General features: G+C 44.6%; 1 protein-coding gene across 2 annotated transcripts; it reads right to left on the reverse strand.

The window, feature by feature from the left end:
* Nucleotides 1-14,541: 14,541 nt before the first annotated feature.
* Nucleotides 14,542-35,029, reverse strand: VSTM2B (V-set and transmembrane domain containing 2B). 2 transcript variants are annotated; one of them, XM_021540529.2, is made up of 6 exons: nucleotides 35,002-35,029; nucleotides 34,226-34,494; nucleotides 33,419-33,603; nucleotides 31,836-31,865; nucleotides 30,592-31,000; nucleotides 14,542-15,239 (listed from the first exon to the last, which is right to left on the reverse strand). In XM_021540529.2, exons 2-6 carry the CDS (start codon nucleotides 34,296-34,298, stop codon nucleotides 15,151-15,153), a joined length of 786 nt encoding a protein of 261 aa, XP_021396204.1. In that variant the 5' UTR covers nucleotides 34,299-34,494; nucleotides 35,002-35,029; the 3' UTR covers nucleotides 14,542-15,150. The 2 variants fall into 2 exon arrangements, with proteins under 2 accessions (XP_021396204.1, XP_031361716.1); XM_031505856.2 differs by lacking the exon at nucleotides 35,002-35,029 and having other exon boundaries at nucleotides 34,226-34,683.
* Between the last annotated feature and the right edge of the window lie 37,060 nt (nucleotides 35,030-72,089).

Here is a 72,089-nt window from a genome sequence, read left to right on the forward strand (position 1 = left end):
CATCTTGAATTGCAGCTGCTGCTCCAGGGCACAGACAAGACTGGCTTGTGTGTGCCTGACAGAAACAAGAAAGCACGGGGAAGTACAATCCAAATAGATCTCAGTGGCACAGAAATCAAAACCAAATAATAATCTAAAAATGTTTTCAGAAAATCCCAATGGTTTAATAGCTGGGTTTTAAAAAAACAAAGTGAAAGGAGGCAGGTTTTTGGCAGGCTGTGCCCTGTCTCCACAGCTGCTCACACTAGAGGGCAGCCCGAGACTGTACAGTGCATTTGGAATACAGTTCACTGTCGTAGGGTAAAAAGTAAATTATAAAACTTTACAAATAGTGTCCTCTTATGGAAGAAAAGTGCCCATTTGCAGCTTGGTTTATCATACAGAACTCCAGTTCCTCCACCTACCAGCCTCTTCTGCATCACAGTGTCAGTGAAAAGAGGATTGTGAAGGAATTCACGAGAGGAATTCACAAAGAGGATTGTGAAGGAATTCAATTTCACCACAGAATAAGGAGATAACTTTTTAAACACCAATAAATTCTTGTATCAATATAAAAAAATATATCCATCTTAAAATATTTAAAATATGGGCAACCCTAGAATACCTGAAGATAACTCCTGCAAACTACATACCTTGGTGCGCAGACCAGTGCTAAAATAGCAACACTTGCTTCCCAAAACAGTAACGAGCAGTCAGGAAAGCTGAGGCTTTGGCAGCTGACATTTGCTTTCCCTGCATGCTGGGATCACATATGATCCAAACACACATCAGCATGACAGGCACCACTTCTGCTCCTGAACAGCTTGTATTTACTAATTAATACCAGCATTCATAGTATTCCATGACAGTGTCTCACAGTCATTACTTTGGTTATGCTTTGAGTCTCATTTAGAACTTGTTGAATATTCTATTTTAAAACTTAATTAACATTGGCTTATGTGTGATAGGGAGGTGTGATGCAAAAAATAGATTTGGTTTTGGTTAAAACTAGATAAAATTAATATAATTCAGTACACTTTGAAAATAATTCAGGTGTACTGAAAATAAAAGGTGTATGTTAAAATAATTTGTGTTTCCCTGAAGCATCTTTTGCTGTGTTTCCCAGCCTGTGCTGGGGCCAGAGGCAGGGGGAAGGCACCCTGCAGCTCAGGGGCTGAGCTGGGACCATGGGCACTGTCTCTGCCACCGTGACCCAGGTGGGAGCAGCCCAGGGGCTGAGCTGGGACCATGGGCACTGTCTCTGCCACCGTGACCCAGGTGGGAGCAGCCCAGGGGCTGAGCTGGGACCATGGGCACTGTCTCTGACACTGTGACCCAGGTGGGAGCAGCCCAGGGGCTGAGCTGGGACCATGGGCACTGTCTCTGACACCGTGACCCAGGTGGGAGCAGCCCAGGGGCTGAGCTGGGACCATGGGCACTGTCTCTGACACCGTGACCCAGGTGGGAGCAGCCCAGGGGCTGAGCTGGGACCATGGGCACTGTCTTTGACACTGTGACCCAGGTGGGAGCAGCTCAGGGGCTGAGCTGGGACCATGGGCACTGTCTTTGACACTGTGACCCAGGTGGGAGCAGCCCAGGGGCTGAGCTGGGACCATGGGCACTGTCTCTGACACCGTGACCCAGGTGGGAGCGGGAGGCTCCAGCCACCCTGGGCAGTGTCCCCAGCTCGGCTGTCTCCTGCACAGCTCCCAGCCAGCAGCTGCTCCCTGCCAAACAGCCACCGTGGCTGGAGTTACAACTGCTGTGAAACCCCAGGGAAGCTGAGAAGGTTCATTAACTGAACAGATACGAACTTCTCATTTTTCCTCTATAATGAGGCATCCTTCTCAAAAGCATCATTCTCAGCAAAGTCCTGTTCCTGCCAGACTCTTTGGAGGCAGTGTGCTGAGGCTGTTAGGAGTGAGCCATTCCTTTTAACACAGCAAGTCTGCTTGTGCACCTCCAAAGGATGCAGCTGCTGAATACACACTGAAGGGCTCCTCCGCAGCACTCAGCTTCAGGTCCCGCTGGTTTGAAAGTGTCTGTCACAGCACGCCAGCTCATGAGTCCTGCCCAGGGGACCTGTGTCTCTCAGGTAGAGTGACACAGAGGAAAACAAGTGGGAGCTATTTGTCTGTTGAGACTGGGCCGAATGACCCCCGTTGGCACAGTCAGCACCTGAACTAGCAGTGTCCTGAGCTGCTCCCTGAGGCGATCTTAGGGGAGAGTTGAGATTCCCAGCTGATGTGGAGTGGTGAATGCTCAAACAGGGTGCTGCTAACCCATAACGCTGCTGGCACCATGCTGGTAATGCATGGAGGCAGCACTACTTTTATAATGTTCCTGGTTTTCGGCATTGGTGTTTTATCAACAAATTATAGAGGCATCAGTGACTGTATAATGTGTGACCCAAACCACCAAGGGAAATTCAGCTAAATCCTCCTCACTGGACTATAGTGGAGGGCACTGAGCTGTGCTCAGGACTCCTGAAGTTTTCATCCATGAGAGTGTGAAAAGCAGTCACAGCACCTGAGGGCTTGGACTGCCACTGCTGGCAGGGTCCTTATGTGCACTGGTCAGCTCCTTGCCCAGAGCTGGCAATGAGGCTTTCAGCTCCCTGTCTGTAATCCCATTTCTTTGGGACTGCCGGAGTGTGGTGGGGCAGTGAGAGGGTTAACACTACAGCAGTCCTTTGATAATTGAAAAATAAAAAAGCCCATGCTAAGCTAACCAAAACAACCCCGTTTGAGGTCAGTGCTTTAGTAAGTGCCTTTTAAAGAAACAATAACGTGGTGCAATAGAAAATATTCTGTCCCTCTCTTCAGTAGAAATCTGATAAACCATGGAGAGAGGCAGGTGTCCAAGGAGATAAAAGTAATAAATGTGGCTGCAGTCAGGAGTGACTTAGGCTGTCAGGCTGGTAATTAAATGAAAGCCCTCTCAGGAAATGCTGGAAGCTAATAGATACACATGAAGATGCCAATTCATTTGCCTCAGCAATGTATGTTAATTTTAGCATGGGATTAATTTATACATTTTGCAGTGGGACAAAATGGCAAGGATGGGAGGAGGAGAGCTTTCATTTTACCAGTGGTAGAGATTATTAAGCACCTTATACTTGTTAAAAACAGAACAGTGTGTGAAAATGGGAGAGAGAAAATGTTTAATTTAAGTACATTCTCTAAACAGAGTTAACTCATCACAGGCTTATACCTGACCCAAAGCACTCTTGCAGACAGCTGCCAGGGGCTCCTTGGCTTTGCCACAGCTCAGTAAGTACAGAGGCCTAGTTAGCAGGTAGCTCGAGTCACTCTGTCTTGCTGTGGTTTAAAGGATTTCTGAGTTACGAGAGTGTGAAATGAGGAGTGCTGCAGGGGTGGATCCGGCTACAGGAAGAACAGTGGGTTTTTGGGACTACTGCAAGCTCAAGGATGGATGCTCTGGCAAGTGTACAGAGGAGCTGCAGGGAAGGACAGATTTGTATGTAAAAGCACACTGGTAATCCCCAAGAAATGGTAATCACCAAGAGCTGGTAATCTTCAGCGGAGCTGGTAGTAATCACCACAGAGCTGTGTGTGCCATGCAGGCTTGGGGCAGTGAGCAAGTCACTGCTCAGGACCCGTCAGCTTTGGCCATGTGGCACACACTGAGCACAGAGCTGCCCAGCTCCTTCTGGTTCGTGGTTGTCCTGTTCTGGAAGAAAGCCTACTCTGAGGCCGGGCAGACACTGAAGCAGGGGAGATGTTCTCCTGTGGCAGAGGGCAGTGAGGGGGCTGTGGCCCTGCTGTGCCCTCAGGAGGTGGGTGTTTGTGTGTTTCTGTCCCTCTCTGAGGTCACTTTTGAACCTTGCATCACTTCAGTGCTATTTGTCCCAGGCACTGAGCTCTGATGTAAGACCCTGCAGCTCCCAGGTGCACAGCTAGGACAGACGTGCTGCTCCCAGTGCACACTCGGGTTCCTGTGAGTCTGGAGCTGCCGGTGCCTGTGCTGGTGTCTGCCAGGGCCCTTCGCTGCGGCAGCACCAGGTGCTGCTGGGGACACGAAATGAGGCCCTGATTTACACATCCAAGTGTGGCATTAAGGGCTTGACTACGGTATCTCAGCTCGAAACACACACTGCAGCACAGCAGGCTTCTGTCTAAAAAAAGCACTCTGATCTGTGAAATTATCAGCATTGAAGCAGCAGAAGCAAAGCAGATTTTCCTTTATTTTCTTCTGCCTTAGAGGAGGAATACTCAGTTGCCCTTCAGTATGATTACAGCCCATTTACCAACACTTCTTTTTTTTTTTTTTGATTTTCAGACCTACATTTTGGAACAGTCACAAGGAAGAACTGTTTCTTTTCAGAGCCCAGAGCAGCCAGAACAAGGATAAAGTTTATTTAACAAAAAGAATAGTTCCAGCTGAATACATACTGTAAAATTGCAGGATCATTTAAAGCAAAATAGAAATGGTTGTGGGTCAGGGTCAGGGAAGGAAGATAATGACGTCTGCTGCAAAGTGTATCCAACAACTCTCTTCAAATTTTAAAGTTTTTTTATTGGATGTTTTTTCTTTTCTCTGTGTAATTATGTAAAATAATAGAACTAAAAAAAAATGTACTAGATGCTGAAAGCAAGGTAGAGGCTTGTTCAGGGATTGCAAATAGAGGCATTGTAAGTGGTGTCTCAAATGCTGATTTCAGAGTTGTGGGACTCTGTCTTTCCAGGATGGAGGTCTGTGTCCTTCCTGCCCACATGTATCCCCTAAGGGACATCCTCCCTGCATGGCTGGCCAGAGCAGGACCCTGAGGGACCCCACAAGGGCTGGCCCTGGCTGCACATTCCTTGCTTAACATCTATTGACCTGATGCCATGGAAGTCACGTCGATCCCTTTTGTTCCAGACTGCAGCTGTTCCACACTCTTCATGAGAAGGATAGTTGTTACCCACTTTTGAATGGTACTTTTAGTTGGCTCTTGCCACTCTTGAACACAGTCTGGCTGCTGTGTCTCCTCCCAGGCACTGCTGTACTGTCCTTCTGCCCCTGCTCCAAGGGTTCTCAGTGTTTCCATAACACTGGGAGGTTGAGCTGGGAACAAACCCAAGAATATTCTGGTGGTCCTACCAGCATCACTTCTGGGTGAGCTGGGTGACATGGAGGAGTCAGGAGAGCTCATGTCATTACAGGAGGGCTCCTGTGCCAAGGAGATCATCTTAATGAAACCCTCCTATCCCCTGAGGACTGACTTACAGGGATTTTAAGGGACTGTGAGGCATGCTTTAATATGTCTTTGTCTTGACACTACTGAATTGTACTGAGCCCTTCCATAACCCTGGCTTTTAAACACAGATGTTGTGTTTTGTGTGTTGTCCTCTTCTTATTAATTGAAACAAACAAACAAACAAAAAAAGAAGGTAGAAATAATAATTTCCCTCATTGTTATGCATGTAAAAATACCAGACTCCACAGCTGAGATGTTTTTTGTGCCCACCCAGATATACAGAGTCAGTTCTGGGGGTAGAAAATGGGGATGTTCCAGTTGCCAGTGCAGATACATTCCCTGCAACGCAGATTCTGCTCGGGCTGGGAAGCACCAAGGCATTCCCCATCTTTGGCCAGAGGTGATGACTGAGCAGAGCCGCTGGAGCCCTCGTTCTCCGAGTGTGGAGGAGGCGTTTCCAGAGCCTCTCCAGGTGCGGCACAGCAGCTCCGCTCCGGGTCCTGCTGCTGCCACGAGCTGTGCTTTAAAACCAGCTGAGCCTCCTGCACGGCAGCGTGATTTACTAAACCACTAAGATATTGGGTCAGCCTTGTAAATCATTTTAATTATTTCACTAAACAGGTTGTGGAAATAGATCAATAGAAAATATGACATTTAGGTTTACAGTGCTGTGCATTCATTATGGGAAAGGAGTTATATTAACTGATTTAGGAGCTAATAATAACTGAAAATAACAATTTAATGGAAGCCTTCCAATCCTGCACTTTCAAAGCAGGATACAGCTATACGCAGTCTACTCATTTTAATCTCAGTCAGTATAGAGAGCAATCTTTTGACTCTCAGAGAAATGTCAGTCAAGTACAAGTACTTGCAGACTTTCAGCATCCCATAAATTACATTATAATAAAAGCAAAACAAAGAAACTGTCAACAACCATCTTTGCATACTGGCAGGGTTACACGAATCAGACACATGAAAAATAAGAAAATATATTGCAGTCTAACAAAGTGAAAGAGTTGCACAGTAGGGGCTACTTTCCTCTTGCAGTTTGTATTTCTGTGAGACCGTAGTTTGTGCTGCAGAGTTTGAAGGACAGTTCTCTCTCTAAGATATTGGGGTTTTATCTCAAACATCTGAATATTAAATAATGCTGTATTTCTGTGAATATGCACTATATGTGTGATTTATATATGCAAGGAGACAGAGAGGAAAGCAAACCAGAAAAACCTAATCTCACCTGTGCAGCAAAAGCCAGGTCTCACCATTCAGTAGCTGGGGTCAGCATTGCTCTGTTACAATTATTTCACCGTAGCTGAACTTAATTTGGTATGCTGTGTCCTGGTTTTCTTAATGCATGCATGACAGTCCCCTGTGCTGTTAAAATATTTCCTCCTGAAATAAGCTGTACATTGTGACTCTTTAATGCCTTATTGGCCATCGAGTAAGTGCTGAAGCCAGCAGCAGGACTGGGCAGAATTGGAGCTGCAATCAGATAGTGCCCCGTGTCAGGCTGGTTGGACAGCCTGCAGCCTCCCGATAGGCACTTGCCACACAGCTATCTCCACTCCGCTGTGCAGGCACGGTTAAGCTTTCCTTTAAGCCCTCGGGCTAGATGGCTTTGGAATTATGCACTTCATCACACCCCAATTAGCTAGGGATGCATGACAAAACCCGTTATCACTTCATTTAGGTGGGAAAACACCTTATTTTGCTTCTTGGTTCAGCACGTGAAAGAAAAAAAAAAAAAAAAACCACACACACCCTTTTTTTTTCCACTGGGAAAAGCTTGTTTTAGAGCAGCGTGAAACTTCGAGCTGTGTCAAATCATAATGTTCCTGCTTATTTACCTGTGTCCTTGAGCTCCATCCGGCTGTTTTGGGAATGCTAAGTGTCGCAAAAATAAAACTAAATGGCTTCAGCGTGACCGCAGCACTCGCTGAGCACATTGCCCGTGCCGCAGGCGTGTCGTGGTCCCGAGCCCCAGAGCAGGTGAGCTTTGTCCCCGCTAAATGTCCCCCAGGCTCCCCGCCCCACCACCGTGCTGCACTCCCGCCTCTAAACAACAAACTGGGCCGATGCTTTCCCGAGAGGAGCACCGAATGAAGGCAAATGTGGGCACATGGCATTTTCATGGCCCTGAACGTGAGCGGGGCTTTCTCTGGTGCTGCTGTGCTCCAAAAGAACCGCTGTGGCGAGGTTTGAATTACCCGGGGTAGTGAGCCTAAACTGGGTTGACTTTTCCACACACATTTACAAGCAGGTTGACAAACACCACCTGAACCCAGCAAAGCTCCTCGCGTTTGCTTTTGAGATGTTTTTCATTAGTGAAATGCTTTAGTCTAGCATTAAGTAGTGTAGGACCTCTCTAGGCCATTAAATAATTAACTTGGGTTCATAAAGGGAGTTTATGTTCTTAAAAAATACTGCAAAAAGTTCAACTGCTCGCATTTGACACTGTGGCAAGCTGGATTTAGTTATTTTTATTCAGTCTCGTTGTGAAGTCATGTAACAGCTGCCATTCTGACAGGAGCCTGGTGTGGCTGTGCTGGGGCTGCGGCCCCGGTCCTGAGGCAGAGCCACCTTCTGTCTCTCACTAATGCTGGGGAACTGCAGGGTGGCCACATCCAGATTCCCCCAGGATTGAAGCACTAATAGGTGCTCAGTTTGGGTCTTGTCTTGTCAAACCCTGCTTGCTTCTCTGGAGACTGAAATGCCAGGGTTATTAATTATTAAAGGATGTCATAACGAGTCTGGCTGCGTGGTTCTTGGCTAGCTTGGGTGCAAAGTCATTATCAGTGACTTAAACATAAATGGAGGTTCATTCTAACCAGGATTGCAAATTAGCACCTTGCTGTGCATTTAACTAACTTTAGACTTTCCTAACACTATACTATAAAAGTTGAAATTATATCCAGGCACTCTGTAAATGGACTACACTATTATCATTATTTGTAGCACTGAATGATTGTACTTTTACTGTCTTGCACTGAATTAGCATAAATGAATAACGAACACGAGTGTGTTTGGTAAAGACCATAAAGTAACTGATGTTTCCTTAATCAAACTGTAAATTTTCACTGTCTCATTTGATTTTGTTGCCTTTAGCTTCTCTGGTGCACTTGCTCAAGTGCTGCATCCCCCTTAGGGTACCAGGTATCACCGACAGATGTGGTTCAGCTTAGATCATCACTCAGCACGGTTATTCCTTGGCTTGACTTGGGTTTAGATGTGCACACTGTGTCTTTGTCCAAAGGTTTATCAACATTCCCAAGCAAGGGCAGCTCCGGAGCTCAGGCACTGCTTGGCTCAGTCACAGTGAGACACACTGGGTAGGTAGGCACTGCTGGCTTCCCAGGGCACTGTAAATTCAGGATAGCACTGCGGTGTGTCAGCAGCATCCAAATTCCTGCCACAGACACAGGATGACTATCTAAGGAAAACAGACTTAAATCTTGAGGCACTTGAGGGTCCCTTCAGGAAGCGATGGATGGCTTTTCCTTGTGCTCTCACTGTCCCTGCCTGCTCAGAGCAGTGAGAGCAGTAGTGCCTGTCCTGCCAGACCAGAGTGTGAGGCTGAGCTGTGCCCTGGGATGCTGGGCAGGAGCTTTCCTGAGCTGCACTGGCCATGCCTGGCAGCCTGGTAATACAGCCCCTCCATCCTGCTTTCAGTGCTTTGCGGGGAATTCCGGAAAAGAAAGACAAATCAAGAGTCCTCAGCACCATGTTGGTGATGCTCCATAGGCTCCAGAGAACTGACTCTGATTCTCAGAGCACAGACTGACCCTCAGCCCAGGGCTGCCTGATGACAGGAAAGGGCACGTTCATTCCCAAGGGGGAATTTAGTGCTCAGATCCTTGGCTAAGATCTGGCCAAGCTGCTCCTCTCTGGGTCACAGCCACCACCACACTGCTCTCCTGAGGGAAGGATGAGGCAAAGCCAAGAGGGTGTCAGAGTCCTGGCACCGGCCTTCCTCACACCCAGCCTAAGAGCACAGACACTCCCTGTGGGGCTGGTGACACATTTGTAAAACTGCAAAGACAGTTGGTTAATGACATACTGACAGGTGTCCATCACTTGGATCAACTCTGACAACTCTGGAAGCACTGAAATGCAACATTCCAGAACAGTAAGTAAATAAAGTACAGCATAGGCATTAAAAAGAGGCTCTGCCATGGAAATTTAGAGCTAAAGCTCATGTTTAACATAGACTGCTAATACAGACAGACTCTGTCAAAAAAAAAAAAAAGTTTCATTAAAACCTATTATAAAAACACAACACTTGGAAATCAGAAATATGCTACTAATTTTTGCCAAACAGTTGACTTTGACTGCCAGCCTAAATATCACAACCTGCCTAGGTACTATGTTGATCACCCTAAAACCCAAAATGAGTCACAATACTCACTGGATTGTCAGAGCAATTTCAAACCCTGAAAAATATTTAGTAATGAAGAATTCCTATTTTAGTTTATTAAAATAAATCAATTACTACAGATTTCCAAGCAAAATTAAAAGAAAATAAAAAAAATGAGAGCCCATTTCTGTGGTCATCTGTTTTTTCTTTCTGTATAATACTCCCAAAGACTTAAATTGTTGCTTCCTATTTCAAGGATAAGACTAACACAGAGATGAATGAAAGTTTTTGAAAGATACGGTAATGAAATAGAAAAAAATTAACACCCCCTTTCCCATCTTCCTTAGAGTAAATCCCAAAAATTTCCTGTTAGAAAAGTGCAATCTTCAATTGACCTGTAAACATTTTTGAATTATTTATGAAGATCTTGGTAATTTAGTTTGCATTACAGTACAGATGATTTTCCATATGAGATTTAAGAACCAGTTCAATAATAACAGGAAAGGAAATCTATATGCAACAAATAGGGAAATCCATTAACTAACTCTGCATCACAGTCCTCTTTGATTCAACCCTTTAATGTAACTGTGTTTTACTTGCAATGTCCATAATTGCTATAATTCAACGGTGGGCAGTCACCAGAGGAGAAATAGGGGATTTCAATCCACTTGTTGGCAGTAGCACAGATCCTTTAAAAAAGCCACCTTGTTCAGTTCTGAATTTTGGATTGTCATTGTTATGGATATGAAGCACATTTTTTTCCTGATTGGCTTCATTTATAATACTATCCATCTCTACTTGGCAGAGGTAGCTGGGTTTTATAAACTTGGTTTAAACTCAGCAACAACCCCATGCCGCCCTTCCTCCCTCCTGCCCATCCCTGCCACACACAGCTGCTGCAGGGCTTCCTTACGGCCTGCCTTGCTGGGATTCTTCAAACCTTCATCTTGTTCCCGTTGTTCCAAGGCCTGTTAATTTTCCTGTGGAATAATTGCAGCTGCTCCTGCACGAGTAAAACCCAAACATGGTCCCCGTGTGCCCACAGCAAAGGCCCCAGTTGCCCAGCAGCCCCCATTGCAGCACAGGATCTGCAGAACTGCACAGAACTGCCACAAAAGCCCAGAAACAGCAGAAAAGAAAGAATCCTCCACCTTTAGTCCGCTCTAAGTGGGTGTTTTACCATTTAAACCCATTAGCATCAGGGATTTGCACAGGTTGGTATTTCAGTGCTCCCCAAGGCCTGCAGCACTGGTGGTCCCCGGGCTGGAGGCGCAGAGCCCCGGGGTGATGCAGGGATGCCCCAGAGGTGCAGAGCTCAGGGCTGCAGGGGCAGAGCTCCCTGGGCAGGGCTGGCAGAGCCCTCCCCCTGCCCGCTGACACCAGCCAGACACGCTTGCTGCGCATTAATATTCTCACTACAACCCCCCTCCAATCAGTCTTTGCTAAAAGCATTAATTAAGACTTTAACATTTCTGATCCCATCAATTTTCTGTTCTCTTCTTATTAAATAGATGTACTAGGGGCGTTTGAATAATAACTGCCCAAAGTTTGGGGATAATGAATAAATGAACTTTGCCAGCCTCTGGCTAAGCATGAAATTTGCTGTGGAGTAACAAATGCAACGGAGGCAGCTCATACATTAACCAACCTAGTTTTGACACACAAGTTTGGGAGCACATTATTTACTTACTTACTAATTCTAAGCCAGACTAAGCTCCAAAATGTTTTATGCAGGAAATGACAAATGACATGTTCAGACAGTCTTTTGCACTCTCCATCACAGCGTGAAGCTGCTCATTCACCCATCTTCCCTTCAGTGGGTCTGGCCCTCTTGCCACACTCCGCAAGGCTTTCAGCACTGCAGGCTCCATTTTCCTTGGGAACTTTGCCAGAAAAGGAGCACACTACAAACTGGGTAATTTTGTTTTTTACTCACTAGGTCTTGGCACTTTGAAGGTCACCTGTGTGCTATCAAACTACTTTTTGTTCCATGTATTTTTACATGTGCGTGGCTCTAGCACCAGCTCTGTTACACTGCTGTAAATCCATTCGATTTTGTGGAAATCCATTAACTCGCAGTGAATTTATGGCAGTATAACTGTGAGCGAGCTGCAGCTGATGGCGCACATTGGAATTATTACAAGGAAAAGTGCAAAGTTCTATTGATTTTCTCTCAGGAAAAATGTGTGTTTCCTTATGATTATATTACAGATGACTCAGCTCTGGCCCGCAGCAGCCATCCCTCGTGCTTCCCTGCTTGCTGGCTGTGGAGGAGCCTGTGCTGTCCCCAGAGCAGGAGCCGGGGCTGCCGCGGTGCTGGGGGAGCCTGTGCCCGGCTCCGTGTGGCACTGCAGAGCCACCCCAGCCTCCCACGGCTCTGCAGCACAGGCACTTACTCCTAATCGATTCTGACAGCGGACACCACGAGCAATGCTGAGATTTATGAAAGAGCAAGATTTGCCACTAGCCCATGTCCATTAAGGGTAGGGCAAAACCTCGCTTCGCCCTTTGTAAATGCAATCAGCAGAAGTGAGGCAGTTGCCCTTTTCAGAAGAAAGAACACTCTCAAAGGACAGATGTTTTAGCAGAAGTTACCAACACACTCACAGCAATAAGGCTCCAAATTCTTTACAATTTCTCTTCAAAACATTTCTCATTCCTTTAAGTGCCTTTTAAAGACTAAATACTGTACTGAAAGCTGCTGTCTCCTCCTTAGCCACTTATTTTTCCTCCACTACAGGAATATGGGGCCAATTACAGGCTGTATACTTTGCAAACAAAAAGCAAGCCTGAATGTGGAAACCATGGTCCCAAAACCTGAAGGACACATTTTGCACATTTTTTAAAGGCAATACTTACCTTCATATAGTGAAGATGAAGGTAAAAGTAAAGCAAGGCAATCTCACTTGTTGAAGGTACTCTGTGCACTGGGAATGAGTTCTCTCTCAAGTCTACAGGTGTACAGGTCTTCACTGGAAAGAAAAGATGCCTTTTGCTCTTGCTAGAAGAGATCTTTTCATCAAATCCTCAGATTATTGTTTAGTATTTCTGAGGTTTTATGGTGAATTGGAATATAAGAATTGTTATCCTACTGTGGCACAGTTAATTCTGATCTCAGAAAGGATAAAGAAAGTTACTTTTAGTTGCAGATTTAATATTTTTTCACCTTTAATGTAATTAAAGTCTAAAAGACCTTGGCAATTCTGCTCCTGTCATTGCACACAAAACTTGCTGCCACATCCCTTTGCAGGTAACAGGCTACAAAAGAAAGGGAAGGACAAACTCAAGATGATTGATATATTTCCTCCAAACCACACAGTCTGTAATTTAAGAGACAATGCACTCTGATGGAACAAAAATATCAGAGCAAAGCAGATACCTGTTTACTTGGAGACCAGCTGGGGTAGGGCTGAAGTTGAAATAGAAGCATAACTACTCTTAGACAGACATGCTTCACTGCTTCAAGACTCAGATATTTATTTTAATCAATTTAGGCAGATTTTCTTCTTCCTCTTGTGGAAAAATTTTAGTTCTCTCCCTTAGAAAAAAGTTGAGGAAGTTGAGGCCCTGAGAAATATTCTCTGCCCTTGAGAAAGCAGCAGCAGTGATGAAGAGCTGGCCAGAGGACCCTCAGTCCAAATACAAGTTTTACTTGTGTGACCAGCCCTTGGTGGAAGGGTTAGAGCTCTCCTGACATTGCAGGATCCATGCAGACTCTGCTGGACTAACTGTCCTTGAGCAAATTCCCACACAGGAATGCTGGTATTTGTTTAGACATGGTCCAACATGCAAATCTTTTTCCCACCTGTTTCTTTTCCAGGTTTAGAAGCCCTCCCTGTGTGCGTGGAAGCCAAGGACTGTGTTCTTCAGTGTCTCATGCTCTGATGCACCTCCAGGCTGCCAACAACCTCCTCCTCGTTCTTCCAAAGAGCAGTTCAGCTTTTTGTGGGAGGATTGTGGATTGCTCCCCAGTCCTACAGCTGGCAGTAATGGGACGAACATTCCTGTGAAGATTTTATCCCCTTTGGATCCCCATGGTGAGTTTGCCCCAGTGCAAGAGGCTTTTACCACCACAGTGCAGTACATGTATCAAACACAGATCTGCTTGGTCTCCAACCCAGGGAGTGCAAGTGGCACAAACCCCTGGCTGTCACTGGCAGCCCTAGAAAAAGGAAATCCTGAGCACCTGGGAAAATGGCAATCCCTTCCTGCCCTCCTCCTAGGACAGGACTCAGGTGCGAGGTGAGGCAGTGCCACGTTCTGTGTTTGCTCTGCAGCTCCTGCAGGCACAGTCCTGCTGCCACTGGAGCTGTCACTCTGCCTTTCCCACAAGGAAACTCTTCTCCAAAATGCCACAAAAATGACAGGTTTAAGAGTCATAGTCAGGCATAGGAATTTTCAAGGCAGTTCACTAAATTCAGCTAATGCAAGTCATGTTTCTTTACCAAGTCATCTTACTGGCTCATTTGAAAAACAAGCATTTTGCAACAGAAACATAACTACTCTACTCACTGTAAAAAAGCTTCTTTAGAGGAAGCTCACCTGGATAAGAAAAACGACAAAATTAGGCATTTAAAGAAATCTGAATATATTTTAAACGAATCTTGGAACTAGGTTACACAACATTCCAGGATGTTTTATTTTGATTTTCCACTGCTTGATTCACATTTTTTTCAGAGAGGCCTGGGGCAAACCAAAGCAATTTACATTGAATGCCACATACTGTCCCACTGTCCATCTACCAGACCTTGCCCTGACTGCCCAGAGATAACTGGTGGCACCAAGGAAAAGGCAGCTGCAGCCTGGGACTGGCTGCCTGCACGTTCTGCTGTGGGCTTTGCCATCAGGTGAGGTTGCCTGAAAAATAACTGCTTTCAATTTTATTTTGTTTGTACTGCACCTTTCCTCAAGTCTCTCTGCTGTGACAAGGTAGGGAAGGCACGTAGCCATCAAGCCTTCTCAGGGACATTCAGGACACAGGGAAAGCACACACATCTGTAAAAACTTTATTTCAAAATCTTTTTATTCAACTGTTATTCAGCAATATACAATACAGTTTATAAACAAATGTCTTACCTTGTTTCCAATCTTCATTTAAAAATAAATATTATTGACAGTGAATATTAATTATGGTAAGATGTATCTTTTTAATGTCTCCAAAAGAAATAATTTAATTAAAAAAGAAAAAGGAAATCCAAAAAGACCTAAACACAATAATCTACTAAAAATATTTCCTTTCTTAGGAAGGGTTTGACCCAACATCTTTACATATTGTCATAAAGATAACTGCTCAACAGTTCGTGCAAAATGAAGAGTCAGAGGAAAAGTTTAGAAAAGAAAAAAATAGTACATTAAAATAGAGAAATCATAAGTGCCATGCACAGAGCAGGGCTTTACACCATAGAGTCTGGAAACTAGATGCATTATTCTATGTGGTTTACTTTCTTGTAGCATCCCCAAAAATATGTTTTTCCCCCCATGTAGAATTTATCATGCTTCTTTCAGTCTCTTTCTGTCCATCTTTAAAACGGTAGGGATTTCTTTGTAGGGGTTTTGTTTGTTATTAAATAGGTTCCTTTCTGTTTGGCTGAGGAGGAGTGAAGGGAGCAGTCCGTCAGTGGTTTACTAATAAATGTACAAGCTTATGCAGTATTAACAGGGACATGTATAGGAGTGGGTCTGTAGCATAAATAGGTCCTGTACCTAGAAAAGAAAGAGACAAGGGAGAGAAGGAGATTTGATTTTTTTTTTATCTTTTCCAATATAGAAGATTAAATGCAGAAGAGAAATATAGGAAGATTCATTTTTATCACTTCAGTGCCAGGGGTCAGAAGCTTAATTTTAATAGTAAAACAGCATCCTCAAGCTATCTAACTCAAATAGCTTTTTCCTCCCCCTCCTAAATCTGACTCCACTTAGGTCATTTCATTATGTGTTACTAATGGTATGCCTAAACTTGGCTTCAGCCAAGTTACCAGCAATTGAGATTTCTATAAATACACCATAATCTGGTATATAGTTTCTTGAGAAATGACAGGTATCAACCACCCATTACTTTAAAGGGAAATGACAAATGCTGCGTCTGTACTTCTTGATTAACACGACATGAACCCATTTCATTTGGAATGGGAACAGCAAGACCTTGACATCTTCTTTACCTTTTATAGGAAAGAGCAGAATTTTAAATTAAAAATGTGCTCAGGAGCTATAGACAAGCAGAGGTCAGGTGTGGAACACATCTGTTCCCGTCAGCGTGTCCCAAGGAGAGCGATGAGCTAACTCACGGGGCAGGACACCCGAGATTGCTCCCAGAGGCGTGGCAGCCACTCCATGCTGCAGCTGCCATCCCTGCCTCACACCCACACACACCCAGGTACTCGCCCCGTTTTTTTATTTTCCAGCGACGTGTGCTGGAAAGATGCAAAAAGGTATTTGCTGTGTGCACCGTGGTGTGGCCCCTCTCCCTGGCATGGGAGGGATGAGCTGTGGGGCCACACTCGGCCAAGAGAGCAGGACACACAGGCATGAGGCTCTGCTGTGCCAGCCCTGGGATGGCCATTGCTGTGCTGCTGGCAAGGGCAAGGGCAGGGCAAGGGAAGGGCAAGGGCAAAGGCAGCACAGCCCCATTCCCTGGAGTAGCCCCATTCCCTGGAGCAGCCCTATTCCCTGGAGCAGCTCCATTCCCTTGGAGCAGCTCCATTCCCTGGAGCATCCCTATTCCCTGGAGTAGCCCCATTCCCTGGAGCAGCCCCATTCCCTGGAGCAGCCCCGTTCCCTGGAGCAGTTCCATTCCCTGGAGCAGCCCTATTCCCTGGAGTAGCCCCATTCCCTGGAGCAGCCCCATTCCCTGGAGCAGCCCCATTCCCTGGAGCAGCCCCGTTCCCTGGAGCAGTTCCATTCCCTGGAGCATCCCTATTCCCTGGAGTAGCCCCATTCCCTGGAGCAGCCCCATTCCCTGGAGCAGCCCCGTTCCCTGGAGCAGTTCCATTCCCTTGGAGCAGCCCTATTCCCTGGAGTAGCCCCATTCCCTGGAGTAGCTCCATTCCCTTGGAGCAGCCCCATTCCCTGGAGCAGCCCCATTCCCTGGAGCAGCTCCATTCCCTGGAGCAGCTCCATTCCCTGGAGCAGCCCCGTTCCCTGGAGCATCCCCATTCCCTGGAGCAGCTCCATTCCCTGGAGCAGCTCCATTCCCTTGGAGCAGCCCTATTCCCTGGAGTAGCCCCATTCCCTGGAGTAGCTCCATTCCCTTGGAGCAGCCCCATTCCCTGGAGCAGCCCCATTCCCTGGAGCAGCTCCATTCCCTGGAGCAGCCCCATTCCCTGGAGCAGCTCCATTCCCTGGAGCAGCCCTGTTCCCTGGAGCAGCCCCGTTCTCTGAAGCAACTCCATTCCCTTGAAGCAGTCCCGTTCCCTGGAGCAGCCCCATTCCCATCACTGCTGCAGGGCAGGACACGGGTTCCTGGCACTCCCTGAGCTCGGCTCAGCCCACACAGACAAGGCCAGGCTGGGCCACAGCAGCTGCCCCTGGGGACACCAGCGTGTGCAGCTTCACCAGCACGGGATGGATGTGATGGATGTGGGACAAAAGCAGGAGTCCAGTGGGAATTTGCCCTGCAGCTGAAGTGCAGAGGGGCACCTGGGAAGAGGCCTCCTCTGCTGAACACCCAACCTACAGGAGCGACCAATGCCCAAAACACTGAGTGCCACCCAGACTGCGAGAGACACTTTGCAAAGCATGAAAACTTTAAAAATAAGTTTTCTGTATCTCTGGAAAAGTAATCAGGGCACTTCTGTTTATGAAACTCACTTCAGGCACCATAATGTGAATACTTTAGTCTTGGTCTCTAGGACATGTGAGTGTCTCCCAGCTGTGCATGATCAAAGGAAATGCCTCAAACAGTGCCTGAGCAAAGCACTGCTCTTGGGCTCGCTGCTCCAGCTGCCTCATAATCTATACACACCTCACCAGCAATGCTGGAGCACGATTACCCAGCATCAAAAATAGTACACAGCAATGTGGTGTGCAATTGAGGAACTCAAGAAATGTCCCCACAGTGCTATCTCACAGACGCCCAGACTGTGTGGTGATTATTTAGTTATTAAGGCTTTAATTAAATCCCTGCATGCACAAACACATGCTCAGGACTGCCTGCACAGCAACAGCAAGGTATTAAGATGAATACAGGATTTTTGTTTTGAAAGCTGAAAAATCATTAACAAACACAATTAACTCCAGCAGCTAAAGGAGTTGCAACTCATTGCAAAGAGACACTAGAAGTGTGTGCAGGGAAGTCCTCTCTTCTTGCACATGGCACAGCTGCAAGAGGCCAGTCCAGGACAGTCCCCATGTGCTGTCACTGTCCCCTGAGCCTGGGGATGGCAGGGGCAGCCCAGCAGCAGCTCACACTCCTGGCAGCTGCACACAGCTCAGTGGTGCCAAGTTCATGCCAATTCCACACCTGCCCAGCACTTAGATATTTATTATGATCAAACCTGAGGGTGCTGAGAACCCATTCTTTCCCTGCTTTCAATGAACAGGGCTTGAGTCTGAGATCCTGCCAGTTGCTCAGACAGCAAGATGTGCTTTTGTGAGGGGGAATTCCCCTGGAAACACTGAGAAACTCAACCTGGAGAAATGGGCTCTTGAATCTCAAGTGTCCTTACAGCTATGGTGCTGAAGGGCTGCCAGGAACACCAGCTTAGGATCATTTCTGCTTTGAAGGGAAAGCAGAATTAGTCTCAACTCCTTGCAGCACCTGTGTGCCTACTTAGCAAAAGCATTCCTATGTTGGTTTTACCCTTATATACTAGTTTTAGTTTAAATTTCAATGCAGAACTGTGAATTCAGTAGTCCAAATTTTGTCTTTTCCTTTTGTAGAAACTACTGTTGTTTTCCACCTATATTCTCCATCTTCTCTGATGGCAGAATGTGAGTTCAGACTCTGTTAATAGGATCTCAGCAGTTAAATGAAACACATTTTTAAAAAACTATTTGAAAGCTATTTTTCTTGCTGAACACCACATACAAGCTTCTTTTTTCATACTGATTCAGTGCTGTTCTGCTCTACAACTTCAAGCAGTATTGGACACACAGAACCTCAGAATTCTTCTCCCTCTAAATATAAGCAGACCAGAAAAATAATTTCAACAACAAACTGAACTTAGTGTCCTCGATTCTGCTGTTACTGCAGTAGTGGAAGTAAAAGTAGTGACTTTTAGTTAATAAGTTGCTGCTTCTGTAGATGTAAATAAACAAATAAAATGGGCTTGAGCATGAGGATCTGGACACATGATTGACCCAGGTGTGAGAACAGAGGGTTCTTCTCCAGGCACCCTAAATCAGGAGTGCACAGTTACTTGCAAACTACAGACACTTGCGAGAAAACATTTCACTGATATTTTGAATATTCATTTGATGTTCTGCAAGCTTATTTATCACTATACAGACTTACAACTTTGCTTTTAAAATATTTATATGCTCATGGCCAAAAGGGAAAGTCTACCACCATGCAGAACAAGAACAAATTGTTCTCTTCGTGTATGGTGAATTGCTCTCTGGCATCACTCATCGTTCTTTGGGATTTATGACATAATAGTGCTTTACTGCAATTTTCTATTTAATATTTTTTTCATGCCAGAATTAATAACAGTTTGACTTAAAACAGTTCAATTGAAAACAAACATTAATTAACCAAGTGACTTGTGACACCCAGAAAAAATGGGATGATTCTTTTACAAGCTATATTTAACTAATGGTCAAAACCAACAGTTTCCAGCAGTCACCTATTTTTCTTACTAGAAAGAATCTGAAAAGTCCTTTGATGTCTCTTTCTGAGATGGTGGTAAAATGCAGTGGCCCATATAATAAAAAGCTGAAAGACATCAGTAGCCTATTTTCCTTGAAAGATGAGATAACACCTAAAATCTGACTGCCTATTGATGATGGAGCTGGGGCCCCGGCTGGCAGTGTCACGAGACATTTCTCTGTACTGCCTTTTATGCAGTGACCTGTTAGCCTTGGCCTATTTCCTTACACAACAATGCCCAATTAAAGCCCTCAAACCTGGCATTTCATTAAGAGGTGACCATATAGATTGATCTGTTCTCTCAGTCCAGAAACTATAGACTGCACTTGATACACATTCTTATTCTGCTATCTATGGAAAAAATGGAGTTTTACATGGGTTGCTAGTCAAGGATCATTACAAACAATAACCTCCTAGATGAAACAGATTCTCACTTACTGACATACATTTGGAGCATTTGCATTGAATTTAATTTCCCCAACTTCAGACCTAAGATGTTCTTAGAAGTTTTTAATTGAAATTACTAAAGTCACTATACACTTACTGAACCAAAGAGATAATAAGCTATACCTCATTAGAATTATTCCACAGTTTGAGACAAGATCTCATAAACTCTACTCTTAAGTATTCCACTCTTAAGTACTTCCAGCACAATACACACACTGCATTTTTGCTTTTTTTTAATCTTTTTTTTGCACCTAATGCCTTAAAATTCCCACTCCTCCCCAAGAGCTAATTCTCCAGGATGCTGTACAGAAGTGCATGCAGAGCCTGTGCTGATTTTAGCAGACCCTGTGAGCTCAACCCTGGAGCACTGCATGGAAGAGGAGGTATTGTTGTTCCAAGAAGCACTGGTACAACAGGAAAAACCATTGAACATGGTGTCCCCGTTGCTCCTGGCTTTTGGCTGGCTCTGGATCATCCTGCCCAGGCACAACCAGAAACAGCTCCTCAGCTGCCTTTTGGTGGAGCTAATTTCAGCAGTGGTGACTTCCCACATATTTATGAGCAACTGCATGGGATCTGCTTGCCACTGAACCTGCCTAGAAGGCATGATGACAAAATTGGTTTTCTATCCACTACCGTTTTTATTTATGATTCGCCGAGTTTTGGAACAGCTTTCTATAACTCATCTCAAGAAAATGCCTCACAGAAGTCAGCATATGTTTTTATTTCTTCACAACCATGTAGGTAGAAGCTTGTGATTCTGCTTTGTTCCTTCATCCATGACATCAAGGTTTTTAAGGTCAGGAGTAAATCTTCTCACACGGCCAGGTGAAACTACCAGCATTGCTCTCCACACCCTTGATGATAGTGCCCACATTTCACTTCTTTATCCCCACACCAGAGCCACACACAAACTCTCCAGGAAGCTGAAAGCAATTTTACTGGCCAGAAGCTTTGGCCTGAGTTTTGTAGAATTCTGTCATCATTTTAGGTATTACCAAATACACCTGAGTTCCACTGTTTCTCCACCTTCTCTCTCAAAGTATCCACTGCAATACTGAGGCCTATATTTAGAGGTGAATTGCCAAAACCCCATATTACAAGAGTTACTGAAAGCCTCCTGTCCTGGTTTTGGAAACTCTAACAGGTTTTAATATTTCAAATAAGATTCCATTTGAATTTCAAGCATTTAGCAGTCCTGAAAAGAGGACACTAAATTACACTAATTTACTTGCCCACACCTGTATCTATTTATGTGCTGGACTAAACTCACCTGAAAACAATGAGGTGAGGCAGGATTTAAGGCTTGATAACTCTACAGAAGCTGCAAACTTCCTGAATAGGTAGAGAAATAAATATGTGTATTTGAGAAAAAGCCAATTCCTTTTAGAAGCCTGGTCCTTAATTTTGATTGTTCTTGATGTGATAATTCAAAAAGTTCACCTAGGACAGAAAACTGGCGTTTTAGTGGTTTGGTGTTTTAGACTTTAGTGTTTTAACATGGTAGCAGTAAGGCTACAGATTAGAAAACAAATAAATTGGTTGGAAATGAGAGAGAAGTGTAGTCATGCAAGGAAATGATGCAGAAATAAAAGTTTGGTTCTGATAAGAAGCTAAGAGAAGAAAAATATTCCTTCTGCAGTATTGATTTTCTGAAGCACTGCAGTGCTCTGCTGGAAGTCAATGTTGAGTGCCTGTGGGACAGGACAGACACAGGCATTGGCAGAGGAGTGGGGGATGTGTTTCTTAAGATACCTGCAACTACTGAGGTGGATTTTGGTCTCAACAGAGCTCATTTTAACTGAGAATCATTAAAGCCAAATTTTCTTTAAAATGCTAGTGCTGGCAATCCCTGCCAAACATGCTCATGGTACACAGACCAGCCAAGTGCTCCCTTACCCTCTACAGAGGCTCTTCCCTCTCCTGGATCATAAGGACATCATTAGACATAAGGTACAGGATTAAATGGACAATTGATCTGACCATTCCACAGCTGCTGCAGGTCTGCAAGGCACAACACTTTTGTATTAACAGCTATCACAAACAGAGGAGTTGCTGAACTAATGCATTTGATGGATGCAGGGAAATGCTTATCTGCTATGGAGCAAGAAATACTCCTGTATTTATACAGAAATATTTCTGTTTGTTAGGTTCCCAGAGAAATATGCAGTTTCATTGCCAACACACTGGCAATAAACTATCTCCTACTAAAGTTACAAGAAATAGGGGTAACACAAAATGGGAAGGATTTTCCCTCAATATCCCCACTTCCCTTCTGTAGCAGCCAAAAGTGTTGGGAACAATCAGCACTTACCAAAGCCTCCCTCTGCTGCTTCCAACACCACGCGTGCCTGTGAACACTGTGTGCTGAGGGCAGGCAGTGCCCACAGGCAGCCCAGCAGCTGAGCCCAGGGAGCCAGGCCCTTGGGGGCTGCCCTTGGGATCTCCTCTGCCCTGCAGAGAGCCAAACAAACCACTCAACCACGCCAAATACCCACTCGGGAGAAATTAAAGAGTAACTTCCAGACAACACCAGGAGTAATTTATAATGAGCTCCAAAAGGAAACACTGCTCTAGACGGTGTCAATAGAGAAAAGAAATGCATCCTGAATGCTTAAAATGAGTAATTCATTCTATATAAATTATACAGTTCAAATACTTTCCATTGGTTTGCATTTAAATAAGCCAGTAACTTTCCTCTTTTAAGACCTGCAGCTGGTCTCTACTTTGTATTACCCTCACATAAATAGATTTCTTCTTTGGTATAAATGAGATGATGTCTCCTTGACAAACATCTTATTAAGACACTCAAACCATGCACCTATGAATTTTTTTTTAATTTCCAGAATTTTCTGCAGTTCCACGATCTAAAATTAACTTAACAAAGCCAAGAACTGTTAATTCATTCCCTGAAAGTTAAATAACGAGAGATACAAAATTCTTTGTAATGAAATTTGGTGGAAAAAGAATTCTAAACTAAAATAGAGAGAAAAATAAGTAACTGAATGAGCGGTAGCTGAGGTGGTAAATAAGCAGCCAGTTCCACACTTCCTTCTTCTGTACTATTGCGTGAGCAATTCCAGAGCATATCCATACACACAAGCAGCAAAAGCACAACTCAAACTGCCCAGAGCACAAGGCAATGAAAAATACTGGCAGCTGGTTTCAGCTACTGAGCTTTGAAGCAAGTTTGGGGTATATTCTCAGGTTTTTCATTATAAGTAGGAGGACTAAAAAGTCATATTGCAGAAAAGCAGGCAAGCTAGATATGTTCACACAATTCCATAGGAACTTTATGAAAAGACTGACAATAAGAGTGCCCTGGACTGAACCACAGGTTTCACATTCTGTAATTGATACAAGTTGTAAATATTTGCAACCCAGAAATAAAGACGATGACACTGTGGTTCTCACTTCACTGTCTTCGGAGTATTTTTGACTTGATCAGGATTACGAACAAGTTGCCAATGTAGTTGTAATTATCACTCCAATCAGAATTACTAAACTTAAGCAGATGCAAGTGCAGATTAAGGATTTTTTTTTTTTTAATAACCCTACCCTGTCCATACCTAAAGAACAGAGCTAAGTGCGTTAGCAGAATGCATGATGACACATGAAAAATGGCTGTACTGAGAGCATGTGCCTGGGGAAAAAAAAAGCAGAGCCTGTCATTTCCATAAAGAAAGGATCACCTTTTTGCTGTAAACAGTGGCATTTTGGGACTGACCCACAAAAACAGAGATCCTCCAAATTTCCAGTCATTTCCAATGACTGATATTTGCTAGATGTTAGTTAACTGAAGACTTTGCTGTGCCCTAGATGTAAGGGAGGCCAAGTTTTGCAAAATAAGGTAGCAAGGGGATATTTGACAAAACTGTGGACATGGGGCATTCCTCAATACCCTCTGTACATGTGAAATCTCCAGCTCCTCAGTGTGAGCGGAATTCAGATTAGGACGCCAATTTTAAAAATTATAAAGCAGTAAAGTAATTCTAATTATTCATTTCGATTCTAATTATTCAGAATTGGTGAGGTTGGAAAGGAGCTCTAAGATCACCAAGCCCGGCCATAAACTCAGCACCACCACACTGTCTATCACTAACCCATGTCCTCAGGTGATACATTGCCATGTCTCCTGAACCCCTCCAGCAGCACGGTAACAAAACAGGAGCAGACCATGTCCGTGAGAGACCTCCCTGTGCTCTGCCTGCTTTGGAAGTCAGAGCCTCTCCCTGCTGACACAGGGGTGTCCTGCTCGCAGCCACAGGGTGAGAGCAGAAGCTGTGGGGAGAGCTTGGGGTGCTGTGCCCTGTGAGCACAGCTCCCTCCTCCCCGTGTGAGCCTGGCACAACCTCGTGCTGGCTCACACAGACCCCTCTGCTGAGCACGGCTGCTGCTCTGCCAAACTGCTCTTCTTTCCAGCTAATAAAATTGCCTCCCAGCTGATAACAGCCTAGCAATATAAAGTGCTTGGTTGTTAGCCGCTGTTGTGACAAATAATACCATTCTGCTGACAACCCCATTTTTTCCAATACAAACCTACTTGAACTGTTTATTATTGACATATGGGACTGCTCTACCATTATCTAATTTTAAAAAACACATAGTAAACAGCAATAGTGAGCCTGACAGCATTCTTACTGCTTTAGCAAAGCTAAATCAAAATCCAAAGCAACCTCCTTTTATTGCTAGCACAGTGCTGTCAGGTTCTCTTAAGTAAAAAAGAAACACCTACACAGGACTAGTGTAAGATTCATTTCCTGGCAGAGGCTACTCCGTGTTTGCTCTCCAACCGCAGCCCACACTACTAAAAGCCTTCTCAAAACCAGTACCAGTAAGGCTGTCTGGGCATTTCTTTGTGCCACTACTGCTAAGATTTAAACTGTTAGGGACCTATATAAATCGACAGCACAGTTCAAGCATCAGTAAAGCTGCATAAAGTTTACATCAGCAAAGCTGCACCAGTATAGCAGAGGTGCGGAGTGTGTAACAATTACCGTGTCTCATAAAAGATACAAAGTTAATTGGTTCTGCAAACTAAGACTCCGTTTTGCAAAGTATCTATTGAAATCATGTACATGTATACATGTATAGTGTATATTCCTGTCCCAAATGCTGTTTGCTCATCCAAAAGCACATGCGGGTGCACTGAGCCTTTCTTCATATAAGTTTCTAATTCTCACTCACTAATGTATCAATCTGATCTAGAAATCTAGACCAATATTTGATACAGCTTCAGTATTCACTAAAAATACCTGTAATACCCCCTTCATTTAGTGTGTTCAGTAATATTTTTAGAAGATTTTTTTTACCTATAACTTAAAGATATCAAAGAAATTCAAATAATATTTTAATTTCTTCAAGGGCACTGAACAGGCTGGAGTAGAATAGGTTAGTATGGTTTTGTCCGTCCTCTGGGGAGCAAGCAAGAACCACTGAAAGGAGGTTACTCAAATAAATTGCGTTTCCACAGTACAAAAACACCCAGGCACAGCTTGTTTCTGCCCTAGATAATGAGGTGACACAGTACAGCAGTTAGTGCTTTTGTCCAGTTTGAAAATTAATCCATAATACACAGACACAAAGGAAGATATTTGACCTCACTTGTCCCCAAAGCAGTCTAATTTGCCTAGATATTAAAGTGCTAGTGATGTGTATTTAATGAGAATTCTTTTTGCATGTTTATTATCCAGTGACATTTAGGAGGTCAGCCTGATAATTCAGTTATGGCCTCCGTCCTGCTACTTTATTTAATGTAAAGGAAAATGTGATGTGACCCAGGTTGCATTTAACTACAAGTAACATCAGAATTGAGCTCATACATGGTCTCATAAAAAGCACAGGCGAAGTGGCATAGACCCTGACATCACTGAGTGGGAAAGGCAGGGAGCCTGAGCCGAGCAGCCTCGCAGACCTTCCTTTCTTGCTATTTCCTGTAATGTTCATCTATCAAACATAAACGAGCTCCACAGGCTGTGTCTCAAACTAGCAGAGAGTCATTAAAGCTCTGACAAAGGCAGGAGAGCCCTGAACTCAAACCCTCCCTCCAAAGTTCGTCAGAACCCAGCCCCAGCCCCTCCAAAGGGAGTCCCCCTGCCCAGCCCCAGCTCTGCCCAATAAATCCCTGTGCTCCTTCCCTGCTGTCTGGGAGCAGCTCCCAGGGCACAGTGAGATCCGAGTCCCCACGTGCCTCAAGGTGCCTGGCTGTGCCTGCCCTGCTCCGCTGGGCACCACGGGCACAGGGCTGCAGGGCTGGCACACGGTGCTTTGTCTCGGCCAGGCAGCCCAGGAGCAGAGCTCCTTCTGCCTCAGACATAAAAGGCTTTCAGGAGGGGAGGGACAAGCACAGAGTGAAGATTTATGTTCTTCCTTGTGATGACCACTTCATCTGTGCACAACACATGAGCCTGTGTTCCTCCTAGAGCTTCTTGTTTCACACTCCCATCTTTGTTTATTTTGTTCAAAGCTTTCACTTCTGAGCTTTGAGGCTGCAGATCAAACAAATAAAAGGGAATTTGGAAGCTGCAATGTCTGATCTACATTCTGCTCAGAAGTTAAACTAAAAATTGCCCCCGAGCCAATACACAGACACTCATTTTGGAGACCATTTGGTAGGATATAATACAGTCAATTTCCCTCCCAGGAGGTCAGGATGAAGATCCTTGTTTATTACTGCACCATCAGATGACAAAGTTAGCCTCACAACTAAGGCACTGGACTTAAATTTGGAAGGTCTGAAATTAAGTTTTCATATTTAGTTTCACAGCTGTCACACAACTCAACAAAGTCAGTTATTGTTCTTGTGTCATTTATCTATCTCAAACACTTGGACTGCAAACTTTCTGGGACAGAGATACCATGTGTTTCACTCAGCGATGCTCCTGCATCCTCCTACTCCACCCAGCAAAAACCAGGGGCACTTCCAAACAGTAACAACTGTGACAACACAGAAACAACTGTGCACACTTTCACTTGCTCACCCCCATTTTTTCCTACAGTGTAAGATTCCATTTGTGTACAAGCATTTAAACTAAACGCTCGGTATTATTTCATTTAGAACCACATGGATGACTGCTTCTCCAATAGTGTTAAAAGTGGTCTTGCCAGCAGATCCTTGTCTCCTCACAGCCCAAATCCCATTTTCTAGGCTTCCATGAAGACCACAGCACCAAGTTTTTATATGGTTGCTTAAACATCACAGATAAAATTCAGTTTAAGTAGCTAATATTTGTGGCATATTGGTCAATTTTTCAGTTATACTGGATCTATTGCCTTATATACCATAATGCTGACACAGACTTCAGGCAAATACTATTTCTGATGGTGTTTAAAACAATGGATTTTCTATTTATACCCAGTTTGTCAGATGAGACTCTCGTCTCTTTAAATAATCTCAGTAACAGACACATTTATCCTAATAAATTCATGTTTCAGTTCACTTAGAAGATGTAAAGAATCACACTTCTCCATGGTGCATGACTGGGGCAAGCAGCTGAAGTCAGCAAGAGCCCTGCAGGCACATCTCAATGTAGCATTTGATCTATAATCATGTTTATTGGAATCCAAGTACATAGAGGCCCTCTCTTACTACACTGAAAGTATTGGGAAGATTTCTATTGCCAGGAAAATAGGATTAGAGGCCAATTCATGCAGGACACTGTAGCTAGTGCCATGCCATCAGCTCTTAGGCAGAGCTCTCCAGTTTCTTAAATGAGGATGTTTCTTAATCGCTGATAGCAAATCCATTGTTCAACCACATTTCTGCTTTTATACAGAGGAAATATCCCTGTGTAAAATGAAGAGACTTAAAAATGCTAAATACTGTAAATGTATTAGACTATTCAATTATTACACACAGATTTGGTGCAAGTACTTATCTGTATGTGTTATGGAGCTCCAAATAGGATAATGAGGCATATGTATTACACTGCTATGCAGATATAACTCATACAGCAACACAAGGCTAGCTCCTGCAGTCTTAAACACCACGTGAACAAAGACTTAGTTGGATTTCTTGGCTCTACTGTGTGGACAACCAGTTACAACACTGCCTTGGGGGTGGACTCAAAACAGGGTTTCTAGTTCCCAGAAGCAAATAAAAGGGAAACCCCCCATTTCCTATAAAGCAACTGCATTCTTTATGGAGAACAACAATGACTGTACCTAGCTCTAAAGAACACCACTTTAACATACAAATGGGAAGCTCTGAAGGTCTAAGATGTCATTTTCTTTTAGCACATTTTGAAGAAAGTTCAGTGCTTATCCAACCCAATTGGCAGCACTGCAGACCCCAGTCTTCCCTTTCCTCACAAAAGCAGGTGATACTCCTGCAAGCCCTCATCACACTGACTAGCATATTAATATTTTATCCAGGTCTCTATGCAACATTCATGTCTAGGGAAGATTTCTTGCCACTACACCAAGCTGTCTCTCTGCTTCAGATCAAATCCCTGGCCCAGACAGTCTTTCTAAAGTACCCAGGAGGTGGGGACTGGGACAGCAGCAATCTGCTTCACAGAAGCAACCAAAGAGACACCTTATCATAACAAGACTCAGGCAGTTCTGGTCCAGAAGGTACCCAAATCAGGAATTTTTGAAGGTCAAGTCCCTCAGCTGCAAATCTCCAAAGCCATGCTGTGATTGATGTTCTATTGATTTGTAATTACAGGCAGATCCAAACTACCAAAGGTACAGAAATTACAACAAACCAGGGAGAAGCCTGTTATTCAGGGAGATCTTGATTCAAGCAGAGTGAAAAGGCATTATTTCTACAAGAGGACCATACCAAAATACACGATTAATTACCTCCCTCTTATGGGGACAAAAGCAGGTGCTGGTTTACACCTTATTAAGTCAGTACAGGAACAGGAACAGCCTGACTTGGCTTTCTCCAGCACTGGAGCTGCCACAGAGTGGCACTGTTCACAGAGACCAGTGTGCCCAGCAGGGAGCTCACAGCACCAGATTTTTGTTTAGCCAGTTTTGTAGCCCTCAGCATCAGTCTTCACCTGGAGACCCCCACTAGATGTTTTACAGTGTTCTGCTACCTGATTCACTGATTTAAATCATTCCATTACCTCCTGTGCTGGCCACAATGCTACCAGTTTATTTTCAGAATTTAATGCAGCCTAGAAATGATGCAGAAGTGCCATATCCCAAACCACAGACATGTAAAAAATCAGGACAGACAGCAGTTTAGCTGATCTGGGCAGGAGGTCTTGCCCTAACAGGCATATGTGACATGCTGTCTTGGCGGCACACGCTCGCATCCATCTGTTGACGTGGAACTGAGCCCGCTGCACTTCCAGCGTCCTGGTTTCAGTCCACATGCACCACATAAGCTCTGGGTTCAGCAGGCAGGGTGCACAGCACTGCAAGTCCTAAACCCAGCCTCTACTGTTTCTCACACTCATGGAGTGAAAAGGAAATATAAGAACAACCCCCAGCCCTGGGGTCCCAGGAGAAAAGCAGATATTTCCAAACAAAACATAATACATCATGAGCATTACAGTGTCTGGTTTAATTTCTTGGGGTCAGTGGATTCAGCAAAAGCAAAATAAACTTCTTTAAATGCCCACAAGCACCTTTAGTTAGACCTCAGGAATTGTCACCTTTATCTACCACTAGACAGCAATGAACAACCAGCTCAGTCTCGGGAATGATAAAGAGTAAAATCTAACTTTCACATGTATTTCTACAGAAGAAAGAAACTGAATTATTCAGAAAACAGGAAAAGGTAGTAGCCAGATAAAACACAGTACCTGCACAGCACCAGCAGGTCACAGTGACCCATATGGGAATGATTTCCACTACCGTGAGCCAAAACCTGCAACTGCTTGCCCAGAAAGTGTGAAGAGGTATCAGGAAGAAGTGTGAACTTCCCTGCGTGAAGATTATGAATCTGCGTCAGAAGAGACGCAGCAGAGAGGGGAGCTCAGGCCTTCCCTGCACAGTTAGTGGCATAAATTTTTTTCCCTTTTCCACAGATAACTTGGCAGGGACATTTGTTCAACATTAGCTAAGTGACAGTGGCTGAGAGGAGAGCCAGAGCAGCACCACACCTCTGAAGCTTGAAGCACTTTTGCAATGCAGATTTAAGACTATGTTCTTTGTCCCAGACATTCCTGTCATTGGATAAATAAGGGTTTATAACTGCCTTCTCTGGCAGACTACAACATGGTAATGTGGCATTAATAACTTAATGCAGTATTAACTGTTAGACAATCAGTATTAGCATGGTGTTTACATTTGGAAAACATTATAGAGCACTGTATCTCCAATTTTTATCCTGTAATTAATTCAGATGTGGAGCTCATTACACAGCAATTGACATTTCCCTTCTGAATCTGCATCCTGCTCTGCACAGGCCTCACATCTGCCAGGGACAACCAGCCCTGTAAGCCACTTGCTGATCTAAATCTCTGCAAATCTAAGTTCTCTGCAGCACATCCATGGTGTTTCACTCGAGGCTGCAGCTACTGTTTCAAACACTGCACCCGAAAAGCTGGAAGGGAGTTCTGAACGTGGGGCCTCCCATTGCATCTACAAAGGGATGCAGGTGCCAGCCCCGAACTCGGACCCATCGCGCCAGCCCCGTGCCCGTGTTCACTCCTGTCCAGGCGGGGCAAGGCACAGTCCCGGCCTTTGGGACAACCTAAGCGCGCTTTGTCACTTTGTCACATTGCTGAGTTTCAGCGCCGCGGCGCGTCCCCCCGGAGCGGGGTGACAGTGCCCGGCCCGCGGGCGGGCGGCAGTGCGGGGCTCGGTGCGTGCGGGAACGGGGCTCCCCCGGCCCCGCCCTACCTGACCCGTGCTGCTGGCGGAGGATGGCGGCCTGCCCGGGCGGCGGCGAGGCCGAGGAGGCGGCGGCGGCGGCCGTGGCGGCGGTGGCGGTGCTCGGGGCGGTGCCGCCCGGGGCGGGGGCCGGCGGCGGCGGCGGGCGCTTGGCGGGGCCGGGCGGCGGCGTGGGGCGGGCGGCGGGGCCGTGGCGGCGCGGGGCCGCCCCGCTCTGGATGTGCGACACCGCCTCGGCCGCCTGCACGTCGGGCGGGGCGAAGCGGGACAGGACGCGCAGCAGCGCCTGAGCCTTGTGCTCCTGCGTCTCGTCGTCGCTGTAGTCCGACACGCGGCACTGGTAGACGCCCTCGTCCTGCCGCCGCACGCCCGACAGGCGCAGCCGGTGCGAGATGTCGTTGCCCTGGACGCGGACCGTCTGCAAGAGAGGAGCGCACGGCCGGCACGGCCTCAGCGGCGGCAGCGGCCGGCCCGGCCCCGCGCCGTGCCCTCCGCTGCCGGGGCACGGAACCGCGGCTGGCTCCCCCGAGCAGCGGACACCGAGCCCCGCACCGAGCCCCGCACCTCGCCGCTGAAGCCCCACCTCGCGGGCGCTGTCCACAACCAGCCCGTCCCCATCGTTCCCACGCCACCTCCCACCTGTCACCCACCAGCGCTCTGCCACCGGCCCCCCGCGTGTTCTCTCGCCCCTCGGACGGTCCCAGGCTCGGGCAGCCCCCAGACCTCACGAACCGCCCGAACTCCCCCGGGGAAAGTGCAGCCCCGGGGTCACCCCCGCCCGCTGCAGCGAGCCGAGCCCGGCTGGTCGCAGGGTCCCCTCCCCGGGTTCAAGGAGCTCCCCCGTGTCCTCAGCACCGCGGAGAGGGGCAGCGGCACCCGGGCCGCTCCAAAGGAAAAGGAGCGTGTTTCCTGCAGGACAGCCAGAGAAGGGGGTCGCCGCAGGCGACTGGGGGTTGCAGAAGGCAAGATTCTCTTCTGATTTTCCAAAGTGGCTAAGGAAGGGCTGTAAGGCAAGCGTCACCTCCTCTGGATTTGCGAGGAATGAGACGTGGCTGCAAAACCAGCAAGAGATGCTAACAGTGTCTTGAGCCACGGCACACTGAGGAGGGGAAACGTGCCACACTCCTGCCGTGCTGCAGGAGCGCGGCTGCCACTGAGACCAGCTGCATTCGTGTGTCAGGAAGAAAGGGGGGCATGCAGTAAATCCCATATGCGTGGGAGGAGGGATGTGCACCATCTCGAGCTGCACTTACGCTGATTTTGGTTGCATCCTTATTTGCTACCTACAAGAACAGAAAAAAGGGCAATTAGATTCAGCGCTGCCAGCACATCAACAGGATGCTCATATTCCCACCCTGGTGGAAGGACAGGACATGGATAGATGCAACTTTCTCTGCTTGCCGTTCACACAGCCTGTGTGGCACAGGGCAGTTCCCCAGGTGATGGGGAAGGCAGCAAACCAGTGCTCAGCCAGGGGGACTGTTTTGATAAAGTTCCCACGCTGCCCACAGAAGCACTGCCTTCCCCAAGGGTGAGAGCAGCAGCCGAAGAAATGCTTGTTGCATGCTCTGCTGCTCACAGTCACTGACAAACACCGGGGAAGATGCTTCACCAGCAGCACAGCAGGGAAGGGCTTGAGCAGGCTGGATCCTGCATGGCTCAGGGCAGAGCTTCAGTCCTGAAACAGCCTGGGAGCAGGTATCATGCAGCAGGTTTCATATTTGGTTATGTTTTTGTCTCCAGCCAACCACTGTAAAGCTAAGTGATGCCTCAGACCTCACTGATACGCCTCTCAGGGAGACGGTCATCATTCTCCAGGCTTGCTCTGTCATCATTTATTGTAAAAGCAGCTCACAGTTTTTATATAAGGTTAAAGAAGACATTTAAATCCAAGCAATTTATTTCCCAGTCTGACAACTGACTTACACTTTCCCCAGCTAGGCGGCATCGCATTAGCTCAGTGTCTATATGCTTTGCATCTCTATTTGAGCTCTGCAGGAAAACAAGCGTGCCACAGAGAAGGGAGCTGGCACGGGCACAGAGGCTGCCGCGGGCCACCCTGCTGGCACAGAGGCCAGGGGCTGGAGAGGATGACATGTCCTGCACAGTAGGGCAACACAGCCTCGAAGTCCTGCTTCACCCCACTCCTTGTACAGCCCCGTCTGGCACCTGCAAGTTGTCTTTGCTCTGGTGGGGAGGGGCGTAGAATGAATTGGCTTATGCTGGGGAAATGCAGCTGAAGAATTTAGACTAAAGCCTACCCTCAGACCAAGAGGCTTCCTAGGGGGAGGGCAAAAGGCACGCAAGCTTTAACTCTGCTTCATGCATTTTAATTGCTGCATCTGACTGGAAACATCTTGCTGAGCTTCAGATATGGACACAAGTGTGGGTGTATACAAATAACTGTACCTTTGTAGATGCAGGCTGATACCATGTTAATGTATCAACAGAGGTGTATCCCTCGTGCCTTTCTCTGCACTATCAGTAAGCAGAGGCTCTCCCACCTTTTACAGTGATTCCCAGCTCAGTCCACAGAAGCACTGTTTTTTGCTTGTCAACACTTCATACAACAGCTTTTCTTGGGACCTCATTGCTGATTTTGCAGCGGAGCATTTATCATTTTCTGTTTACAGTCCTTAAAGCACTGATGTTTTTCCTGACATGAAGTGCATGCCCTGTACTCCTGCATTCCTCAGAGGGCCTGGGCACACTGATGCTTTCTACTGGTGGCTGGCACTGGGCAGAGGAAGCACTCTGGGAATGCTGAGTTTATTCTCATCGCCACCTAAGCATGTTGCATTTGATGAAGAGATGTATCTCCATAGCAATGTATTACCTTGCTCCTGCTGCCGGGGACACTGATGGCTAATTCGTGTGCAAGTTCTCTGGCTGGTTCTTTAAGGTACCACCACTGGATTTCCAAGGAGTAAGAGGTGGATCCGCTGGCTCGGAAAGCACAAGGCATCTCAATATCATCTCCCTCCCTAACAGTCACATCTTTGGGAACTTCAGTAAAGGTAGCTGGGAGGGGAAGATAGAGTTACAAGGGCTGGTTAACGAGAAAGATTACAAGACAAGATCAGTCCTTTTCAGTGTAGCGTGAGCTGCTTCAGCTCAAGAGCTAAGCGCTGACCGCGACACAGGTTTCCTGGAGCCCAGGGACCACAGGGTAAGCTGAGCACCCAGGACTGCGCACCCGGGGCAGGGCCGAGCCGGCTCCCGTCACCCTGCAGCCGCGGCTTCAGTGGAAAGTTTGAAGAGGACTTAAAAACCTCCTGGTCCTTCTAAGAAAGCCCTCGGCTCGATACAGGGCCAGCGGTGTCCCAGTGTCCCCTCCCGCCGAGCGGCGCGGGGACTGTCCCGGGCTGCGCGCCCGCCGCGCCCCGCTCCGTTCCGCTGCGCGCTGCCGGCAGCTGCGGCCCAACAGTGCCACCTTGTTCTGCCAGGGCCGCCCGGGCAGCTCCCTGCCCCCAGCCCCGCGCTGGGAACGCGCCGGGGAGGCCGGGCCTGCGAGCAGCGGGGCGGCTGCAGCTCGGCCGCGGACGGGCGGCCCCGCAGCCCCGACGGCCCCGCAGCCTCCCGCCAGCAAGTTGCGCCCGGAGCGGCGCATCGCCGCGGGAAGAGGCCGAAGTTCTCTACTCACCGGTCACAATGAACAGCAGAGGAGCGTTGAACACCAGGTAACAAAGGGTGCAGAACAGCCCCCGACTTTCCATCGCATCTATGTGGGCTGCGGGCGGGGACCTGGCTGGGGGCGCAGCCGGGCACGCCTCAATCCATCGCACACAGCGGGTCGGGGCAGGGCTCCTTCCCAAAAAGCCAAAGCCTCCCGGCTAACCTCGGTTTGCGGAGAAGCAAATATAAAATCCACAGCCGGCTGCTCAAACTCGCTGGCGGGTGGAAGCGACGTTTCTGGGAACGCAGCAATAAAATCGCGTCCCGCTCCTTCTCTCCACCGCGGGCGGGATTCAACTGCCCTGCGCTGCGTGGGGGCTCCCGCAGCCCGGGAGCGAGCAGGCGACGCGGGGCGCCTCTCCGAGCCCCATCCCACGGAGCGCTCCGCGCCCGGAGCTCGCCGCGCGGTCCAGCGAGGCGGCGGCGGCGGGGCCGAGCCTCCCCTGCCCTGCTGCGCCCGGGCAGCGCCCGCCGTGCGCCCGCCGCGGCCCTGCCCCTGCGCGGCGGCGCGGCGGCAGCCGAGCCCGCCTCTCCCCGCCCGGCCGCGGATCCGAGGGATCCGATGGATGCGCGGCCCCGGCCGCCGCTGCCCCGCGGGCCCGGCCCCCGCCCGCGCCCCGCACCGCCCCCCGCGCCAGGCCCCGCCCGGCGCCGCCCCGGGACCCGCGGAGCCGCTCGGGCTCGCTCGCCGCCCGGCCCGCTCCGCTCAAGCCCCGGCTGGCGCTGGAAGTACCTGCGAAGCACCTGAGCAATAAAGCCGCTGCTGTCCGCGGCATCCCCATCCCCGCCCGGGGCTCCTCCCGGGCTGCGTGCCCGCGGCGGATTGCTCGGCTGCTGTCAGGCTGCCGAACTCACTGCGTTTGTTACTTGTTAAAATACATTAAGGGGAAAAAAAAAACCCAAACAAAACCAACAACAACAAAAAAAACAAAAACAACAAAAAAAAAACCCCAAAAAACCCATAAACAACAAAAACCCCCACAACAAAACCCACTCCTATTGATTTAGAAAACAGCATCACAACGAGAAAACGTTTCCATGGATCAGCTGTTTCTCAGGCTAATATCCCAATTAAAAAATAGAAGCGTGAAAAGTCATCAGTAAAGTCATTGCAGTAAGTATAAATCATAAGCAGAATTTGATTTTTCCGGCAACTAATGTGAGGGAGCTGTATTTTAATAAATTTGAGGTACATTTCTAAAATATTCGCCCTTCTCCCCACCCTCCTGGAAATTCCATTAAAAGTCACCATGTTGTTCAGCCACAACTTTATTTAATCACTGTGATGGCCTGGAAGGTGTGTTTTAAGATGTGCAGAAAATTTCCTTTATCATTTTAATGGTTTCATTCTATACCGTAAAAAAGATGCATGATGTGTTAGCTGGATACATGAACATTTCTATGGAACAAAATATTTGGGAACATTCTCTTTTTGAATAACTAAATCAGACCAGCTTTGATCTAGTCTCTAGCTCCCCAACAACATCCATGTCCCATCAGAAAAATCTCTGGTGGAGGTTGGACCCTGCCAGCTGCTGGCTCCCTGCTAGGAAAACCCACCTTTGCAAGGTTTCCATCGGGAAGTTCCAGTAAAATTCACACAGTCCTGAAGAATACCCAAACTGCATCAAATCAATATTTCTTGCTGGAAAATTTTTTCTTCAGAGCACTTTCAGCCATTCCTACTGATCTTACTGTGACTTAAATCCTGTGACAGTCCTCAGGCAGGTCTATGACAATTTGCCTGAAGAGCAACTTGCCTTTCTCCAGATTGGTTACTGGGAGGCTAAATCCTGCCCCAGGCAGGGCCCAGTTCCCCAGGCAGGTGGAGTTAGCTCCCATCAATCATAGAAACTTATTGTAATAACTAGTAAACACCACTTAATTAAATAGTGTTATAATTGCTGACACTTTGCTTTTTCACCCAAAAGCTCAGTGTGCTTCATCCAGCATTATTTCTTTTTTCACACGTGGCCTCGGGCCACCTGTCACTGCAAGGGGGGTTTATTGTCGCTGTGCCAGTCCCCACGAAGTGCTCCACCCAGGACATGAAGAAGGCAGGGAAAGGCCATCAGGACAGACACACCTGAGGAAGTAAATCCAGCAGCCACCTTGCTCAGCAGCACAAGTCTTTCAGTCCAATCCCAGGAAAGGGTTAAGTTGGTCTTCTGCTAGAGAGGCAATTCCACAACTTTGTGCCCTCTGCACAAGGATTGATTAGAAAGCTCCTCTTGGATAAATAGGATCAAACCAAGTAATTTTTATATCAAATGACTAGTGCCAAATAATGTTTTAAACACTTTTACTAAAGTTTTTATTAAAATTGGTGCTTAAAAACTTCCTCTGAGATTGCAACATAGTGAAAATTTACAACAGCTAGGAAGGTGAAAATACCGAGTTTATGTTAAGTGAGTTTTGGTTCTTAGAGATAAAAATACGTAATAAAAATGAAAAGGAGAGGCAAATGCATAAATGCAGTAGTAGTGTTGGTTAAGACAATTCTATCTTGAATGGTTCTCTCAATATATAACACTAAACCTTCAGTTCTGCTGTATTTACTACCCTCCAAGTTTGATTTTATGTGTAGCAGCTGACACTGAAGTGCTGATATCTTGGTGTTCAATTAAAGTAAGGAATAAGAAACACAAGAGCATGTTTTTTACAGTCTTAAGTTAGACTAATCCAAGACTCTTTTTTATGTTCTCCTGTTCTGCTAAAACTATAATGAGGGACTGTGGTGCTCTATGCTCATTGGCAAGTACCCTGTGCAAATCATCTTGGTCTTAGGATCATAACAACATTTGAAGTCATTTATTGATTCAATCCTGCTAGCAAAAGGGATTCTACAGCAAAAGCTCTCACCTGCCTGCACTCTTACCCCAGACAGGTGATGAATGGAAGGAATGTCATAGGGAGAAGCTCACTTTGTAGTTGCTGATTCTGCAGCATCATCCAGCAATTCTCAGAAATCAGGGAAACTATTCAGGTGCTTAAAGTAACGGTTGTGTTTAGTTGATGACCTTATTTTTTTTCGCTGCAGCTGTGTGTATGGCAGATAGGTAACAATATTTTACACTTGGGCAAACTGAAGTTGGTTGTTTTTATGGAGAAATCCTATGGCATTTCCATAGTATTCCACTTCCAAATCAGATTTTACTAGAAAATCCCTCTAATGTAGGATAAACCCAAGTACAGGAGCATTTGTTGTGTAACAGTACTCCATCACTTTGTACAAGTGGCTTCATTCCTAGGCCATCCTTGAGGGGATGGTGGCAGGGAAAGCTCTGAGCCCTTCCTGACTCCTGAGCACCTTTCCAGGTAAGCCAGGAGGAGTCTGAAGGGACCATTGGATGGAGCCAGCAGAGTTCCTCCTGAGGGGACTGTCATCTCTGGGTCCCATTGTCATACCCCAGTACTAACCCAAATCCCCCTGGTATGGAATACAGGAGCAGCACTGACCCCGGGAGGGGATGGATGCTGAGCACTGGATGAATTCCTGGTGCTTTAGACAGACACTGTCACTCACAGGGCTGGTAGTGGCACACCTCTTTTGATGTTGTTGGACTGTGTTTTACAGGAACCCATGAAATCCCCTAAGTGGTTCCAGCACTGTGTAGCTGATTACATTGAAGAATGTCTGTAAATTCTCCCTGTAATACTTTTAAATGACTAGCAGCTCCTCTATTTGAATGACCAAAATATTTTCTAATGGCTGCTTGAGGAGCTTTCTCTCCTGTTTGGAGTTAATCCACTCAGAAATTAGGGCAGTGCAGATTACCTTTGGAAAGGAAGAAAGCTGCAAAAACAACCAAATTTGCACACACAAAGCATATGGGATTGACATACTTGGAGCTGGGGTAAAAGCACTGTAACATTCTTGATGTGACATGGTATACCTACCGTATTTAAGTAATGTTCATCTCTCCCCTAAATCCTCTGGCAGAAATAAGTCCTGTTCAACACTCTATTAGATTTTTGTCAGGTTTTTTTCTTCTCATTTTTCTCATTAGACTGACATGTTTTTGTAGTCAGAGGAGCCAATTTTGCTTCTAGTTACAGAAAGTAAATGCTTTTGCACGTGACCCCTGTGGACATGGAGGGTTGGAGCAGACAGTGCTGTCACTCACAGCTCACACGAGGGGTTCCAGCACACTCTGGGGCTCGGGGTGCCTCCCTGGTACCTGAGTGTGCTGATGGCATGCTGAGGGGTTTCTGCAAACTGCATTTTCTGTAGAAAATAGGTGAGGGACAGAAAAGAATATTGGATATAAATAGACACAAAAAAGCAAAAGTAGAGAGATGCTAAAATGTTCACATCTCTGCTTCCAGCACACTGACCTTCACTGTGGAGCTTCTATCTCAGAGCAGCTCATAAAAACAGGCTGGCAACTGCCACCCTGGTTGCCTTTAAAATGTCACTGGTTTAACATCTAATCAAGAGTTATAATTGCCTTGTTTCTGCCTTCTCCCCACCCCTCATTATTCCAGTCCTGATCATGCCCAAAACAAGCTGTGTTTTGGGCCTGATCAAATATGAACACCATATTTGTGTTCCTGGAAAGAGTTTGTAAAAGGTCATAAAAACTGCAAGTTCAAAGGGCTGGATTGTTTTCAAGATACACTACAAATTTCCTATTTCCCATCTCCAAGCAGAGATTGCACTGCCTTGAAGTTATTCCAAGATCCAGGTGATAGTCAGGAGTCTAACACAGTATCTGAGAAAGAACTGATTGGAGTCATATGAGGAAATTCAGGGTTAAAACTGACAGACCGTGCTAGCTCTTTGGTTTATTTATCCCTACTCTGCACAAGTGACATTTCCACCACAAAATTCCATTTCACTTTCCATGAAACTGATTTAGGTAGAAAACATGTTTCTGCATTCTGGCCAGGTATACTTCTCACTTTATGCAGCAAACACATTTTTAATTAACTTTAGTTTCTACTTTTGCTTTCTTATCTGACATTCTTTGTTAAGTGATCTAACAGGATGAGACACTTGTGCAGAAACATATGGAAAGAGAGGACAACATACTCATAATAATGCAACAAAATCTCACATTCTAGTACACCATGCTTGCAACAAAATCAAAGACAGTCAGAAACCCAGGTTATTCCACACTGTAAAATGTATCTGAAATTTATAGCATATAGCCTGTTTTAACAAAAGACATGATGCTGGGTGCCCAACAGACACCAGTATAAGATGGCATGAGAAGAAAACATAAAAATTGTCATCTGTCAGGTCATCAGCACATGGGGCTGGCATTTGGCAGCTCAGCCTGCAGCAGATGGGAGCTGCTGCTCCTCCACTGCTCAGTGCAACCCCTGCATATGAAAGGGATTTAGCAAATTTATTGGGAAGAGCTTGAATGAGGTGGATCACCCAGAGGCAGAGAGTGGAATAAAATCCAACTCAGCTCAGTATTGGGAATTAGAAAAAATACTCTGCTTTGGAGAAGTATACTAAATAGAAGGTAGCAGCCAAAATTCCATATTACCACGAGAAGCTCTGACTATGTGACTATGAGAAGATGTCCCAGCAGTGTCCAACAGAATGTAGGTGATTTTTTTTAACACTGAAATGTCTCTACCTACACACTGTGGTTACTTCCTGGGAGTAAAATGTTTAATTATACCAAGATCATTAGAAATTATATTAGATCACCATATCTAAGTCCAGGAGAGAACACCTCTGAGTTTGGGAATACCTTGTATTTCCCACTCTGCTCACAGATACTCATAACATCTCCCACATAGAAAACCAACATATATTTGTTCTCAGAACTCCCAGCACCTCATAAGGAAAGAAATCCATGTAAGCAACCAACAGATCAGACAGGATCTGCAGCAAACTCTTAGACACTTAGGCATCTCAGTTCTGGAAGTGTTTCTGTGACCTGCAATATAAATGTCTCAACAGTCTCCAACTGTAAAGGGGGAGGAGATGTATCTTCTGTGCAATATTATAAAGAAAAATATATGTTCTCCCATGTGTAAATCCAAGGAGGTTGCTTTACTTTTTTAAAAAGCTGAGATTGTTTCGTCTTTCCTGTACATTATTTGTATTGTCAGGATCACATCATGCTGGGCTTTCCACTAGTACAAAGCTAAAAAATCTAAAGGATTAGAAATTCAAGTCACATCTATCCAGTTCTTTGAGAGAGATTCAACGAGTGACTGGAGAATTAGTATAATTGCTGCTACATCACAGATACTAAGCAAATAAAGCCTGATTAGTAGAGGTGCAGAAGTGAGTTTCATTTGTTTAGGATACATGACTTATTTTCCTTTCCTTTTTTTTTTTTTTTTTAAATAATAAATACTTGATAAACAATTGGAAGGAAACCAGTTACCATTAGAGATTAATCTCCTGCATCCCTCTGGTCAAGCAGAAGCTAAAGCTGGTAGAAAAGCTTTAGTTTAAACGTGATTGAATTAGGTTTCCTGATGTGGCTGCTGGGGGGCTCAGAGCTGAGCACTGTGGGTGAGAGGAATCTGCTCCTGCAGAAGGCAGGGAGCAAGCTGAGTCAGCAGGACTTGCAGCATCCTCTGCAGCGTGATGGCCTCTGATTCCTGGCCTCACCCAGGTACAGGGGCAATCTTCCTGTGCTCACCAGCACCAACTGCTTTAAAATCTGTTTAGCACACAATACATTTTATTTTATGTAGATAAAATATAGAGAGAGACATAGTGTCTCTATATAGATATATAGTATTCAAAATTGTGGTGCTTTAAATGGTTTATAAGATTTTCTATATTAAATACCTTTATAAATGGCACTTGAGCTGTGAGAATATAAGGGAATACTCCAAATGTATGTGGGTTACTGCATCTGGCAGTCTGGGGTTTAAGTCCATAGCACATCAATGTACCATGTCTTTGAATCATGGGTGAGTGAGACACCAAGGGAACAGGTGTTGACAGTGTGAATCTGGTGAGTTGGTAAAGCCAAATTCATGACCTTTGTTAAATCAGTGTAATCAGGAAATGTACAGAAATCTCGTCTTTCCAATTAATACTAGAGCACAAAAGACCAGAGTGCAAGGAAAAGTTCACGTAAAACAAGAATCTCACAGTACACATAAAACACATACAACATGGGAAATCATATTGGGTGCAAATATGTCGACTGATGCACAGAAAAGCTTGTAGGTATTCAATTAATTTTCCTTTACAGATTAAGAATACATTTACATTTTTTAAGGAACTGTCTGCAGCTGCTCTCTGCCTAAACCACAAAAACCTATACACTTGATAAAATAATGCAACACAACCCATTGAAGCCAACAGTCTCAAAAAGAATCCATTAATTTTGGATGCTTCTGGTTTCAGATGTCTCTCTTAATGAGCTTGAATGTAAACACGCTCTTAATAATTCTGCCAGAACTGAGCTAATAAGTCAATGTCTTCGTTTATCAAGTGAAACACCTGACCTCATGCTGTACGGATGAATCAGATGCTCTGACTTAATCATTTATATTACCTTTTTTTAATATGAAAAAGAAATAAAATTTGGCCCCGATTCCCCGTTCTGTTCTCATTCCTCTCAGCAGCTGTGGCTGTGTGAGAAAGCCTGGATGGAGCAGCCTGGCTGAGAGGGGCTCCCCCCCACCCCACCACAGCGTGCATTTGTGCGTTTGTGCATTTGTGCATTTGTGCATTTGTGCGTTTGTGTAAGGAGAAGGGAATGGGACAGGATGAGTGCTTTGTGCTGTTCAGTTTGCAGATAACCCTTCCACTGACCATGTACCTCTTCAGTCTGCTGGTGATCCAAGCCCTTACCTGCTTCAGAAGGACTGAGAGACCTGGAGTGACTCTTTGCTCCAAGCAGGATCAATTACTTGCTGCTGTGTCCTCAGTGCTCGCTGTGGTTACAGAGCTGCATGGCTGATGGATGTGTAGGAGTAAGTGCTGGGCTGGGAGGTGACACTGGGGAAGTTTGGAAATGCCTGTTGACACATCAATATTTTATGGTAGGAAGGACTCAGGCTGAAGAAAAATCCATCCAGAAAACAGAACTGATTATTCCCCCAAATGAGAGGAACCGGTCAGTGGGGCTGTATCAGGCAGATGCTGGCACTCAGTTGTGAGGCTGGGTTCAGAGCTCCAGCCATGACCTGGGAAACTGAGATGTGAGGGATGCCCCTCAGCTTTTGGCTAGCAAGGCTGGAACCCACTCCTGGCCAGAATACATTTTCTCATGGGTAATTTTTCTGCAGCCCATGGCCCTAAAGGAATTTTTTCCAAAGAAGAAGGAGTTGCTTAGCCCCAAAGAATCAAAAACATTCAGGAAGAGAGCCTCTCCCCATTCTCCAAAGAGTTTGTGGCACTAGAAGACTTGGGGAGATAATGCCATAAAAAAAGGAACGAATATGGAAACTAAAAGGCAGATTTTCTTCATTCCACATCCATGTGCAGACTCTGATGTTTTTTTCTCAGTGTTCTCAGGGAAATGAAATTAAAAATAATTATTTCTCACCTCCCTTATCCCAAGATCTGAACTGGTTAACTTCTGACAGATCATTCTTTTGTACAAATTCTAGTAAGAATCACCAAAACCTAACCTTAGCAGCTCCTTTGGTAGGTGTGGATTAGAAGCTGTGCATTGCACAGTGGTAATTAATAATTTTCATCAGACAGGAGTTTGTTAGGTGTGAAAAGGGTGGGAGGAAAACACTGGCTGTAGACACAGCCCAATACTCAGAAGAGGCATTTAACATATGGGAAGATGGATTCAAGGAAAACAACGACCACTGCAGAAATACGCAAGTCCCAGCGATTAATCTACAAAAGCATCCTGGAAGAGTCTGAGACAAAATATCTTCATTAAATGAAACTTTAGAGGTGAGCAAATGGTTCTAACAAAGAGTTTAATGGACAAATAGTTATATTTGCAGACTTCTAGAAAAAAACGGCAGCACACACTTGTTCACAGTGGCTGCTGTTAGGGATAAACATGAGTCTGACTGCAGGTGCTCCTCCATAAAGCTCTCCTGTTGGGGATACCAAAACTCAGACACATAAATATGTTTCTCCCTTCCTGCTCACTTTTCTGGGTGAGAGTCCTGATGCTTGGATGTGACTTTGCTCTGACTTAGACCCTCTACACAGTGCCAAATGTTGAGCAGAATGTGCAGCTCACTGCAGGCAGCCATTCCAGCGTGCAGGCAGGTATCCCGCCAAATTGGGAAGGACAGGCTCCACATCCTGCTGGGAATTCATTTGGTTTCTGGGACTTGGGCTGTGTGGGTGACTTTTGTGAGGCTTTGCAGGGCAGCCTGCAGTGCTGGGGGGCTGCAGCTCCAGCCCAGCTGTGCCCAGGGGGGTCCTGCCCAGCCCAGGAGCAGAGCCTGCTCAGAGCCTCACCTGCCTTCAGTGCATTGCAGCCACAGGGGGAAGATAAAGGTTTCATGAGCAGAAAGGTATTTGAAACAGACAGTTACAACTTCATAAAAGTTCTAGAATTCAGATGGTTACAGATGTTTTAATATTATGGCTTTCACTTCACTAATCTGAGATTAATCCATTACGTAAAAATAGACATTTGTTTAAATAAATTGACCATACTGCTAGTTAGAGATTTCCATTGTTCAGAAGGTCTGCCTTATTTTGATCTTTTTTTAGGAGATAATCCCCATAATCCTGTAGAAAGTTGACCACAATATGTGTTGTGTGTTAGAGCTCTTTGGATTCAGCTGTGATCGTGCCACCACTCACTAGTTTTGGCTGCTGTGGAGTCCAGGTTTCAGGAGGAAGCTGAGAAGAAGTTATGAAGATGTTAACTGTAATGATAACCAGAATGGATTCAGCCACAATACTGCTAGCAGATGGACACTGTGAGGACAAATCTAAGCACCGACTGAGTTTTCTATCCCAGCAAAAGCAGTGTTTTCCTTGGAGCTGGGTGTGCATTCGCAGCCTATTCCGTGCTCCCAAGTTAAACCCCCGAATGTGGAGGTTCAGTCTTTTTCCCAGCGTTATTCCGTGTACGAACGCTCGGCGTGTGATGCTTTCGACTTATCTGTTTTTATTGCCTCTCCCCAGCAGTGCAGCCTCTCTGGCCGTGCTGTACACCTCGGAAGGAGCCCTGTGGCCAGATGGCCGTGGTGACAAACGGGGACGGGTGTCAGCAGCGCTTGGCTCCGGGCATGAGGCTGCGGCCCTCGCAGGGACACGGGGCTGAGCGCCTCGCCCGCCCCGCTCGGGGACAAGAGCACCCCTCTGGGGACACCCCGTGCTGGAGAGGGCGGCTGTGCCACTGAGGCCAGCTCCCGAAAGCCAGCACCTCACCAAAATGTACTCTAAAGCCAAAACCCCCATGAAAATGTTTCCTGAGTTTTCTTCTTGTACGACGCACGTGGCTTCTGCTATAAACACTATCCCCAGAGTTTCAAAGAAAGCTTTGAAGGGAAACTTCTGGATTGGATTTCAAATCATAACCTCACCGTGCTTCATTTTATCATGATTACCAGGATTACATTATCTGCTTCACAGAGTATCCTCTTCTCTTATGGGTGATGATTCCTCACTGCTGCTTATGATTTTCTACAAACCTTTCCTTTTCATGAAATGTGTCTTTTAAAGTCCAACTTCATGGCCTTGTTTTGTGGATTAGAAAAGCCAAGTCTAATAGGCAGGACTGGTTGGCTGATTAGACTATGGTGAAGTTCATGGCAGTGAATCGCACGGTTATTGAAAATTCTGATAAAAACAAGCAATATTTTTTTGCATTAGGAAGCTCTTCTGTTGTCTGTAGGTTCTCTGTCAACATGATACCATCAAGTCAAAAGCAGATCTGTGGAAATCAGAGGTCTGAAATTGGCAATTATGGCTAAAAGGACACAGGCAGCGAGGCCAGGGTGGCCTCCTTAGCACTGCTGTCATGAAGCCTCCAAAATATCTCACCTTTTCAGGGTTAAGTTAATAACCAGAGATGATTAAAATAGCAGGCTAAAAGGCAGGCTTCTCGTCTAATGTGACTACTGTAAAGATTTATGTTTTTAAGATACTGTCATACGTACTTTGTTTTTCTTCCAAGATCCTTTTTGTTGTTTTGGTGTACTTGGATTAACCTATACATCCAGCCACAGCTGCTGGCAGTTATGGCAGTTATCTTTGACCTTTTCCTGAGAAATAGCTGATAGCTTTCCAAACTCCTTGGCTAATGGTAGACTTTTAGCTAAGACTAAAATGCTCATCTGATTGAACTAGGGGCTTACTCAGGTAGAAAAAACAAGTAGCACTTTTGACAGAGACCTGCTTCCAAAAATATTGAGCAAGCTCATGGGCTACAGCTTTCTATGCTATTGAGTTGTATTGCACTGAGAATTTGACAAATATTCTACACACACTGAAAACAACCTTTTTTTTTTGTAGTTTATGAAATGTAAATACCATAGCATGAATTTCTATAGATACATGATTAAAAATTATAGGCTGTGGAAAAGGTCTTATTTAAAAAGTTAAATTTGTTGAAAACCCTGATGATTCACCTTTTAGTCTACAAATATATTAGCCTACAATTTATAAAAATTCTCCAAAGTTATTGATAGGTTTTAGTATAACTTTGATAATATATGAGGCCATTTTACAGAAGTGAATGTTTTTGACGTGGTGAATCCACTATTAATTATAGAAATGTCTGCTTACAAATCTAGGATAGCAACTGTCCTAAAACTATCCTTTATCTAGATCTCTGCCTACATTCTGTGCAACTGTACTTTGTAATTGCACTCAAAATAAATAGAAGTATGCTGCAGTACAAGTTAATGAATAAATGATGAATTACTAAAACTGTCTGACCAAATGATTCAATCTCTTCATCATGAATTAGAAATTCTACTTACGTTTCTTCATCATCTGCATTTGCTTGTGTATGCTCCCTCAAAGCATGCTTTTTAGTTATCACTGTTATTATACACTTTAATGGTTGGTTAGATTTGTCAGATTTTTGCAAATTCAATGAAATGCCAAGCAGAGAAAGCACATGAAACACAGAGTTGTTTCTACTGAAGAATTATTTTTTTCCACATATGATTTTTGGTGTTTAGAGACAGAGAAAAGGAAGAAGGTGTTCCTGATGCCCATGCTGCCAAACTGAATGTCAAGTTCCTTGGATTCAGCAATGGTTTTGGTTTTATCCCTGTTTTTGGACTGGTGGTTTTATGAGTTAGTTTAACAATCTCTGTGAAGAGACTGTACCTAATCTCCAGGACAAAGAGCCACATAAACCTTTGGTTTAGTGAAACAGCAATGGTGGGGATCCATTCTTTGATTAGAACCTTGCAGAAATACCAGCTTGGAGTGGCATGGAGAGTCTGTTATTTCCCCCCAGCTGCTCATTGTTAAGTCGTCTCTCATGGCTGATTATCTGGAATTCTGTGGCAGGTGCCTGATGGGCATTGCAGCATTTGTGTTTGAAAAACTTGCCTCACTTGTTTTCATAATTCATTATTTCTAGAACTTTGGTTGATGCCTTACTCCTCAACCCAAGAAGTAAATTTTTCTTCCATTCCTGTAACAAACCCTTAGTATATTTTACATAAATTACATTTGTTCTCATTGGGAACTGCTGGAATTGCTCACGGAATTGAATGGCTCCTTTCCCCAACCATCTTAGCAGGAAATGGCTTTCAGGGCTCCAGATATTGGCTAACTCCCACTAGGGCCTCCTTCCAGCTTAGGATGAGTCAGGAATGCACAGGGATGCTCGTGTGGAGCTGCAGTCCCTGCCTGCAGCAGTGAGGGCCAACACACCCACTGTACCTGAGCAGGTGGGACACAGCAGGTGGGGGCAGACAGATTTAGGTCATTTCTTCCAAGTTGTTATACCAAAATTGTATGGTTTTAAGCAGTGGTTTTGATTGTTTGGGATCACCCACAGCACACAGCTAACAATCTCCATCCTCAGGGAATGAAAAGGAAAAAGCCTCTGTGATGGAGAAGGAGAACTTCAAAGTCTTAATTTCACCTCCTTCATCTTATGCTCCTTTTCACACAGCAGTATCTAATCACAGCAAACATGAATCAGTTCTGCCTCAAGGTCATCATTTCCTCTGTTCTTCATCCTCTGCAGATGAGAGCCTTTGCATCTTTCCTGGGGATGGACACTGCTCACTGGTGCTGCTGAGGAATGGACCTTGCTTGTCTCACACTGGCTCCCCTTTTTCCTGGTAATCAGCTGAGTGCATTTTTATACCTTATTGAAATGCACAAAAACACACTGTCCAATTTGAGAAAACTTCCAACTAATTACAAAGTACTTTTTGCAATTTCCTATGTAATATCCTTTTGAAAGTTGCCCTGTTTTCTTTCTCTTTGAATGCGTATTCAGAGCAGGCAGATTTGTAGGCACACAATGAGGAGTTGATTTTGAAAAGAGGTAAATAAATTGCACTGGCTGGAAAAGGGTTTCTTGCTGCCCTTTTATTATGATGTGCACAGAACTTGCTACAAATTCTTTACTTTGCATTTCTATCACAAAGATAAATGAAATTGTCAATCCTGTTCACATTTCCTTTTGATGGCTATATAAAAGTAATAGTCAGGGTGCCAAAAAAAGCTTTCATTAATTCTTCTATTTATTAAGGTGAAAGGAGGACTATTTTGCAAACAAAGAAGAATAAACAAACTGTGGTGAATGTCTGCTCTTTTTCTCGAGAATATACCTTCTTTATTCCTAACTTTAGAATGACTTTGAGCAGTTCTAAAACAGATAAAAAACTTCTTGATTTCAGACTTCTGTAGCTTCATCTCAGTATTCACCACTGCAACACTACACAGGATAAGTGAAATGTTGTATGGTAATGTTGAAATTTAATCCAGGGAATAAGACTACATTTTAAAAACAGGAAAAAAAAAAAAAAAAAAAAAGAGAAAATCTGTACTTGTTCTAGAGATATCTGATATTAAGGAAAAAAAAGTCAAACAAAAATGAAACAAAAAACCACCCCACTCTGCTTTTTATATGTGATAGATATAGATATCAACATCATTTCTTCAAAGCCATCTTGGGAAAAGAAGCCCTCATAAATCACATTTATTAGGAGTAGTCTGGAGCAGAACAAGCCCTGTGTGCTGCCATGGAGCTGACACAGAGTCTGCCTTGGCAGCACACCAGGGCTGCAGCCCAGGGACAGCAGAGCTGCGCCAGGGGCAGGGAGGTGGCACAGGGCGCCAGGTCTGTCCCCATGCGCTGCCAGCTCTGAGCTGGCACGGGCAGCAGGAGCAGGGCAGTGGGAGGGCAGAAAGCCCCTGGGGAGGCAGCACAAAGCTGGAGAGCAGGGAAAGCTCATGGGCAAGTGAGACAGGCACTGCCCAGGCAGGAGACACCCTCTGAGATGGGCACTGTCAGAATCTGAGCTATTGATGATCCCCAGATTGTAGAAAGTCTCTGTCTGTCAGCCCCGCTGCCAAAGCAGAAGCCAGAATTGGTCTGTGCTGGTTTCCAGGTTGTTTATTCTGTTGATCTCTCACATGTTCTGCTGCCCTGCCCAGCTCTGTCCTGCAGGGCAGCGTGTGGGGCTCTGCCCTCAGTGGGATGTGACAAACATTCAATACCAGAAACTCCCTGGGCTGGATTTACAAGAACGTGCCAATATCTGTCACCTACGTTGGACAGTGTGTCCCCAGCCTGAACCAACAGAAAAATGCCAACACCACAGTGAAACATGGAGGGCATGAAGAAGGAGAAAAAGGACAAGACACACCCAATTTCCTCCATATTTTCCCCTTTGGACCCCTAATCTAGAATCCTAAAATTTTACTTTTGCACCCGTGCCACACTTAATTATTACTTATATCAAACACTCAGAGCTTATAATTAATCCTGTAAAATTGAAAACTCTTTTCCATGGACAGAGATCACAGACAGTGTCTCTGGGGGCTCTGTCCAGGGGGGTTCCTGACCCCTGCCAGGGTCCCAGACCTGCCAGGGCAGCCAGAAGAAAGCCCTGGATTCCCACAGGGCACCAGGGCAAGGAGAGCTGGGGCCCTCAACAAGCAAGAGGAAGAACCAGATTATGCTTTCTCTGCAGGTGGGGGTGGATCTGCCTGTAGAGAGGGTCAGTTCTTCTAGTCTCAGAAATTTATGTGGGCTTTGACCCTTTACTTTTTTTACAGCATAGTTTATGATTTTATTTTATTATTTATATTATTTTTATTTTATTTTATTTTATTTTATTTTATTTTATTTTATTTTATTTTATTTTATTTTATTTTATTTTATTTTATATTTCCCCCCCATAGTTTTGTCATTACTTGCAGAGGAATGGGTTTCATTAGATTTTGAGAAAACAGCAAGTCCCAAGAGACAAATAAATCTTTGGAGACTCTGATAATTAAGATGGGGAGATTTGAAAAGCACACCAAGTTTAGTAGTATCATTGTAACTTCCTGGCTGCCTGGGAAGTATTTGAGCAGAGAGTTTGTAAATGTCCAGGTGAGGAAGAAATCTCTTCCTCTGAAGGACAAGGTGAGGGCAATACTTCCCTAAACTCCATGAAACAGGATCAAGGCACCAAAATTGTCTTTGTCCTTCCTATGAGCTGCAAAAGGTCTCAGGACAATTAGTCCCATCTTTTTTATTGTTTCAGTGTGGAGTTTAAAACCCCTGACCTTTTATCACATCTATTTAGCTCTATATCCACGGCTCAGGAAAAAATTAAAAATGAGATGGATATTCTGTGCTTGGCAGAGAAATGCAGTACTAATTCATTTTCTGGCCACAACAGTCCAACTGTGTTTAGTTTTTCCTTCCTGCATTCACTTCTAAATCTGCCTCCTCTCTTCCCCTGCTCCTTACACACATTAGCATCTGTATGTGTTTATGTGTCACTGTAAATCTTCAGAGTCATTTTTTACTACAGTTCTTATTAGTATAGAATATATAAGGCTTTCTGCAAAGGTTGGAGCTTTCAGAATATGAAACTCTTGCTGGTTTAGATGTGGTTCAGCCTGCTCTAAACGTGCCCATAAAGCATTCATTCCCAGACACTCAGAGGCCACAAAGCATGATATTGACTCTGCTCCTGGTGCAGCTGCGTGTGATGTTATTCACAGCCAAAGCCCCAAGCCATCTTTCTACTCCACTTTGAAGGAATCACTCTCTTTATCAGTGAAGGAAACAAGCAGCTTGTCTGCTACAATATTCAGAAACCTCCCCTTCCATCTCCTTCCCTCCCTTAGCTACAATATGAACATCAGATATGGGAGAAAAATAACACTGTGTTTCCTGATGCAATTAATTTTACAATAGTTCAACTTTAACACCTTTGGACATAAGCACAAATGGGAAGAAAAATTAAAGCTTAGATTCACAAAGCCAGGAAAACAGCAGTAAACATCCAGCAAAAAAAAATGTTTCCTTATCATCTGCAAGCAAAGGATTTAGCCACTGGGAGATGTTTTAAAACCAATTATTTTAAAACCTACGTAAACACTATTTCTGGTTCCATGGGAAAATCATATCCACTTCCAAAGGCTTCAGGAAAACCAGACATAAAAGCTTGAGATCTTACTTGAAAACAAGAGGTATCTGAAAGTGCAGCCTTCCCTAAGGAAGCCACAATTTAAATTTCAAGTTTTAGACAAAACAGAAAGACAAAAACTCAAAACCAGCCCTCACCTTGCATCAAACCCAGCTGCTTTTGAAGATTAGCCCTGGGTTTTCATCATAGCTGCTTTGACAGGCACGGTGCCACCCAGTGCCACCCACCTGCCGTGCTGGGACTCTGCCTTTGCCAGCCTGTGCAGGGGCTGTGCTGGGGTGAGAGAGAAGATGGGCTCGATCACACCAGCTCCAATTTCTCCAGAGCAGAGACATCCCTCTGTTTGTTTCCACAGCCCTGTATTAAAAGAAGCTTTCACTGTGGTGAAAATGTCAGTATGCAAGAACTGAGTCCCTGGAGCTTTCCCAGCTAGATTGTTTTTTCTCCCCACCCCTTCACCCCTGCTTTGTTTTTTTTCCTTTTCATTTTGGATTTTTTTCCCCGTGACACTTAAAATGATATAAATATTATGGGCTAGGTCCTGGTCTTCTGAAGTAATAATATTGAAGCAGCAAAGATGTTTGTGTTTAAGAACACAGGACTTTCAGCAGCTGCTTGGCTGAATGTCCTCTGCTATGCAAAGCTCTGCAATATTTCCAGTAGTGTCTTATAATGTCAGCCTTTGGAGTATGATAAGGTATCTCTGTGGTTTCATATTGCATCAAGTGGAAATCCAGCATACAAATGACTTGCTCGGGAATATTCTACAAAAAATTATTGAGATTTTTAAGCTGTTTCTGCTTTTACTGAGTGAAATAGATTATATGACATTGAAGCATTTTTAGAAAGTTCTTACTTTTTGAAAAGATCATTTAAGTGAGGAGTGTTATATTTATGAACTATCATATATTTGTGCTCCTGTACATTCCCCTCCATCACCCAGAAGAAAGGGCAGTACATCAGGACAGTCAGCAAAAATCAGGTCTGTTTGGTAATAATGATATTTCCAGACCATGCAACTACCAACCTATGTGAGATTTTACTGGAATATCACACTTGCCTGCAGAATGGTTCTGTACCTGATGTTCAATCATTATGTTCATTAGTGGGGAAAAATCCTTCAGGAGTATCATTCTTTCTAAAACGCCATATGCAATTGTGTGGCTAAAAAGCAGAAACATCTTTAATTATATCAACTATGCTTGCAAATTAAAGGCATAATAACCAATCTGCATCTGTGTAAATCGGGTATTAGGCCCAGAGTCAGGATTCATTTGTGTACATCTATTTATAAAATAAAGGAGTAAAACACATGCACAAGCATAATATTTAGAGTTTGGGATGGATTGGAACAATATCAAAAGGTGTCAGAACAGCGCATTAGTGATATTACACAAACAGAAAATCATGGGAGATGCTAGATGATGGCAGGAGAAAGAGGGACATTTACTTCCACATTTAGAGACTTTTCTCCACATAAACAATGTGAATACTCTCACTCAATCCCTCACTTGACCAAATTTGCAGGACAAGGCTTAGGAGTATCTCAAAACTGGAGGACAAAGCTGTCATCCTTCCCTGAGTGTCAGAATATCTCAGGAGAGCTTCCAGTAGCTGACATCAATATGTTCATTTAACTTTCTCCTCCAGATCAGGCTTCAGATTCTGGCAAGGAGCTACACTCCCTCATTTTAGAGGTACAATCAAAATTTACATGAAAAGATTTTAAACATCTATAAGGAACATCTGGAAGTCTTTCCTGAAACACTGAATAAGCAAAGGCTCCAGGACTGGCTCCTTTGTTCATGTGTATTTGGTTAAAATACATAACAGCATCAGTGTCAAACAAACGGATGTACTTGAAAGAGCTACAAGGAATTACAAAAGACTCTTGCTCTCTTTACATCAGCTCTGTGATGCTTCCTGCTCTCTCTTCTTGTTGAAGCTGCTGCTGTAAACAAACAAACAAATCCCAGAGCTGCACAGAGGGTTTTGGAAACATCACCAGCCACAGCTGGGGAATAAATCCAGCCACTGCCACTGGAAAGGAACAGGCACGTGTTGAGTCTTTGTGGAACCTGTTCCCTTCAGCCCTTGGACAGGGCAAGGCAGCAAGGACTGTGTGAGCAAAGCCAGCTGGGCTCAGGATGCTTCTGAGGACTGTTGTGGAACTGCTGCTATGATTAGTAACTTGTAATTAGTAACTTGTAATTTAACACTGGAAAACAAAAGAGTTTACAGGAGAAAATAAACTTCACAACTCAAAATGCATTCTACAAATACTGGGTCATTTCCTGCTGTCCTGATTTAACTCAGCACTCAGGCCCTGCCTAATCTGAGAGCAGCCCTGTCTGCAGCCAGGGCTGGTGCCAGTCCCAGCCATTTCAGCTTTACCTGCTCCCTTTTGGGAATTCCACTGGGAAGCTCCATTAAGGGCTTAGGGTCCTAATGCAGAAAATGCACAGGGAGTATAGAGCTTCCTCCAACACAGATTTAAACCCTGGCTCTGTGTGTGTCAGCAATCAGGAACCTTGTAATGTTAGTGCAGTTTGTAGTTTGTAGTGGTCATACATCTAACAGTAAAGTACATTTGGTTAATAGATCTGTGCTGAAGAACACAAGAAAAGAAGTAATTCTTACAAAGAAAACTTCTAAAAATAGTGCTACTCCTCCTAAGAGATGCAAAGGGATATTACTGATTAAGGGTCATTGCTTCCTCTCCCACTGGGACCATTTCTGTGCTGGGGTTGGGCAGCCTGGGCTGGAGGACACAGAGGTGGGCTGATGACAGAAATTAGAGGAGCACATTCAGTAATGATGAGACCTGGAGGAGCTGATTCCTTATCTCTGGGTTCTTATTCCAAAAAAACCCCAGAGATTTTGTTCTTTTGTTCTCTTATTTTTTTTTAAATTTTTTTAGTGTCTGCCTAAGAAAGAAAGAAAGTCTAGTTTTATCTGGTCTTAGACCAATTAGTACTTCTGCCTGTGGAACCTATTAGCAGCATCAACAACAGCAGATACGTTCAAAATACAAAGGTGGTCATTCCTGTGCTTTAATCTTCATTGGAGCTTTAAATCTAACACTGTTTTAATCATTAAAATAATGCTGGAAAGAAAAGTGTGAGTTTGGGGGAGGTTAAAAAAATCTTTTATTTCCTATGCTCTTTTCAGAAAATTATGGTAATTATTTTTATAGTGACAAGATTATTTGATTTAATTTAAAACAGAAGATTAAGTTCTCAGGAAAAAAAAAAAATTACTGTAATGTACACAAGTGGAAAAACAATGCCAACATTTCCCTACATCATTAGAATTACTTACTGGTAAAATTTAAGGTACAACTAAAATGTGGAGCACAACCAAGGGTCAGACATCTACATCCCACTCATAGCTCTAAAAATCCTTCCCCCACCCCCTCCCCAAAATAGTTATACACTGGGAAGTCTCTAGGCTTTTTTCCTTATAATCAATTTTTTAGAAATTCTTTTAAATTAAGTTTAGCTGTGAACTAATGGAAATAAATTATCTATGAAGTATATCATGGTGGTCCTGGTCTTGCAGTCTGCGGTGCGATGATAAATGACCAGCGTCATAAAATAGCTGTTAATAGATTTTAAAGCCAGAGGGGAAAATTATGATCATCTAATTCTGACCTCCAGCATGGTGCTGGTGCCTGGACACCCCCCTGTACCTTCTGCATCAGGGCCACAGCTGCTCACAGAGTGCCAGGACATTTTTCAGCCAGACAGTCCAGCAGCCCCTTTGGAGAGGGTGAGATGGATTCTCACCTGGTGAAAATCAGATTGGTCACAGCACCGTGTGACCACATGGAAATCTGGTCTACTTCTTTCTTTTTTTATGGTGCCGTGACTCCTGTCCTCCCCCCTGACAGTGCCATTCTCTATCTCTCTTTGCCTGAACTGTCCCTCTTAAGCTTTCCTATTGCTCCTGGATCTCCATCCCAGCAAGTACCAGCTTTCCCTCCCCTCTCTGCAAACTGCCCTCAGCCCCTTTCCCTTTTGTGGTCACCATGTCCTCTGTGCTGGCTCTGCCAAATCCACGTGTTGGCTCTGGTTTTTAGGGACTGACATCAATATCTTGCTCCTGACAGAACAGCCTCTTTTCAGTCACTTGGGGAATGCTTCACTGATTATAAGGAAACCATGAACAGAGAGAAGGGATAAATTACTTAACCAATCCTCTACCAAATGACTTTGTTATGTCTGCTTTCAGAATTGTGAGCACCATAACTCTCCAATTTCAAGGTTTGTGCTCTAATCAATTACTTTGAGATAGGAAACAAAGATTTTTGTTCGGGTTGCTGTATTTTCCTGCCTGTATTTCCACATCCAGGAGAAAATCTGCAAAGTAGAGTTCATGGCTGGCAGTACTGATCATTACTGTTCAGAACTGCTACACTGTCATCCTCCTACTTACAAAGTTTTAATGCCCTGTGGGTTTTAAAACCAATTTTTTACTAGAAAAAGTCCAAAATGGAGTTTGAGTCCTGAGAACTTGCCAGTTTTGATTTGCTCAGCACCGTCCTTTCTATTTGTGCAGGCACTTTTCACCCTGTTGGGGCAATGTTTGCCAGCCCAGACTATCTATGACTCCTATTATATAAATACACAAATAACTAACTAAATAAAGCAGATCCACAGAGAGAAGATTATCAGGTCTTGCTCCAAACCAGCCAGACTCATAAGCATGACAGTGACAGGAGAAAGACCAGAGTGGCTGTCTCCAAGAGCTCTTCCCAGACACCAGGGGATCACTGAAAGAGAAGAAACTGCTGAAAACTCCCCTGAAAGGCACTGGGAAATGCCTGCAGTATTTACTCAGTGACACGGCTCCCTGGGCAAGCACCAGCAAACCCTGGAGCACGGAGCAAAGGGAAGTCACATTTCTGCTGGCTTACTCTGATCAAAAAGGATCAAAAGCAGGGGGATCTGAATTGGTTCTTGAACGTGGCTTTTCTGCTTAGCACTGTACAATGCCCATTACAGCACTGTCAAGACTTGAAGATGTGAGGGCATAAAGCAGATTTCAAGCCTGAAGAGCAAAATAAATTACTTGGCTTGGGCAGATAGAAAAGGACACTTCTTTTCTCAGTTGTCTAGCAAGCCAGGAGCAGAGTTTAGTCCAGTGAGAACAAAAATAGCCCAATAAAACCTACTGGCTGCAGCAGTACAGATGGCTTGTACCATTTCCTAAGCCATTTACTTTTAGAAGCTGAAAAATGGCAGCGCTGAAATTTTAGGTGAACATTTCACTGCAGGTGATCATCGTAGTGAGAAGTGTTAACTCAGGCTCTATCTTGCATCCCTTCTCTCAGTGTTTTAACACCTCACTCTCCTGCCTCCTTCCCTGCCCAAAAGACCTTGAGGAGCACTAACTGTAGGGATTCATTTCAAAATCTTACAGTACGTTGTTCCTGCCCTCAGAAACAGTTGCTGATTATCACTTTCACAAATATTTACTGCTATCTGATTCTTGAATAGAATATATTATGAAAATCTCCATATGCCCAGGCACAGCTTGACTTAGTGGGTGAAAGACGACGACTCTATTTTGGATTCACACTGCTGAGAGAAGAACACTTACTGTATTGAATTCATACGTCACTTCAAATTGCCTTTACAGATAATAAATCCAAATGTTCCTTTGATAATTATCCTGTACTAAAATTAATGCCAAATAATGTGCAAGCAAGCAGGCAGGCCTTTATGGGTATGATTACAGCATTTACTTCTCTTTGGGAACTGCTGGAACTGTCTACATAAATAATACCATGCCATTATCCTTAAAGCAGCACATTTGTTTTACAATGAGCCCTTGCCGGGGGAACTTTTCACATATATACTATTGAAGCTTTCTGTGCACCTTAATCATCTATCATATCCTTTAAGGAAAGATCCCTTAGAAGACAACTCCTCCCCCCCTCCACTACTGCTTGACATAAAACTATAAAGGTTGCTAGGAATATTGGAAACCCTCCCTCCTTTCTAAAAGACAATTTATCTTCTTTTTCATTCTGCTTGAATGCCTCTGTAACGAAAGAAACTTTTACTGTGCTTTGCCTGAAATTCACAGAAGTGCATATGTTATAAGGGCATGGTGAATTGCCAGAGTTTCAATGTCTCTCCCAGCCTGACGTGTTTTCCTCCTTCCCTGCTGTGCTGCAGCCCCTTTAATTGAATCCAAGCTTTTGGGGGCATTTGCACTAGCATGGAGATGTGCCACCTGCCTGGGGCACTGCCTGTTGTGCATTTGGCTCCTGAACTTTGTGTGAAATCCATCAGTCGAGACAATTCCTGTGCCCAGTGAACACAGTTGATAAATTATAACCTCAGCCTGTTTGTTGCTATCAATGAATTCTAAGTCAACAGCCATATTTTGTGCTGAAGTCAAATAAGCACTAGGAATTCAGAGATAACAACTTAATTACAAGCTGGAGGGACCTATGCAGCACCGAGTCCATGAAGTTACTGAGCTGCTCCTACTGGCATCAAAAAACCAAAAATACATAGATGAGGAAAAATGGCAGTTTTGTTGCAGACTGCTACTGAGCAGCCATTACACTCTAATCAGAAACTTTAAAAGGAAAAGCAGGAGTAACTAAATTCAGAGGCCTTTTACTGTCAATTACACCAGACCTTTTCTTATTCATTTTGCTGAGCAGCTCCTGAGTGATTCTGATGGAGTAAAATCACAAGTACTGCTCACCAATGCAGCTGCAGCTCTCCCAGTCTCACCACGTGGACACTTCTTGCAAGTCAAAATGGGATCTGATAAATTATGAAACAAGGACTCCAAAATTCAGATTGCATTATGAGTGGATTTATATTCTTGGGTCCTTCCTTCCCTAGAGAGACAAGTTGGAAATTGAGGTTGGATTATATACATTGAGTGTATTTTCTCTTCCAGGCCTCCTCAGCAGGTGAAGTGTCACTGCTTTCCTTTGATATATTCCTGTGCACTGTTCTCTAAATTATCAGGCTCTTCTCTGCTCTGCAATGGAAAAAGAAGATTCAAAACCTAGGAAAACTCATCATGGACATGGGCTTTCCAGCCTGGCCTTGCCTTGGCTCCCTCCTGCTTTAGGCAGAGTTGGGCCATTCCATAAGGGAGGAGATAAGTCTTTGGTCAGGGCAGGAATACCAACAGCACTGTCAACACTGAGCAGGATGGATAAGCCTCTTGCCCCTTGGAGTGCCCAGCCTCAAAGCTAATAAGGCCACTCTGCAGTAGATGCTGAGAACAGCTTTTTTCTCAGCTTTAAAAGTTTTCTTCGAGAACTTTGTTGATTGCCTCTGCCTCTAATTTTCCTTCACAACATACATTTGGGTTCCTAGGCTTTAGAACTCTTGTAAGTGGGGATCTTTATTTTTCTTGAAAGGTTGATTTAAACAGCCATCTTTCTGCCCTGATTTTAAAATGTGTTCTCTGAACACTTTTTCATATCCAGTAGCGTGCTCATCCTGTAACAAAGGCAACATGTGGTCCTGAGACATACCACAGTATCTTTATTGAGAGCTGGAAATTTTCTGACTTCTGAGGGTGGCAAATGAATTCATAAGCATTTCCAGGGGCACTGGTTGGGCTGGTGATACCATTCACAGCTGGTGTCTACACTTTTCTTGTCTCAGTTTCAGTAAACTTAAATTGCACCAATCACCTTTGGTAAGTGTGCAGGGACTCTGAGTGACTGTACTGGGACTGGCAGCTCAGACTGGAGGTAGGGCAGGAGGATTCCCTGAGAAAGCTGGAGTGGTGAAAGGGAGAAAAACAAGTTTACAACTCCCTGAAACCAGTGGACCAGTGACAGGACAAGAGGACACAGTCTCTTGTCCTGTCAAGACAAGATAGGACACATGGTGGACAGGGGACACTTAGGTTGGACATCGGGAAGAATTTATTTAAAGAAAGGGTGATTAGACACTGGAATGGACTGCCCAGGGAGGTGGTGGAGTCACTGTTGCTGGGATAGTTGAGGAAAGACTGGATGTGGTCGGGTTGGCATGGAGGTGTTTGGTCATAGGTTGGACTCACGGGTCTCAGGGCTCTTCTCCCACCTCATCAATTCCATGATCCTGTGAGGTTGCACCTTCCCTGGCACTTCTACACTGCAGTGGCTGCTGTTGGATCATAGGACACTGCAAATTCCTTGTCCCCACTTCTGCCACCCCTGAGTTGAGGCAGGTGTGTGTTTGCCATGGAGGAGCTGAAGCAAGCCTCCCCTCGGGGTGGGAAGAGCAGAGAGCAGCAGCTGGGGCTGTGCCCAAGCAGGAATGGCAGCAGCCTCCTGTGCCAGCACTACAGCTGGCAACAAACCACAACCCCCAGAGAAGTGTGAGACATGGCTATGCTAACTAAAACCAGACCTGAAGAGGCTTTTTAAAGGTCTTACACAAAAGTCAACACGGAGGGGTCATCTCTCCTCAGAACTACAAATCTGGAGAATGCCATAGTTTAGAAAATGCAAACGAGAGCTGCCAGAATGAGGAGGTGGAATACAGTTATTGGTGCTGTGACAGAAAATAGGAGACTTGATGTGCAGGGGGAAATAGTTTCTTCTATGTTGAGATGTCTGAAGGAAATGGACAACAACTGCACAGATCCAGTCCAATTAGGAAAAAAGATTTAATTTAATTGCTTTCCACAAATCTTGGTCTCTGAGAACCAGTCAAATGCAGAGCTAGAAAAGATAAAGGGCTGCCTTAGGGGTGAATATTTTCAGCAGAACTCATCTGAAGTTAAGTTGAACAACATAGGGAACTCCATGCAAAAGAAGATATATTTCTCCTCCAAGTTAACTTACTCTTTAGTGAAGTATTTTCCAACTTTTTTCAATTAGTTTTCTCAGCTGAAAGAACTCTGGAATTGTGAAGCCTTGCAAAGACACATGATTAAATTGACTTTGACAGTTGAGGTTCAGAGCTCACTAAAAGGTCATGCAATTTAAACTGACAGGTATCACAGAAGACAACCTGACTAGCCCAATATATTTCCCCTGCTAGAAAAGCCAAGGACTTCTAGGCAAGAGATTATCAAAGATGCTGCTACCAAAAGTGATTTAATCTGGAGAGTAAGTGAAAGTTCTAGGTATACAGACAGAGCTGGCTGCTGAGCCTGCCACTGCCTATGTAATGGGAAATCATTCCATATTTTCTGCCCTGCTGTTCCCAGGCCCTTGCAGACACTCCAGTGCCAGAAGCACTGTACACTGATTCTGGATGCAGTGCAGTTTGCTCAGTGAGAGTCAGAGAACAGCCCGGTCTGGCCCAGCTCCTGCTTCTCTCACCAGGGGTCATACCCTGATAAAAATAACAATATAATCAGCCAGTGCATTCCCTCCTACATGGAAGGTGACTAATTCAAAAGATTTTTCTATCTCTCACTGAGGCTGCACTTCAGTAAATGCACAAAGACACATCATTGGGACACTTGCAGATATTTTAAACAATTTTAGACTGTTTTACTAGTCCTGCTTAGACAGAGATGTACAGCCCCAGTTAGGCAGAAAATTTAGTGCTCAGTGAGGATATGGGCAAGAGAACCAAAACCATCCAAGGTTTATTTAAAACCCCTTATTTAGTAACATACCATCTGTTGTAAAGATGGTGAGACCTTCCTTAATTTTCTCTCAGGACAGGAATACAGCTGTAACCCTGACAAAAGGGCCAAGGCAAGAGCGATGCCACTTTACACAGCCAGGATTCCATGGTGGAACAACAGCACAACATCTTCCAACAAAGTCAGCTCCAACACCCTCCAGAGGTGCCCACAGAATGGAAATAATTGCTGTGAAATATTCACAAACCCACACAGCACATTTCTCCTTACCCCAGTGTGACTGAAGCAACTGCAGGAACTGGTGAATGGCAGACCTGGATAACTGAGAGCTGCTTCACAGTTCCTCAGTTCCTGTATTTTGTGAACCAAATAATCAGGTGGATCAAATATGCTTTCCTTGACTAGGATGCTATTTTCATTAGGTGTTTTTATTTATTCACTTAGCTGCTCTGGACTCTGAGTGGCAGACAAAGTGTCTCAGAGATGAGTCAGGCTGCTCTCCTTGGAGCGCTAAATTACAGAGGGATTTTCAGTGCACACTGATTCCAGCAATATGAAAGGTCAGTACACACGGATCTCTGGCTCCAATGGGAGATGAGGAAATGCTTAAGCTTTTATCTTGTTTCCAAGTGCTTTGGGTTAAGCCTTACAAGTTTGCTGAAAGCTTTAGTGGCTTATATCTGCTGAATGATAGTGTTAAATCATGGCTGTAGGGTTGTCCTACACAACACAGTTCATGGCCAACTCACCAGCATTGCCTGCTGTCTGTGAGAAAAGCATGAGGAGCTAATAGGATTGGGAAGAGGGGCCCTATCATCTCTGCCTCCACTGGGTGAAACAGGAGCAGCCATCCATGCAGGCTTAGTGTGCTAAGGTGCTTAGACCACTTTTGGAGGAGAGACATGGCAGACTGCTTGAAGAACTAACAGGGACAGAGGGGAAAGGGGAGAAAACGAAATTTAAAAAAGGTATTAAATTCTGCCAGAAAGAACAAGCAAACACAGAAACAATGCCAGTGGCAAAGCTGCATGATGGGAGAGTGCACTGGCACACACCACTGGAATTTGAAATAAGTATGACCAAAGGATCTTAGTCCAGGAGTGAGGGGATGAGGGAGGGTGAAATGCACTTTGTGGGGACCTTCACTGTGTTTGTGCCTGTTTGCTGCTGAGATGCAGGATGCTCTCACTGCTCATGTCAGCAGTTAGAAGTCATAGCATTCTACCTTAGAGGTAGCAGAGGGTCCCCCTCAGCCCTGTGCAGGCTGGCAAGGTCAAAGCCAACCTAGAGGGAATAAATCTTCTCCCTTGAATGTCACAAAAGCTGGCTGTTCACTCTGCCCTCAGACTCTAGAGCTGCTGTGTTTATAGTTTGCTTCTGCACTACTCCTTCAGGGCATGATTGCCACCAGATTTTGTGAAACACAAGTTTAAAACAAACTAAAAGCTTTCCTGAATTTTTAGGAAGAAGTGAAGCAGAAGAATCCTTTCTTTCCTGATTGCAACAGCCCTGGCATTCCCCACAGATCATGCTCACCCTCAGAGACCTTGCATTTCTATTATTAGCATCACTGGCTTTTGCATTCTATCTTTACATTTCAGCTCTGGGTTGTATCATGGGACTACTCAAAAATTCTGCTTCCTTTTCATTTCATAAATAAACATGCATTGGAGCAGAATCCCCAAGCACTCTTTATATGCATGAAACTGATTCACCAACAAATAGCAATTTTGCTATGAAAACTGATATTTAGCTTTTTCTGTTGCTGCCTCTGCAAATGGAGAGCAGTGGCTTTTATTTTGTGTGTGTGTGTGTTATTTCTCACTAACACAATTTTTAGGTATAGCTTTCAGTAGTTCACTAGAAACTGGCAAAACCTTCCAGATAATTGTTTTATGATAATAACACAAGTGATTACATTTTCTAAAGCCAAATAAGTGAAATTCTCTGAGAATTCTCTGCTTGTCTGAAACAAGGTTTTGCTTGTAAGCCTTCCCTGACCACCAGCTCCAGGAGAAGCAGCAAAGCTGATGAGTTCCAAACACTCCTGCTCTGACCAGTCAGTGCCAGGGCAGCTCCCCTGACTTGTGCTGAGCTGCTCCTGTTTTGGGGAACACAAAGGAAAGGAGGAGCCCCCTTCCAGTCAGTTCTGTGATGGACAAAGCTGCTCTCTGTGCCCCAGGCAGCAGGGCTGTGCTCCTGTGCTGGCTGGGAAATAACCAAATTCTGCCACTGTTCCCCTGGCCAAAACCCCCACCCAGCCTGTTCCAAATACTGCACGAAGAGCTTTAGGAAGCACAGCTGAGCCTTTTGCCAGCATGTGGTGCGAGCCCGGGGCCACAGCTCACACACAGAGGTGCCCTGGGCATCCTGCCAGCACTGCCCATCTCTCCAGCCACACAGGGCACTGCAGGGACAGTGGGGATTCTTCTGCTCGTGGGGACAGCTGCTCCTGGAGCAGCGAGAGCCTCCTGGCACAGCCACTGAGTGTTTAACACAATTCCTTCCCTCTGGTTCTGCAGAAGGAGCAATGAAATCTGCAGTGTAATGTATTCAGCAAAGTTTAAAAGATAAATGCTGATGGCATTTCCACTCACTGTTAATATTAGAAGGCTGGGGAAGACTCCCTCTCCTGAGGTGAACCACTGCAAATCAGGAATATTTTAAATCAAAAAAGACACAGGGCCAACTTGCAGCAAACTCTAAATTACAGGGAATTGACACGTGCTGAATTTAGGGATCCTGTTTAGCCCAGCTCTGCCTGCAAGGTAAGGTGAGGTGTTCAGTGCCATGCCACACTCAAATTGTAGCTGAATTCCTTTCTGGAAGGATCTGACAATCCTTTCCCTGTTTTCTGTAAAGAGCTATTTCAAACCTATAGAACAGAGCTCACAGATGTCCTTTTAGCAACAGTATCTTTCCAACATTGAGAAAAAGAAAAGTGTAATTTTTTGTTTTCTTCTTTATAGTGATCAAAGTCAACATTCATTTTTGTATGGAAGTGTGTGGGTATACTAAAATGATATTTGCTTTGCCTGAAATCTACCTGTGTATGTAATATTTATAGCAAACATGTTTTTATCAGAAACAGGTAATTAGAAAACATTTCAAAGACACTGCTGGAATATGCCATGAAGACTTTCCTACTGCAGCTGTGGCTGAGAAAGAATTCTGGTCTCAGGAACTCCAGGGAAACTCCACAGCTTTCTGGGATTTCTGTTTTGGACAGTGGCAAGTAAAGTGGAAGGCAAGCTTTAGAGCTTTAGCCAAGCCTCTAATGGCCAAGGGGCTGAGGGAGTGGGAACTGCAGCACTGCAGGAGTGGGGAAGGGAAGCTGAGCATTGCCATTTGACAAGTAAATTCCAGAACCTCTAGAAACAGCAGAAGTGACAGCGCTGACATTTTGCACATCTGTGGAAAGCACAGGAATTTCTGCACAGACCCCTGAGAAGGTGAGAAAGTGGAATTTCAAGTTGTCATTTTGCCTTATGTCCACGAGGCCTTGGGCCACTCATCAGGTTTCGCTTTGATGCAGTAAGAAAGGAGGCAGCTCCTTCACTCCTGGGGCTCAGTGCCAGCACTGAGCAGCACCTTCCCCCAAGGTTTCCGAGGCACACACTCAGAGCAGGGCACAGGGAGGCCTGGGGATGCTGAGCCCCTGGGGCTGAACACAAGCAAACATTTAGAGATGTTTCTCCTTGGTCCAGGCTCTGCTTTGGGACCTTCACCCCTCTCTCACTGAGGTGAAAAATGACATAGAAATGCTTCAATACAACTCTGAAAGGAGCACATGGAGCAGGAAACTGGCTGCAGCAATTTAATGAGAGGACAAGGTCAAGGTGGGATTAGAAATCCAATCCTTCTCAGGGCCAAAGAGTGTTTTTGGGAGATGCAGGGAGCTGTGCCTGGGAAGGGCTGCCTGGAGTTTTGCTGCTTTCACTCAGGACATGGCTGAGGTTGCTCTAAAGGGATGCAGAAGCCAATAAAGCAACAAAGCAGCTGTCATTCCTCCAAAAGTTACTGAATTACAGAGCAAGCTGCTCAAGCTAACACAATATAGTCAAGGAAAGCAGACTGGAAGCTTTAACATGATTTGCTGCATTTACCTTTAGGTAATTGATAAACAAATATTCGCCATAAAACCTTTGGAGCCAGTCGTTCACTCACATGGAAAGAAAGGGGCTGTGAAACAGACACAAATTGGAGGTTCCAAGAGGAAACTATCCAAAAGAAGTGATCTTGAAGAGAGGGGTTGTCACAAACTCCAAATCCAACAGTCCTTCATGTCACAGATCCTCACATCCCATTGCTGGGGTCCAGTGAGTGCTTCACCAGCAGCCCAGCTCCCACAGGCCTGGCCAGAGGCAGCGGGCTGGATTTAAAAATACATCTCTGACCTGGTCAGACTGTTCTGTCTAAGGAAACAACATTTCCTCAGAGCAGAGCCATTAATCCAGTTAAGTGTAATTAAAGCGTTTGCACAAGTCTGAACTAATTTCTCTGTTTACAGAACAGATTGGATAAATATCCCTGTGAGAGGCAGAAAATTCATTACAGCAACAGCTTAGGTCCCTGTATTTCTAAGCTGTCCTGATATGAGGAAATTACTTTGGTACCCTAACAAATATATCATTTCAGTAAGCTCTTAATGTAAAAGCACTGTGGAAATAATGTCAACAACCTTGTGATGACTAATAAATAGGCTGATGTACATCCAGCTGCACATAATAAACCTTTGGAGAGCCTAATGCCATCATAAGCCAAAGGAAAAGGCATCACAAGATTACAACCCAGCTTTTATACACAGGCACAACACTTCACTCATTTTAATACTTATTCTTCTCCTTATTCTCCCCAGATTGCTGCCCTTGCTGGCTCCACTGGCAGCCCTCTGAGCTGGTGCCTCATGACACTCCCAGCTCTTTCTGGGCTTTCAGCTTTCTCAGCAGCAAATCCTGGAGCTGCTGCATTGCTGCATGAAGCTTTTTACTTGCACTTTAGACAGACTTTTGATATTCTGGGTGCTGTGTGAGGACTGAAGCCCTCAGGGCTCCACTCAGCCAGCAGGGACACAGAGGGGGACTGGGCTGTGTTGGGGTGCAGGTGTTTGCCCAGTGAGATCTGCAGTGCCACCCACACCTCACAGCAGGCACTGAAGGGCTGTGGAGCAGGAGGGATGTGTCCCTTCAGCCTCCTGGCTCAAGACAAGGGCACTACCTAAAACCTCAGCTGTGCAATTTTGATTCTCTTACAGGAACAACAGAGAAAAACCCTAAACTGAGGTGTGCTCCAAACCCATGTGATATGAGTTGTAAGGATTTACAACCATGTGGTGTAACTTTAAGTCCAGGGGTACTAAAAGTGGAAGAAAATACCTCAGTACCAATCTCCTGAGCATCCAAAAGTGCATGTTTGAATTCAGCACAGCTGCAGATTAGGGAATTAGAAAGTTCACATTTTTAAATGACTGATTTTTTTTTTTTTTTTTTTTTTTTTTTTTTTTTTTTTTTTTTTTTTTGCTGTAAACCTCAAGTTTCTGTTGAGTATTAAAAAATTTCTGTACATTCCAATCTCACAGGAAAAATCTATTTGAGCAACATTTTTTCCTGTCCTTATTTTAAAAGATATCAAATATAGCTACTGTTGCTGATCAGAAGCATTTAACATTTAATGTGTATTCTTCATCTTTAGTCTCCAGGGTGTTAAGGCACATGGTAAACAAGAGCACATCCAGCTCTTCCCACCACTCCACACACTTCTGTTGTGCTCCTATTTCCACAGCTTCAGGTCTTGTCCTGGACACTCCTTTCTGTGGGAGGCTGTGGAAGGGAGACTCCCTCCCAAAGCAGGTGGCCATGGTGCCTTGCTGGCTGCTTCCCAAGAGCCTCCTGCTGTCCCTGATGAGGGATGGGATGCTAAAAGCCAGCCAGCAACTGCTGGTGTTTTCAGGTTTGTATTTTCTGACATCCTGTTTCTTTCCCAGCTGCACTGCTTGAGCTGTGAGCTGGCAGCTGAACACCTTGTTAGGAGATGCTGTCTTGGAGGAGAATGATTTTTGTAGGCTCACAGCAGCCAGATTAAGCTGCTGCTAAAGCACCCTTGCAATTCCAAAATCACTGTCTCTTTAGTTTGCATACAATAAAGGCATCAACAAAACACACCACAGGCAGAGACAGCCAGCCCTGGGAATAATATGGCAGCCCTTGAAGTCCTTGAAGTGGTAATTGCATGACCTCTTTATTTATCCATTTGGGTCCATATATCAGTTCTCCACAGGAATCCTGGAGAATTTTAAGTGGCTCTTGTTAATACAGTGAAGAGATAGGCTGATTACCTTGTACTCATTAGAAGTGTACAAGGCTACCAGAGATAATTGGAGAGCTCTGTGAAATATTTGCCTTTTGCAGGTTGCAAATATTGTAGAACCTCATTAGTTTACCCTGCTATTGCCCATTGACTCACTAACCAGGGGCTTGCAACCTGAAAGGACAGTGGATGAATTCCTAATAAAACAGGGCAATGTACTGCTCCTATTTCTGCAGCTTTACTGCACCAAACAAACCTTCTGGTACACTTTTGTCTGCGCAGCAGACAAGGCACTGAGTGAGAAAACCGAGGTAAAAGAGGATTCAACTTGCCATATCAACAGTGTTAATAAAAGTGCTAGTAAAAAGGGCTCTGCAAATGTGAAAAAGAAAAGCAAAACTTCTTTATTTTATATTTATGATTCATTTCAGGCAGCAAAACTAATTTAGTGTGAAATAGTTTTGTGTCAATGTTCGCCCATGAGCTGCGTTGACACATTCTCACAGGTTCAGGTATGCAAAGGGATCAGTGCATTCATATTCCCATCACAGTGGATCCAAAAGCTGTCCTGGGCACAGCTGCAAGGAGGACAGGGACAGTGCAGCTGCACCACCCCACCAGAACACCTGCAGCACGTCCTCGAGTGAGGCTGGGCAGCCAGGCTGGCTCTGGGCACAGAGGAATCACCTCCCCTATGGGCACAAACAGCTCTCCCTGACACAGACCTGTGATACTCCTGCCTCAAAGAACCACCCCATGTTCTCATGGTCTCCTTCTGAACAGCACTGAAGCAACAAAGGAGCCTGTGTAGAGCAGCCTTCCTCTGTGGGCTTCTGACAGACACACTCCAGCTTACACCACTGCACCTTAAACACTGCAAGCAAATCACCTGCACCTGGTCCCAGTGCCACTCACTGGTTCTAAATCACAGCAGGCATTTGAATACAAACTCGAATCTTGATTAATCTCAAACTATTGATAGGAGTAGGAGGGAGGAGCTCTCAGCTGAAATGGAAGTCTTTCTAATTGGCCTGTGGCAACTGCATTATAACATAAAATCTTAAAAAGAACCCTCCAGACATGCTAGTACCATTTTAAAAACCCTGTAGTTTCATGGCACAATTTAGTTCTAAATGATTATATAATTACATTTGTGAACGTAATCCTGTGGGGTATTATTCTAATTATAGACCACAATCCTTCTTAGCAGCTTTCAGAGAAATAATTTGTGTAATGAAATGAAGGTTTCCAGCTGCAGCAAATAAACCAATCTCAAACCTATTTTGTAAATGACAGGCTACCCTTTTAATGGTGTGATCCAGCTTGGATCAATCCACTGACACTGTATTTGCCTGGATTTTGGCGGACTCCTTATTCCAGAGCAGAACATGGCTGAGGGCAGCATGCTACCTGCAGAATGCACAGATGTGCTCTAAGATGACAAATAATGCAACAAAAAAACTAAAACTGAGGCCCCAGCTATTCCATCCAAGTGTGAAGTAGCACCACTCCCCATTGCTGTTGTACACGGAAGCTGAAGACAAGGGACTCCTGGCCTTGGGGACATGTTCATTCTGATGATACAAAAGGAAATTTTGCTCAAAGAAGCTTTTCTCTATAAACCCCAAACTGCATTGCAGAGCAATAAATGCATTTGGAAAGGAAACACTCAGTAACTCCAAATAGGTGCAGCAGCCTTCACCTGTCTAAACTAGAATCTTTCCACATACCAAATGTCTCTGTAGACACTTCACTGCCACTGATCAGTGCTTCATGTTATCTGTTATCTGTATACTGTTATCTGAGCCCTGGGATAAAATCTGTTTACTGTCCCAAAACTCCCACCAGTCATTAGCTGACACAGAGAGCAGCCACAAAGCAGCCCTTTATTGCAGCCTGGCTCCTAACAAGCTGTCCTGAGGACACATTTGCACTCCTCTTGCCGTGTGAGCCACCTTGTTCGGTCAGAAACTTCCTGAGACTGTGTCCAGCTTCCCTTCTACTGCTTTTTGTAAGACATCTTTATGCAGCCCCTCACCCAAGGTAACAAGGCAGATTACGCCAGCGCAGAGGTCTTGGAGCATCCTGTGAGGACAGGGGGACATTGCATAAAACTTCTGTTCTTACTTGATTCTTCCTGAGGCTTTTTTGTCCTTAATTCCTTAAGACATCAACCAGCAGACTATCATTTTTTTTTTTGGCTCAACATTGCTATAAATATTGATTATTGGTGTTATCATTACTTATAACTTTGATCTGCTATAAAATCAGAGTACTCACACTAGAGCCAGCACACAGGATGGCTGTGCCTGTGCAGTCCAAGACAAAGGCACATGACACAAGAACATCTGGAAATTACTACCACTTGCTGTACCTTTAAGTCAAGCATGCCTGCTAGGCCAGGGCAAGAAAACAGATATGCCCATTTTATGTAGCTCTTCTTTTACAATAATAGTGTTTGTAGAATTGGTAGTCAGTTTGAATTGTGTTCTGTACACTGCATTATATATGCAAATTAATTCCTATTAATCTTTATAATGTTAAGCTCCTGCTAAAAATGTTCATTTAAGAAGTGCCTTTGTTCTTCTGTCTCCCTAATTTCAATTCCCTTCAGTCTCTTCACCCTGTGTATTAAAGCACTTTATTAATTTTGTCACGTTAATCTGATCAATGCTAAACACACCACCCTTTCTAAAGACCTAAAACAGGAGGCTAAGCTGCAGTGACAGCAAACAAAGAGCCCAAGGTGCAACAGGCACAGCAGCTCCCTGGTGCCTGCTCCTGCCGGAGGTGACAATCGTGACAATCTCTGCCACCTCCCCTGGCACTGGGGCCAAACTGAGCTCAGCCCAGAGCAGACTGGGCAGGGCAGAGCAGGCGAGGCAGGACACACAATTAAAAGCTCATTAAAGTAACAGGGGGATTAAGTGTGTCATCAGAAAGGTGGGGATCAAAGCCTGACAACAGCAAACCCCCCAAATTCTGTGTCACCCTGCATATCAGGGAAAGGAAGGCCTGGAGCAGAGGGGATTATCCAGGTGATTACCCAGGTCTATGGAACTGGCATTAATTCTGAAATTATGGGATGAAAATAGAGAAGTTACTACCAAACAGAACTGTCTCTCCCATTACAAGATGGACATGTTAACAGGCTGAGGTTTTATGCCAGAACACATCTGTAAGGAAAGCAGAAATTAATGAGAATTCATAAAACACTATGTACTTAAAAAAAAAAATTATATTTTAAGATTAATTTCCATTCCCAAAAATACATGTTCAGAAAATTGTTGTTGATTTAAACATACCAATACTTTGCTAGAAATAGAGTTTCTTTTTCCATTTATGTTTACTAAATTCTTGCAAGATTTTAGCAAGTGTGTTGGCTAATACCTGATGAAAATGTAGATATGTTGAAGCTCAGGGGCTATTGAAATAGAAGTGTACTATATAACTTGTCCAGAGCTCCAGGCAGAAGCAACAGCAGGCACAAACAGATTTTTCTGACCAAGCATATTTGATCTCATTATGTGATTGTTGATTAAGCTATGCCTAACAGGTAGGCTGTGATTGATATCACGAAAAGAAAAGAAAAGAAGAAAAGAAAAGAAAAGAAAAGAAAAGAAAAGAAAAGAAAAGAAAAGAAAAGAAAAGAAAAGAAAAGAAAAGAAAAGAAAAGAAAAGAGAAAAGGAAAAAAGAGCCAAACCATTTTACCATTTTTTCTTGAATAAACATGCAGTCTTAAGACAGAATTTCAAAACTTGCTTCATAAACAATCCACAGCCTGTCAGCTTTTTGCTTACATGTAGTATTAGCTATTCTATGCCAAAATTATATTCACCTTATTAACAGAATCAAATTATTATCTTGAATACTTCCAGTTCATTAAATGCCAGTAACATAATTTGGAACTGCATGATATGAGGAGGAAAGATGTGGCTTGCAGTAAGCACAAATATTAATTTAATTTTATTTTTCCATTCATTTTCAGTAATGAAGAAGGGAAAGAAAAGGAAACAAAATAATGTGATCCAATGACACTGGTGTGCAGCAAGACTAAACAGAACATAAACTAAAAGATTAACTGCCGTAGTCACATCTTCATGCTCAATATTAAAAAATATACCTATGTGTGGAATGAATTTTCAAGGCCTGAGACAGACAACGTCATGATCTGTGATTAATCCCAGAGAAAAAAAAAACCAACCCAGTCCTATACTAATTTCTTCTCTGAAAGCTGGACTTGTTGAATGTGCATTTCACCTTTATAATCTATACACAGTTTTAAGACATAATCTAGATACCTGATGCTGTTGAAATACAACAAGAATAAAAAGGACAGCAAGTGGTAAGAATTCCTTTTCCTAACTCTGGAAAAAAGAACATTTGCAATTATAACATTTTCAAGTGCAGTTCAATTCAGGAAGATTTAAATTCCTTACACAGTTTTATGTACAAAGCCACAATGTCTTAGAAAATATGACTGCATCACAAATTCTGCCTTCTGTGAGAGCTTTGTTAAACTCATTTAGAGAGGGCGTATTTTGTAAACTTATTCTTTGTTCAAAAAGCTTTCAAATCATGGAACATTTGAGATAGAGAGCAAATTGGTTTAGATGAGTGGTTAAAGGCATTGGCCACAGTCCCTAGTCCTGCTGACCACCCAACAGAACGTGGTTATGGCTGACTGAAAGGCCAAGTTTCATTTATTCTTGTCTTCACCAAAGGGCTAAGCAGGCAGAATTGCTCAGACACACTGCCTGCTCCATGTAGAGCTGGACAGAAGTTTGAGTCGCTGGTTTAGAAAAGGTTCCTGATGCATATGATGAGTGCAGGGGTCATTGATCACCACCAAGGCTGGATCCAGAGCTGACCAAGAACAGCACACACGGGGACTGGCACTGCCCCTTGGGGCTGCTCAGCATGGCAGACAGCAAAGGGAAGCATTTCTTGACAAGCTGCTGGGCACTTTTGCTTCTGCTAGTGGTGCAAAAGATACACAAAGTACACTGACAGTAAAGAAAAGACAAAACACCCAGATTCTGCCAAGGCACCAGGGAGGAAATGGACACCTACACTAGTTTACAGAGGAAGATTTTCAATGATCAAATCCAAACCACAGGACTTGCATGCTGCAGCACAGCCTCTGTGACAAGGCAGCAGTGGGGCTGCCTGGCTGCTGCAGGCTGCCAGCAGCTCCTGAAGCTGGTGTCTGCTCACAGGACACAGGGATGGGATGCCACACTCTGTTAGTCTAACGAGATACCACCAGGGCAAACGTTCCCAGCCTTCCAGAGCAGCACATTTCTGTTGGGAGCATTCACCTCTGCAACTTCCCAGTGAGCAGGTGAGCCCCAGAAGGTTGCAAATTGGCCCAGACCTTCCCTCTAATTCCAGAGGAAAGCCTGTCCTGCTCAGCATGAACTAAGTAAAACCAGCTTGTTCTTTAATTTTGTTTTCC

The sequence above is a fragment of the Lonchura striata genome, chromosome 13 (assembly GCF_046129695.1).
Source record: "Lonchura striata isolate bLonStr1 chromosome 13, bLonStr1.mat, whole genome shotgun sequence".
NCBI classification, from domain to species: domain Eukaryota; kingdom Metazoa; phylum Chordata; class Aves; order Passeriformes; family Estrildidae; genus Lonchura; species Lonchura striata.

What these genes read in the sequence shown, in the direction of transcription:
- VSTM2B (XM_021540529.2), bottom strand. Translation starts at nt 34,298, where the DNA reads ATGGAAAGTCGGGGGCTGTTCTGCACCCTTTGTTACCTGGTGTTCAAC. An exon ending in TCCCCGGCAGCAGGAGCAAG is followed by an intron (nt 31,866 to 33,418) that starts GTAATACATTGC and finishes CTGTTCTTGTAG; the next exon opens with GTAGCAAATAAGGATGCAAC. An exon ending in AGGATGCAACCAAAATCAGC is followed by an intron (nt 31,001 to 31,835) that starts GTAAGTGCAGCT and finishes CCTCTCTTGCAG; the next exon opens with ACGGTCCGCGTCCAGGGCAA.